At 51.4% G+C, this 69,747-nt stretch overlaps 2 protein-coding genes across 3 annotated transcripts; both read left to right on the top strand.

The window, feature by feature from the left end:
* The first annotated feature begins 11,628 nt into the window (after positions 1–11,628).
* Positions 11,629–33,310, top strand: NPM1 (nucleophosmin 1). 2 transcript variants are annotated; one of them, XM_080673794.1, is made up of 11 exons: positions 11,629–12,016; positions 13,755–13,834; positions 14,557–14,676; positions 14,975–15,068; positions 15,383–15,489; positions 15,579–15,646; positions 22,459–22,516; positions 22,858–22,941; positions 23,637–23,738; positions 26,001–26,075; positions 28,322–33,310. In XM_080673794.1, exons 1-11 carry the CDS (start codon positions 11,959–11,961, stop codon positions 28,358–28,360), a joined length of 885 nt encoding a protein of 294 aa, XP_080529920.1. In that variant the 5' UTR covers positions 11,629–11,958; the 3' UTR covers positions 28,361–33,310. The 2 variants fall into 2 exon arrangements, with proteins under 2 accessions (XP_080529920.1, XP_080529921.1); XM_080673795.1 differs by lacking the exons at positions 26,001–26,075; positions 28,322–33,310 and adding an exon at positions 24,781–25,107.
* Positions 33,311–35,773: 2,463 nt separating this feature from the next.
* On the top strand, positions 35,774–67,782 carry FGF18 (fibroblast growth factor 18). The gene is made up of 5 exons (XM_080673995.1): positions 35,774–35,957; positions 36,114–36,150; positions 49,571–49,751; positions 60,609–60,715; positions 67,178–67,782. Exons 1-5 carry the CDS (start codon positions 35,926–35,928, stop codon positions 67,442–67,444), a joined length of 624 nt encoding a protein of 207 aa, XP_080530121.1. The 5' UTR covers positions 35,774–35,925; the 3' UTR covers positions 67,445–67,782.
* Positions 67,783–69,747: the final 1,965 nt, after the last annotated feature.

Raw genomic sequence — 69,747 nt, 5'->3', positions numbered from 1 at the left:
CATTGATTTTTAGAGAGGGTGGAAGAGGGAAATATCGATATGAGAGAAACACATTGATTGGTTGCCTCCTGCACGAACCCTGACCAGGGCCCCGGCCGGTGAGGACCCTGCAACTGAGGTACGTGCCCTTAACCGGAATTGAACCCAGGACCCTTCGGTCCGCGGGCCGATACTCTATCCACTGAGCCAAGCTGGCTAGGGCTGACGACTGATCTTTATCGGTCAAACTTGGTAAATAAAATTGGACATACTTGCAATTCGAAGTATTTTCTAAATTATCTGGGCTAGTTTGATTTAAACAGACACCCTTTGATACACACACACACACACACACACACACACACACACACACACACTGGAGGCCCGATGCACGAAATTCATGCAAGGGGAAGGGGCTCGGCCCTCGCAGCCCCGGCTTCGTTCGGAAGGTCATCTGGAAGGATGTCTGGAAGGTCATTCGGCTGTCCAGTCTAATTAGCATATTATGCTTTTATAATTATAGATTATTATTATAGATATACTAAAGGCCTGGTGTACGAATTTGTGCATGGGTGGGGTCCCTCGGCCTGGCTGACAATTGGGGCCGATCAGGGCCTATCTCACCCAGTCCCGATTGGGCTGATGGGGGCCCGGAGGTTGGCCGGCCGGGGCAGGGACCACAGGAAGTTGGCTGTGGGAGCTCACTGACCACCAGGGAGCAGCTCCTGCATTGAGCATCTGCCCCCTGGTGGTCAGTGCACATCATAGCAACCGGTTGTAAAGGTTGCTTAGGCTTTTATATATATAGATACTCATTCATAGTACACATTTTGATAACAACACATAGACATTTCAGAAAGTTAGCATCAGGCTAATCTCACCACCCAGAGATAACTTCAATTAACATTTTGATGTATTTTTAAAAAATAGAGTTATTTTTTAGAGCAGTTCCCAGTTCACAGCCAACTCAAATGGGAGATATGGAGATTTCCCATATACCCCCTGCCCCCAGACATGCTCAGCTTCCCTCATTATCAACATCCCCCACCGGAGTGGGATATTTCTTAAAATCGGATGAACCTAGATTGGCATCATTATCACTCAGAGTCCATCGTTGACATTAGGATTCTCTCTTGGTTTGACCAAGGTAAAGGTCATGTGTCCACCGTTAGTGTCATACAGAATAGTCTCACTGCCCTAACAATCCTCTGTGCTCTGCCTAGTCACCCCTCTCTCCCCCCCAACCCCTGGCGACCCCTGATCTTTTCATCTGGGCTTAGGTTTCAGTCTTTCTTTTATGTGTGTGGGGGTATATTAATATTTTAATAAAACTGGGCATATACTATGCCTGCAATTTTATTTTCTGTTTCATTTTCCTTTTAAACTTTTAAGAGTTTATATTATGGAAATTCTCAGACACACCTAAATAAGGGTGCCCTAGCCAGTTTGGCTCAGCTGACTGAAGGGTCCCGGGTTTGATTCCGGTCAAGGACAGGTACCTCGGTTGCAGGCTTCTCCCTGGCCCAGGCCCTGGTCAGGGCTCCTGCAGGAGGCAACCAATCGATGTGTTTCTCTCACATCGATGTTGCTCTCTGTCTTTCCCTCTCTCTTCTACTCTCTCTAAAAATCAATGGAAAAATATCCTCGGGTGAGGATTAAAAAATAAAGAAAATAAAATAAAAAAGGAGAGGAAACTACAATGAATCTCCATGTGGCCAACACCTGGCTTCAGTAATTGTCCACATTTTGCTTGTTCGTTTCATGTCTCCTTCCACTGCTTTTTTTTTTCTTTCTGAAGTATCTTGGAACTAATCCAAAGCACCATGTCATTTCGCTCACAGCACTGAAATATGTGTGTGTATAGATGGCCTTTTTCATTTAGAGTGACATCATGAATAGTTTTGCTTGTTATTTGCTATGGTTTAAAATACTCTTTTTTAACAGCTGTCAAGTATCGTCATGGTTTCTATGTATTACAAACCTTTGCGTGCATCTCTGATCATTTCCTTGGGGTTCAGCCCTTGATGTGAATAACAGGATCCAAAGGTAAGAATTCTAAAGACACAACAAGCATCACAAGGATTGCATCAGTTTATAGTCCTATCAGTGGGTGCGAAAGGGCCTGTTTCCCGAACGCTCACGGATGCTGGGTGCTACCAATTGTATGGGTCAAGGTCCCCTTGCAGATAACAGAATCTGCTCCGGTTGGAAGCAGATATCTTACCAGATATTAGGAAATCGTGAGAAGGTTTGGAAGAGCTGATTGGGTTCCCAGGAATGAATTACAGAACCACACCACAGAACTGGCTCACTGAAGGGGCCGGCCGGCCTACGCGGGAAGCTGGGGATGAGAGAGCTGTCGTCACAGCTGCAGGCTCAGCCGTGGGCAAACTACGGCCCCCGGGCTGGATCCGGCCCGTTCGGCTGTTCTATCCGGCCCGCGAGCCGAAAGAGCGGAGCATTCTCTTGCTCTCCCCTCCGCTCCTTCACCAGCAGCAGTGTTCACATGGCCACGTCGGGAAACACGGCCGCAGCTCCTTCTTCTGAGTGGGCGGATTTATATCCCCCATTCAGTAGAAGGAACAACCTCTCAATCTTCCAGAGGCTCCTTGTAATGCCCGCGGACGCGTCCCCCGACATCACCCTGGGAATGCGGAGACACGTTATCGTGGTGATGTAGGGAGACACGCCCCTGGAGAGCACAGGATCAGAGCATTAGCTAAAAAGGAGACCAACAACACTGTTCCCACTGAAGTGGATGTTGTAAAGACCAAAAACCTTTCAACCCAGTCTACATTGCCATCTACATCTACGTCCCGGGCATCATTTGGAAGTTGCACTAAAGAAAATGTTTAATTTACTGTTTACACATTTTGTTCTTTTCTATTTGTTTTAGTTTTAAATTATTTTATTATATTTAAGTTTAATTTGAAAGGCTTTTGTACCTTTCCTTTGTTAGGCAATTTTATTTTGCCTTGGCCATCTTCAATATAAGGTATGTTATTGTGCTATGATTCCTCCATTTTTTGAAGTTTCAAATTATAATAATTAGTGTTTACATTCTTCTTGTTAAAATGCTTGAAATGAATAAAACTATTGAAATAAAAAAAAAAAAAGACCGTACCCTTTTATGTAATGATGTTTACTTTGAATTTATATTAGTTCACACAAACACTCCATCCATGCTTTTGTTCCGGCCCTCCGGTCCAGTTTAAGAACCCATTGTGGCCCTCGAGTCAAAAAGTTTGCCCACCCCTGATCTAAGTTCACAGCGCCTTGGCCATGATTCATACCATCTAAAGGGATGTCTCTTACCCCCCAGGAAACTGGAATTGGACCCTGGGCTTTCTACTACAAGTGCCATGGAAACTCCACATGCCTCGATGACCTTGCTTGCTGGCAGAAGCAGCAGAATTATGGCTTGTGCCTCATAATATTCATTTTTATTGTCCAGTTTCAAATGAGCACATTGCTGGAGTGACCGACCACACAGGAGGGTCTGATCACAAATTCCTGGCAGGGCAGGTCATGGTGTCAGTCACGTCCCAGGCCTTAGTCACGTCCCTTAGCAAAGGTCAGTCTTCACCTTAAGTGCACTCTGTCCATTGTTCTTTTTTTTTTTTTTTAAGAGATATTACTGGTATTTGTTTTTTTTTAAATATCTTTATTGATTTCAGAGCAGAAGGGTGAGAGAGAAACATCCATGATGAGAGAGAATCATTCATTGACCGCCTACGGCACGCCCCCTACTGGGGATGGAGCTCACAACCTTGGCATGTGCCCCTGACCAGAATTGAACCTGGGACCCTTCAGTCCACAGGCTGACACTCTACCGCTGAGCCCAACCAGCTAGGGCTGTCTGTTGTTCTTATGCATCTAGGATGACATCCGGGGAAATGTCAGAGCAATTTTATTTTCTAGGCTCCTCGAAGGCACAGGGCCTGAGACCACAGAACCTCTCAGTGTTACCTTGTTCCCCGCACACCATCGCTAGGTGTGGTGACTGTTCATTATTAACCATGCTGCACCCACCAATGCACAAGAAGTATGCGTTCCTCCAATTTGCTTTTTGTCCAGTCCTAGAGGTTCCCCCGCTTTGCGAATTTCGTGCACTGGTAGGGTCCCTAGCTACTGGCTGGCGGGGGGGGGGGGGGGTGCCTCCCTCCCTTCCCCTGGCTGGCCCCGCCCCCTGGTCGAACTCCTGGACAACTCCCAGTTGCGAGGAAAATTTGCATACTATGCTTTTATTACATAGGATAAGCTGTAAAACTGCCATTCTCCCCAGCATTTTTCTCAATCCCTTGAGATTTTGCTTTGGGGCATGTCCTCAAAATTTTGGCTCGAACTCTTATAAAAGTTTTCTATAGGCTGGACATTTTTCGCCGACACCTCAGAACTGACTACAGAAGGAAGGGCTATAGCTCATTCTGTATCCTTCCTCTCACATATCCATTTGGCAGAAACAGCGATGGCATATGAGTAATTCAAGTCACCAGTATTCCCCCCACATCCTTTCCCCCAGTTTTCTCTACCCTTTGGGGGCTTTTTCTTCCTTTAAAAATTCATTTGTCGAAGTCTTAGCCCCCAGTACTTCAGAATGTGGCCTTATTTGGGAATAGGATTGTTGCAGATATAATGAGTTAATTTAAAATGAGGTCATATTGGAGTAGGGTGGGCCCCTAATCCAATACAACTGATGTCCTTAATGAAAGGGGGAAGTTTGGACACAGACATGTGCGCAGGGAGAATGCCCTGTGGAGATGAAGGACGAGACCAAGGTGATGCCTCGAAAAGCCGTGGGTCCAATGCTGCCTATACCTTGACGGCAGACTTTCAGCCTCCGGCCCTGTGAGACAGTGGGTTTCTGTTGTTGAAGTCACCCAGCCTACGTACCCAGTGATACTTGGTTAGAGCAGCCTTGGAAAGGAATACAGAGATGAAAATAGTTACCAGCCCCGTGTTATGAATGAACAACATAACCATACTGGGGATGGCAGCAGAGAAGAACTAACCTAAGCAACTTTGGGAAAAAAAACATTTTGACTATATACTCTAAGGCCAAGGACAAAATATTGAACACAAATATTGAAGTGGCTGATCCCGGGGTTAGGGAAATGACTGTACAAGATGCATGTGAGACAGAAAGTAGGAACCACACACAAAATAAGTGATGGAGCCCTCGCCAGTTTGGCTCAGTGAATAAAGTGTCGGCCTGCAGATTGAAGGGTCCCAGGTTCGATTCGGGTCAAGGGCACATGCCCAGGTTGTGGGCTCAGTCCCCGGTGGGGGACATGCAGGAGGCAGCCAATCAATGATTCTCTCTCATCATTGATGTTTCTATCTCTCTCTCCCTCTCCCTTCCTCTATGAAATCAATCGATGATTATCTCTCATCATTGATGTTTCTATCTCTCTCTCCCTCTCCTTTCCTCTATGAAATCAATAAAAATATATTTTAAAAAAACAATCCGGGACCGCTGGCTCCTAACCGCTTGCCTGCCTGCCTGCCTGCCTGATTGCCCCTAACCCCTCTGCCAGCAAGCAAAGTCATAGAGGCATGTGGAGTTTCCATGGCATTTGTAGTAGAATTTTGATATTAATAGTATTAAATTACAACATCCTATATAATAAAGAGCTAATATGCAAATGGTCATCATGCCCTCACGCCATTATGCCATAAAGGCTCAGACACTCAACACTGGAGAGAGAGGAATGGGGATCAGCCAGGCACAAATGAGCTCGCAAGAGAGGAATGGGGACCAACCAGGCTGCGGCCCGGGAGAGGGACAAGCAACCTGCCCCGCAGTCCTGGGCGCCTGCGGCTATGGCCTGGGTGGAGCCGCCTGCCCACGGTCCCCTGCGGCTATGGCCGGCCCGGGCAAAGCCAGTCCAGGTCCCGGGTGCCTGAGACCAGCCGGAGGAGGGAATCCTGGGTCCTGGGTGCAGGGCGAGGCAGAGGCAGTTAGGGGCAATCAGGCCAGCAGTGGAGCAGTTAGGGGCGATCAGGCAGGCAGGCAGACAGGTGAGCAGTTAGGAGCCAGTGGTCCCAGATTGTGAGAGGCAGTCGGATATCCCTGGAGGGGTCCCGGATTGGAGAGGGTGCAGGCCGGGCTGAGGGACCCCATCCCCTGTGCCTCTAGTATAGAATAAAACAAGAATCATGAATCAATACTGACTTAATTACAGAGACAAGAAAGACAAGCTCTTCTTTACAGTAGAATTCCAACTAGTACATGAAAATAGAACATTATTTGCAAACACCATGGAAATAACTTTCTAGGTAACTCATGAATGGAGGCTGGAAAGAGTGGGAAAAATTCCATGAGAAATAGGGTATTGACTTAGACTCAGAGATGAAGAAACCTGGCAGACATCACCCTAAGCAAGTGATGGATGTGAACTTCATCAGGAATAGGACAAACAGCGTGTCCCTCCTGATATGATGCCCCGAGGACACAGCATCGCTTCTGCGGTACCCTTAACAAAAGTGCGTAACTTGAATTTAATCACAAGGAAACCTCAGCCGAACCCCAAATGAAGGCTATTCTTCAAGATAACCAGCCAGTTATCTTCACAAATTGTCAAGGTCATGGGAGACAAAGGACTGAGAAACTTCCAGATTAAAGGAGGCGAAGGAGACATAACAGCTAAACGCACAGAAAAGGGCTATTAGCGGGACTGCTGAGATTGGAATAAGGTCTATAGATCCGATAATGGTATTGTATCAGTGCTAATTTCCTGGCTTTCATCACGGTACTGTGATTATGTAGGTGGTAACGTTGGAGGAATCTGGATGGAAGAGACACAAACATTCTTGGTTCTATTTCTGCGATAGATTTAAATCTTGGGGGGAGGGGGTTGCGGGGGGAGACAGCCTTTGTAGTGTGGGGTTGCCTCACTCCAGCAGACCAAATCCTCTTGGTAAGGTGCGTGTAAGACTTTTGCACTTGGCTGCTTCTGGATGTGCCAAATTCTGGAAATGCAGGCCAAGCCCACTACAGCTCTCTTTGCTTTGCCATCACAGACGTTTCCAGGCAAGAGTCAGGCAGGCTCTAGCTGGTTTGGCTCATGGATAGAGAGTCGGCCTGCGGACTGAAGGGTCCCAGGTTCGATTCCCACCAAGGGCACATGCACCAGGTTGTGGGCTCGATCCCCAGTAGGGGGCATGCAGGAGGCAGCCAATCAATGATTCTCTCTCATCATTGATGTTTCTGTTTCTCCCTCTCTGAAATGAATAAATTAAAAATTTTTTTTTGAAAAAAAAAAAAAAAAAAGAATCAGGCAGCAGCCCACCTAAATTCCAGGGAACACAGGTCAAGTTTTCCAGAACTCCCTCACCACCCTTTGCTCCAGTCCATGGCAGCACTGGGGCTAGTGGAGCCTCCTGATTGGACGGGAAGTAAGGGGAGGGGAAGCCCTCACTTCCTTTCAAAGGACTCTCTCCTTCCTCAGTGCCTCTCTTGGGTACTCTTCTCCAGTCTGGAGATGGGGGATGGGCTATTGTGCATAGGACTGGGTTAGCTACCTCCCAGAAGTAACGTGTGGATGGCGCACTTTGTCACCTGATCCAAGGCTGAACCCAGAGCCTGAGAAAATGGCTAAAATGACAGTTGACCTCCTGGAATGCCTGCCACTGAAAACATTCTCAAAGATGTTTCAAATGAAAAAGAAAGGGCGACTTTCCCTGTCAACCCTTTCCTTTGTTTTGCTTGAGGAGATTCAAGGCACCCTTGTAAGGGATTGGGGCAGACATTCCTGAAGGTAAATGGAGCTGGTGAGCTGTCCCTGCCTCTTGATTAGAGAAGCTAGATGGTGAATCTCAGCAAGGTTGCCATAAAACAGCATCATAGATAAGAAAGCATCTTTGCAATAGAATAATTTACCTAAAAGAGGGGGTTCTCCATAAGATAATAAACAATACCCAAATGTACTGGCAATCTTTTATTCAAGCCAGAGCTCTGTGTTAGTGTACTGTGTGCTTTGGGATGGAAAGAGCATTATCTTCACTCTATTCCTTGCTACCGTCTGATGACAGATTGATATTAATGACACTTCTCCAATGGCTGTTCATCCACTATAGAAATATTTTTTTAAAATTTTTATTTATTGATTTGAAAGACAGAGGGAGGGAGGGAGAGGAGGAGAGACAGAGAGCGAGAGAAAGAGAAACATCCACTTATTTGTGCATTTTTTTAAAAGTAAGTTTTTACTTATTTTTAATTTTATTGTTTAAGGTATTACAAATAGTAGTACATATGTCTCCTTTTTTCCCCCCCACTGGCCTCCCCCCGGCCTCCCCTACCCCCCGGCCCTTGCCCTCATCCCCCTGTCCCCAGTGTCTTGAGTCTGTTGTATTTGTGCATTTCTTGGTTGATTCTTGTATGTGCCCTGACAAGGGATTGAACCCGAAACCTTGGCATATAGAGATGATGCTCTAACCAACTGAGCTCCCCACCAAGGCTAACTATAGAAATCTTTTATCTGGCATTTAAGAGCCTTCCATGTTGTAGTTCTCATTTTATTTCCCCAGTTTTTTAAACTCTAATCTCGCTTACTATAACCTCAGGGAAAAGAACGAGTTGCTGGTCCCCTGCATTTCCTTCCTGTACTTGCTCATGTCCTTTCCTTTGCTGAGAACATGGTTCCCCCCCCCCCCCCCCCCATGCTTCGGGAGTCAGTTCAGATGCTGCCTACTCGGAAAGGACTGTACGTTTATACTTGTTGAAGCTGGATCACTGGCATATGGGTGTTCATCATAATATTCTATTTTTGTACATGCTTGAAGTTTTCCACCACAAAATGTGTTAACAAATGAAAAATTAAATAAAGCCTAGAATTTAAAAAATAGTATATATGTTCATTCTATGGACTATTATACAACTCCTAAAAAGAATGCAGTGGGAACTAAGCAACATGAAATTAAAAGGGAACTTGCAGAACAATCGCTGTCCTCTGAATGCTTGTGTCCCCCAAAATTCATATATTGAGATCCCACCCCCCAAAGCTGATGGTGAAGTATGGTAGCAATCATCTCAGGTAGAAACTGCAGTTTTAACTTTAACTTTAACCCTGCTGTTTTGGCTTCTGTACTTATTTGCTTGCTAAAACAATAGAAAAGTTATTTTGATTTTCTGAACTTATGTATGCTATCCCAATCGATTGAATACTCCATGGTTGGTGGTTTGAATATCCCATTGATTGTGATCTTACTGGTTATCGAAGCACATTCTTCTGTACCTGGGAACCAGGACAGCACAATTACCCTAAATTGTCTTAGTAGCTACAGATAATGCATTCCGGTTGACTCAGTGGTCCCAAGACCAGGACAGCACAATTACCCTAAATTGCCTCAGTGGCTCCAGATAATGTGTTTCTGTTGATTCAGTGATCCGTACACCCAAAACTATACTTAATCTTTATAGATAACTAACTTGCTCAATTTTGCTTCTGTAAGTGCTTTGTGCAAACCAGGTTCCTCATTCCAAACCCAAAGATGTAATCGATACCTTTGTGATATTCTGCCTATATAAGCCAGATGTGGCGAGCATTTCGGGGTTGCGAGATTTGGAATGTGTATGCTCCCTCGTAACCGCCAGCCTTTGAATAAGTGACTCCATAATTTGACTTTCTGAGGCATCCTTTGTGAGATTCAGGGTACACTACAACAATGGTATTAGTAGGTGGGGTCTTTTGGAAGTGATGCGGCCATGAGGGTGGAACCCTCATGAATAGGATTCATGCTTATAAAAGAGATCCCACGGAGATTCCCTAGCGGCCAGTGATCGGCAAACTGCAGCTTGCGAGCCACATTTGGCTCGCAAGCCTCAGTTTGCTGCTCTGTTGACTAATGAGTTTGCCGATCACTGGGATAGGGGCTTAATCACAAGGAACAACAACAGCCTGTAATGATTGGAATTGAGAGTCTAGGTCAGTGGTCGGCAAACTCATTAGTCAACAGAGCGGCAAACCGCGGCTCGCGAGCCACAGTTTGCCGACCACTGCCCTAGCCCCTTACACCACCTGAGGATACAACCAGAAGCCTGCAACCTGACCATGCTGGCACTCTCATCTTGGACTCCAACCTCCAAAACGGTGAGAAATAAATTTCTGTTGTGTGGAAGCAAAGGGGCCACTTGCTAACCTGACTAGCTCAGGAGAGACCTGAGTGGTGGGTGGCCTTGCAAACTCCAGACCTAAAGTCACCACAAAGGATGGTCTGAAATTAAATCCAATTAAACAGCAGTCTATGTGGGTAGTCATGTCCTAGGCCAGTATCTTCCCTGACAAAGATCAACTTCGATCTTTACTGAGCCTATTGTCTTTTTGCATCTAAGGGTAACTTGTAACTTCCCCCCCGACCCCTCATGGGTACAACCAATGTGCTAGGGCGCCAGGGTGGATACCACAAATTCTCTCATTGTTATTGTTATCTTGTTAATTGTTGACTGTTAACTATCCTGTACCTACTTATATAAAAGAAGCATGTGTCTATCATATTATTTTTTAATCCAATCCCAGAGTACCCCCTCCCCCCCTTTTGCTTTCTTCCACCTCCCTGATCTATCACCAATGGATTTCATATAACCCATTTTGATTGTAATGTATAAAACAAGGTGAAAACCACCATTCTCTCGAACATTATCTTAATTCGTTGAGATTCTGCTTCCTGCCTGGCAATTTTGGCTCAAATAAACTCACAAAAATTCTTCACAGGTTTGAATGTTACTTAACGTTAACAGTTGTTTATAAGCTACCCAGTCTGTGGTATTCTGTTATAGGAGCCCAAACAGACTAAGACAATGATATGTAAACTACGACCCTATTTATGTAAACAGTGCAAATATGCAAGTACGCGTACATACATTTGTAAGGAAACACCTGTCCTTCTCCTATGCAAGTCCATTTCTTAGCATATATTTATGCAGACACAGATATCCTTAGGGATGAAACTACTAGACATCCCTAAGGACATACGTACACAGATACCGAGCAGTCTGCATATGTGAGCTGGAGAACTCTCTCGTCTCATCGGTTTGGGCACCTTCCTCCTCTCCACTCCTTCCCTTGTCTGCTAAGTGGGACAGTCACATCTGCCTCCCCAACCCGAGTGGGTACACATTGCGGGTATACAGCCATTTAGCCTCCCAGGCCTGGCTTCCTGTCCTGCTCATACAAAAGAGGCTGACTTGGTCCCCTTTCAGCCCCCAACGTGACATAAAAATGCGGGATTTCAACTTGGGAGGTGTTCCCTCCGAAAGTACCGAGTTGAGTAAGTCCGGCCAGCAGCTGCATCCTTTCTTCCCAACAAAGAATAATCCGGAGTCCACTCTGTCTGTGGCACCTGAAGCTTTAACTTTGGGAAAACAGTGAACTGTGAGCCCAGGCCTGTAGGCAAGTCAGAAATCCTGGTTATGCCGGTTTGGAGGCCGCGAGGCATGAGGGGAGGGGGAAAGGTGAGTCGAACGGCTCTCTGGCTCACAACCTGCTCGCCCTGCACGCCTCATCCAAGCCGAGGGCTGCCGTCGCCATCTTGCAGGGTGGGCTGCGCAGACTTTTGGCGCCAGGCCCGCGCGCACGAGCTAGACGTGTAAAGCTTGGGAGGGGAGGGGGCGCGCGCTACCGGGGGAAAGCACGCGTGCGCACCGGCCGCGGCGGCGGCGGAGGGGTGGGGCCCGCTTAGGAGTGCGCGTGCTCGGTGAGAGCCCCTCAAGTACCTGGTGGAGGCGGGGGGCGAGGAAGGAAGGAGTCGGGTTGAAGAGCGCTTGCGCAGGAGGGCTACCGTGCGGGAAGAGGGGCTCTCGAGCACGCGCGCGGCGACGAGACTTTGGGAACTCTCGCGAGATCTCCTGGTGCTTTATATGTACGCAGAGAGCCCGCGTCCTTTCCCTGGTGCGATTCCGTCCTGCGCGTCTGTTCTGCAGCACCGAAGCCGTTTATCTCCGTCCGCCTTCTCTCTCACCTAAGTGCGTGCTACCACCCCATGGAAGATTCTATGGACATGGACATGAGCCCTCTGAGGCCCCAGAACTACCTTTTCGGTAACTACTGGGGGTTTGGAGCGAGGCCGAGCAGGGCCTAGTGGCTTTGAGGTGGGGGGGCGGGAATGCGGCTGAGGCCAGGCTGTGGAAGAAAGCGAGGCAGGCTGAAGGCCTGAGGGAGTGGGAAGCAAGTCGCCAGGGCCTTGCAGCCTAAGGGATGGAGAACCAGGAGGGGTGAGCACTAAGGGATGGGAAGGAGGGGCGTCCTGAACCCTGGGGGTGAGCGGTCCAAGACCCAGAGTGTGGGGTTCCTTGGAACCGGCTGGCTGAGGGTTCGGCTTGTCTGGGGTAAACTATAGAGCTCCAGGCATCATTTTTCCCAAGGGGTGTGTGAGTTCCGTAGGCTTTTGATTCTCGGCCAGTGTCTTTGGTGCAAGGCCCCAGATTGGTGCAGGAGGTTGTGTGGGCTCGTGGTGTGAGGCATAGGCCTTCTTTCAGGAGGAGAGGATGGATAGCGCCTGGCCTTGCTCTCCAGGCCTCAGGAATTCTAGAGCCCAGACACCCCAGTGCCTCGGCGGGCTTCAGGGGGAGGGGAGGCGCGGTCCGGCGTGAGGAGGCGCAGGCGCTGGGAGCACGTGGTTGCCACGTGGTTGGGGGAAGGAGGGGTATGGGCGCTACATCCGGGGCTCACTGGTGTCTTGTCACCCCTGAGCCCGGGACCCTGGGGCTTCATTGGGGCTGTCGGGCGGGAAATGGTCGGTGAAGTGGTGGGTGGTACCTGGATGGTGGAGGCCTTTGTTCAGGCAGTCCTCTATGGAGCCCTTTCACCGGACTTCACCGCGGAGGTGCGAATGGCCCACTACTAGACAGGTGACGATAGTGATGCTCAGAACTCAAGCGACTTAGGAAGGTTGCACTTGCAGGTAAATAGATAAGATCTAAACCACGATTCTGGACATCAGAGCTGGCGCGTTATAAATGACTTTTTTTTTTTTGGAGGGAGGGTGCCTTCTGTGCGGAATCGTGCAAACGGCTTTTTTTTTTTTTTTTTTTTTTGAAAGATGAGACATGTGCTAAGGTTCAATTTGGGTCAATAAGACCCGGTACTGTTGCTATACTCATACCAAGGTTTTGGGATTCCTCCTCTTCCCAGGACACAATACACAATACTAAGGAGAGAGCAGAATTTGGTTTTCAGTAAACTTGTTGAAGCCATTTCTTTGTGTCAGTCAGCCTTCAAGTCACTGCAAATTCTGCCCCAAGTTTATTTTGTTGCTTACGGCATGCTGAGGTTTGTTAATTGAGCAATAACATTTAAGCATCTATGTACCAGTAACATTGCAATTCAATGGGATCATTTAAATTAATTAAAAATTTTCTCTGATGGTACTTATAACAATTGCTTATTGGTGTAATAGGTAATATGCAGTATACATTAATGCTTTCGTTTCTAGCCATTTTGAATAGCTGGGTTTCTGATCAAGTTATAGCAAGATATTTTTGTTGACCCTTTCTGTTGGAACTATTCCCTAGGATATGCCGACATACCATCGTTGAATGATGTACATTAGATTATGTACAGAAATTATGTTTAAGGCAAGAATAGACATGTCCAGGGATATGTTAAGGCCTGTATGGATGTTATTTGATTGTAGGCATTTGTGTTCAAGAAATCTAGGAAGAGAGGCCTTCTGGTAGAATAGTGAAAAGCCACAAGTTAATTTACTTTTGGGTTACCCACACTGAAGTTTCAGCATTTCTTCTCCGTGTTATAGTTGCTCTTTTTCTTCATTTACAGGTTGTGAACTAAAGGCTGACAAAGATTATCACTTTAAGGTGGATAATGATGAAAATGAGCACCAGTTATCTTTACGAACGGTACTTAAACTTCTCAAAATAAACTACTAAACCTTTCTTGATTTCAGCCTTAGTTCCTATTCGTGTGGCTTAATACTTAATTTTTATTATAGTATTTTTATAACTGGGTATTGTATACTGATTTTCTGTATACCTGTGATTCAAAACTTGGTATTTTTACCACTCCTTTGGTAATCATGTGAAAGTCCAGTAACACTACTGTTCAACTTTGTATATTTATATACTTAAGATGCCTTATAAAGTCTTTTAGGGTAGTAGTAAATGTTTTTTGTCCCCTGCAGAGACTAGCTCATAGCCTGCTGCTCAACTTGTAGGTGGTCAATAAATGTTGGGTAATCATACTGTGGATAGGTGATGATGACATGTACAACTATAGGGTGTTGTCCCATCCCCCCAAAAATATATACACACACGCTTTGAATAATTATAAAGACAGTGTTCATTAAAATGCATTTCGTTTTCAAAATCAGCTGTTAAAGTGTGTGCATTTTTTTGGGACACCCTGTATGTCATCAAGTGCATTTTTATGCATTTGTTCAAATTTACTGAGTATGAGAAATTGATTGTCAAAGTCCCATAAAACTTGAAAACAACATTGTGCACAGATTAGTTTTCCATCAGTGGTAATAGCGAAAAGTTTATAAGTAACTTTTTTTAACATAACTTTTGGCGGATTGTATAATACAGAAACTTAAGTTGAAGTGCTATTTTTCTGTTTACAGGTCAGTCTAGGGGCTGGAGCAAAGGATGAGCTGCACATTGTCGAAGCAGAAGCAATGAATTACGAAGGCAGTCCAATTAAAGTAACACTGGCAACTTTGAAAATGTCTGTACAGCCAACGGTAAGGGCACTTGTAATTCGGATTTCATGGCAAGGTCTAATTCTGTTGCAGTAGGGCAGGTTACACCAGGGAGATAGGCTTGGTTTGTTACTGCGGGGTTGAATGATGAACACTGGAACATGGCGATTGCTCTTGTGTATCAGGTGGGAGAACGGGTTCATTGGTTTGTTCATTTGGTTTATAGATTTGCCTGTCGTGCCTGTAACAGAAACTTTTGTAAGTTATGAGCAGGTTTTATGCCAAAATATTTAACTTTTTATTTTCTTTACAATATTTAGTGATTTCAAATCTCTTGTAGGTTTCCCTCGGTGGCTTTGAAATAACACCACCTGTGGTCTTACGGTTGAAGTGTGGTTCAGGGCCTGTGCATATTAGTGGACAGCACTTAGTAGGTATGTTATTTTTATTATCTTTTATGCAGTTACCTTGTTCCTGCTGGACTGTTGTCTTTATAGAGGTTGAAGAGGGAATCTAGTAGTTATATTACTAATTTATAACTGGAGACACCTGTTACTTTGCATTTGAAACCTAGTAATGAATGTTAGGTCCCACAGTTCCTTTTTGTAAAAAATGTGTTTGCTTTTTGCCTCTTTTAAGTAGTAGAATCTGTTTTTAAATACTCATTACGGTATGTTAATGCCCTTTTTTCTGAGTTTCTGCTTCTGGGTTGAGTTTTGGTAGTGGCTAATAAAGAAATTTATTTTAGCTGTGGAGGAAGATGCAGAGTCAGAAGATGACGAGGAGGAGGATGTGAAACTCCTAAGTATGTCTGGAAAGCGGTCAGCCCCTGGAGGTGGTAGCAAGGTTCCACAGGTATAGATGTAATTTATTACAGGTATCTTATTCTGGCCTTCAGTTTGGGCACTTGCTCATGAGGTCTTTTGTTGTTTTTATTTTTAAAGAAAAAAGTAAAACTTGCTGCTGATGAAGATGATGAAGATGATGAGGATGAGGATGATGATGATGAAGAGTAAGTATGGACTAAGTTTGACAAGGTTGTATGGGGGAGTTTTAAGAAAATTTTCCAAAGTCTTCCTGTAGAATTGGGTAATAGCTTTAAATAAAGGGTAAATGGTCAGTGGTTGTCATTTTGGGTTAAATGAGCCAAGTTAAAGGATACTGTCGGAACTATGAACCTTAAAAGTGCTGCAGTGCATTGAGAATTTTCAGAAGTATTTCCCTGATGTGTATGACTAGGTACCTTTTTCCTGAGGAATATTGTAGTGGTCACATGACTATAGCTAACAGTTAGGTGTATTTTCTGCTAAAGAGTTTATGATAAATGGATTGGGTGGAAAGAGACTCAGAATAGCTCTAGCTACATTCATTTTGTAAGTTGTTACTTCCTGGATCCCCACCCTCCAAAGATTTTTGGCTCCTGGTTTTCGGGTCCTTACTGAGAAATTAATATTCTAAAAGAGAATGGGATTTTCATGGGGAATTTAAAATTAGGTTGGAAACAAGATTTGATGTGTTTACTAACCTAAGGCTATGGTAAATAATTAGGTGTACACTGGAATAAAATGCCATTTATGTCTTGGTTGGGTGGCTCGGTTGGAGTGTTGTCCCATGCACCTTGAGGGTTCCATTCCCAGTCGGGATGCATATGGAAGGCAATTGAATGATGTTTCTCTCCCCCTTCCTCTCTCACTAAAGTCAGTTAAGAAAACATATCCACAGAAAGGATTTTAAAGAAGTGCTACTTATGGTTTTCCCATATGCAACAGAATCCTTAACTTCTAACACATTAGCATTTTTAATTGCCCGTTAACTTTGTCCCTGAGTTCCTAGGTTGGTCCATATATATTTATTAACATTTAAATAGAATCAGAAAGACTGAGAAGAATGCTAAACTCTGGAAGAGAGGTTTTCAGCAACCTCAACTGGCGAAGCTGGAAGACCTTTAAAAAGCCCCTTGAGCATGCCAATAAAGGCAGAAAATAAGGGAAGGATGAGAGTTTAATACTTAGAAAAATTCGTGTCAAACCCAATGTAATGGGTGTTTGCTATTAGAAAATTTGCCGTTAGTAAGGATTAAAATAATATACCAAGAGGAATGGAAACTGGATGTAGGACAAAAATGAGAAATCTGGGTGCTTAATTAGGCTTGAGGTTATTTAGTCTGGTGATTTCAAGTTACCTTTGTGTAGTTTATAAGTGAACATCTAATAGCACAAAGTCAAGAGATTTTGGCCACAGTCCTTTCCTGGGAGACTTTAGAGTAGGACCTGATTGGTATCTTGATTCTCCTTGGGCTTTGGGAGATTTTCTATCTTTAAAATGGGGATAATTTCTGATGTAACCACCATGTAAGATACCTAAGAAATCATTGCCACATTTTCTAAAAGTTTTATAGGTTTAACTCATACATTTAGACCTTTGATCCTACTTCGTTCTTACTGCATGTGGATATCAAGTTGTCCCAACATCATTTTAGACTTCTTTCTCCTTTGAATGGTCTTGGCACTCTTTTAGAAGTAATTGCCATAAATATAGGATGGGGCAAAAGTAGGTTTACAGTTGTGAGAACACAAAACAGTTTATTCTTGTATTTTTCACTCAAACAACTGAACCTGCTTTTGCCCCACCCTGTGTATGGGTGTATTTCTGGACTCAAGATTCCATTCTATTGATGTATGTCTATCCTTACACCAGTAAAACACTGCTGATTTCTGTTTTGCAGTTTAACTTTGAGCCCTCCAGCTTTGTTCTTTTTAACATCCTATTTGTCCACTTTGGGGCCCTTGAATTTCAATAATGAATTTAAGGAATGGTTATGGAGAAGCCAGCTGGCATTCTTTTAGGGATTGTGTTAAATCTAAATTAATTTGGAGTGTTGCTACCTTAATATATCTATAAACATGGGATGTTTTCTGTTTAAATTTTTTTCATCTACCCAAACCCTAAGTAATTTTGTTTTTATATTTTTAGTTGTAAAAACTAAACATTTACCATCCTAACCATTTTTTAACAGTTCAGTACTGTTAACCATATTCACATTGTTTAACAGGTCTCAAACTCTTTCCATCTAGTAATACTGAAATTGCCCATTGAACAAAAACTATCCATTTCTACCTCTCCCCAGCTCCTGGCAACCACCAATCTACTCTGAGTTTCTATAAAGAAATTAGCCCTAGCCAGTTTGGCTCTGTGGATAGAGTGTCAGCCTGCGGACTGAAGGGTCCCAGGTTTGATTCTGGCCAAAGGCATATGCCTGGGTTGCAGGCTTGATCCCCAGTAGGGGGCGGCGTGCAGGAGGCAGCCAATCAGTGATTCTCTCTCATCATTGATGTTTCTATCTCTCTCTCCATCTTCCTTTCCTCTGAAATCAAGAAATATATATTTTTTAAAAAATTGATTAGATGGCTCATAAGTTGAATTGTGTAGTATTTGCCTTTTTTGTTACTGTCTTGCACTTAGCATAATGTCCTCAAGGTTCATCCAGGTGTAGCATGTGACAGGATTTCCTTCAAGACAGTGTCATGTGTACATGTGACGTTTTCTTTATCCATTTAGCCATTGAGGGACACTTGGTTGCTTCCACCTCTTGGCAGTTATGAATAACTAGAGGCGCGATGCACGAAAATTCATGCAAGAGTAGGCCTTCCTTCCCCAGGCTGCCGGCACTGCCTTCTCTCCGCACCTGGGACCCGGGCTTTGCTCCGGCCCTTGCTTAGTCCTGAAGGACGTCCGGTCTAATTAGCATATTACCCTTTTATTATTATAGATCAGCCGTGGGCAAACTACGGGCCGGATCCGGCCCGTTCGGCTGTTCTATCCGGCCCGTGGAGCCGAAAGAGTGGAGGGTTCTCTTGCTCTCCCCTCCGCTCCTTCACCAGCAGCAGTGTTAACATGGCAACGTCGGGAAACACGGCCGCAGCTCCTTCTTCTGAGTGGGCGGATTTATATCCGCCCATTCAGTAGAAGGAACAACCTCTCAATCTTCCAGAGGCTCTTTGTAATGCCTGCGGACGCGTCCCCCGACATCACCCTGGGAATGCGGAGACACGTTATCGTGGTGATGTAGGGAGACGCCCCTGGAGAGCACAGTATCAGAGCCTTTCTGAGGTAAGATTAAGAGCTCTACTCAAACACAATTTTTTCCTGTTCCCACATTCTGTACATCACAATGACTTGTTAATAAAACAACAAAGACTTTCAGCTTTTAGGGCTTGTATCCACTGCAGTTTTCTTTCCCATTGCGGATGCGCGCAGCAGGGAAAAAGACACACAGAGGACATGTCACACTAGCCATGCTGCGGCTGCATTATTTTGCTGATACGGATGCGGTATCAGTAACGCTACTGTGGCCACTAACCGCATGTGTTAGCGGCAAAACAAATGCATTTTGCGCTGCGTTTGCTTCTTCCCCTTGCGCCTGTAAAAATATGGGCTACAGGGCATTTGTGTTAACATGCACCACTGCACATTAGCATCAACGCAAACATGATTGAAACCTGTGTACCCTGCATTAACCCTAGCTGCACTGCATTGCAGTACTGCACCACACTGCAACAGCAGCACGGCTAGTGTGAATGAACCCTAATTCAGTGGGTTGAACAAAAAGATTGTATAGAAATGTGATAAACTCAAGATTTTATTACAAAATCGCTTAATTTCAGGGTTTCAGAAGTAATTGGACAAATGAAAAACTGAAAATCAAATGTTCATATCTAATACTTGGATGAAACCCTTTCCTGGTAATGACAGCCTGAAGTCTTGTACTTACGGACATCACAAGATACTGGGTTTTCTCCTTTGTAATGCTCTGCCAGGCTGTCACAGTAGGGGTATATATATAAATATCCTGCCATTTCCAGCTTTTAGTAAGAAAAACTGTTGCAATGGGCATTTAACAGTGGCACTTGGTTGTTTTTATAGAGTCCAGTGGATGCAATCTGACATTGATAATGGGCTCTTTCACACTATGTGCACTGCGGCTGTTTTTTGCCAGTAACGGAAGTGCTAGTGGTAACTACTGGTTACCCATGTTTTGCACTGCCCTAGCACCTCCCATACAAGTGTGTCTGGAAGACATAGCAATGTGCAGCTATGTGTGTTACATAAACAAAGGGCCTGTGTGAAAGATACACAGGTTTCCTATGGAGGAAAGGAGTTGTTCTCTATGGTCAGAGTGTGCCTCTGTCCCATGTCTGAACTTTTTCAGATGATTTTGTTATATATATATTTTTTAGAAGACCAAAAATGTTATAGTAGAGCAAATTTAATCACTTGTTTTTATACTTTACTGTCTTATTTTAATAAAGAATTTAATAAGAGAACGGTACTGTTGGTTTTAGCCCAATATTAAACATGAGTGGACCAAAGAAAAGTGGATAGTGAATGCCGAGTGTTTAAGAGGGAGTGGACAACAAAATATTTTTCACCGAAGTCCGATCAATGCCGGTATGTCTGATATGCCAGGAAACACTTGCAGTCTTCAAAGAGTACAATCTCAGCCGTCACTTTGCCACAAAAAGCATGGCAACTATGCTAGCAAGCAGTCACCTCAAGAACGGGAGGCTACTGCACAGAGGTTGATGGCTAAATTACAGGCTCAGCAAAATGTATTTCACAGACAAACTGCAATTCAAGAGACAACTACCAAAGCAAGTTTTATGCTGTCATTCAAATTAGCAAAAGCTAGCAAACCTCTCTCTGAAGGCGAGTTTTTGAAAGAACGTATGATAGAGACAGCAGGTCTCTTGTGTCCAGAAAGCAAAGGCAAGTTTGAAAAACTCAGCTTATCGCGCAAGACAGTGACTCGTCTAGTGGAACTGATTGATGAAGACTTGGCCAGCAAGTTAAATAGTAAGGCAGAGTTCTTTAAGTTTTATTCACTAGCATTGGATGAAAGTAATGACGTAAAGGACACTGCTCAGCTCTTAATTTTTATCCGAGGGATTAGTGACAATTTTGAAATTATGGAGGAGTTTTTAGCCATGGAGCCACTGAAAGGAAAAACACGGGGAGAGGACTTGTATGACCGGGTGTCTACTGTCATCGAGAAAATGAAGCTACCATGGAGTAAACTTGCTAATGTCACGACAGATGGATCTCTAAATTTAACTGGAAAAAATGTTGGACTGCTATAAAGAATTCAGGATAAAGTGCAAGAGGAGAACCCTAACCAAGATGTTATTTTTCTTCACTTGTATTATTCACCAGGAATCATTGTGCAAGTCTATATTACAACTTAATCATGTTAATCCAGTCGTACAGCTTGTTAATTTCATTCGAGCACAGGGACTTCAGTACCGTCAGTTTATTAAGTTTCTGGAGGAAACTGATGCGGATCACCACGACTTTACCACTCTCGTGTCCGCTGGTTGAGTTTGGGCAAAGTTTTCCAACGAGTGTGGGAGCTCAAAGAAGAGATTGGTGCATTTTTGAAATTAAAGGGGAAGTCTGACGAATTTACTGAGCTGAGTGATAAGAATTGGCTGTGTGACTTTGCATTTGCTGTAGATATATTTTCACATTTGAATGAGCTAAATGTGAAGCTACAGGGAAAAGATCAGTATGTACATGACATGTACACTAATGTGAAAGCCTTTAAATCGAAGCTGATTTTCTTTTCCAGACAAATTTCAGACAAAGTCTTCACTCATTTTGCCACACTAGCCACACAGAAGGAGACCATCCAAAACGTGAAGAAATAGAGCAAATCACTGGGTGACCTGCATGCAGAATTCTGTCGTCGGTTTTCTGATGTTGAAAAAATTGACCAGGCACTTCAACTGGTGGCCTGTCCTTTGTCACAAAACCCTGAAACAGCACCAGAAGAGGTGCAACCGGAACTCATCCATCTTCAGTCTGACTTTGTCCTAAAGGAGAAATTCAGCTCTCTTGAACTAAGAGACTTTTATGCTTCACTTAATGAAGCCACTTTTCCAAACATCCGGAGGATGGCCCAGAAGATACTGGTGCTGTTTGGGTCAACCTATGTTTGTGAGCAGACATTTAGCATCATGAACATCAACAAAGCCCCTCACAGATCCAGCTTAACTGACGAACACCTAAGATCTATCCTGAGAATAGCCACAACAAAACTAACTCCAGACTTTGATGCACTAGCTAAAAAAGGAGACCAACAACACTGTTCCCACTGAAGTTGATGTTTTAAAGACCAAAACCTTTCAACCCAGTCTACATTGCCATCTACATCTACGTCCCGGGCATAATTTGGAAGTTGCACTAAAGAACATGTTTAATTTACTGTTTACACATTTTGTTCTTTTCTATTTGTTTTAGTTTTAAGTTATTTTATTATATTTAAGTTTAATTTGAAAGGCTTTTGTACCTTTCCTTTGTTAGGCAATTTTATTTTGCCTTTGCCATCTTAAATATAAGGTATTGTGCTATGATTCCTCCATTTTTTGAAGTTTCAAATTATAATAATTAGTGTTTACATTCTTGTTAAAATGTTTGAAATGAATAAAACTATTGAAATAAAAAAAAGACCGTACCCTTTTATGTAGTGATGTTTACTTTGAATTTATATTAGTTCACACAAACACTCCATCCATGCTTTTGTTCCGGCCCTCTGGTCCAGTTTAAGAACCCATTGTGGCCCTCGAGTCAAAAAGTTTGCCCACCCCTGTTATAGATAGTGCAGTGAACATGAATGTGCATGTCTGTTTTTCAAGATCCTGCTTTTGACTCTTGACAACCCCCCAGAATTTAAAAGTTCTTAATGTCTTGATTTAATGGAGATTCAGCCAATTTCTAGATAGGTTTTTTGTTGAGTGCACAAATAATATTTACTTATTTCATTTGTAGTGATGATGATGATGATTTTGATGATGAGGAAGCAGAAGAAAAAGCTCCAGTAAAGAAAGTAAGTAGGATATACAATGCTAAAAGATAGTCAGAAGTAGCTAATAGAAAATGATGGGAAATTTTTGGTGCTATTGACTTGTAGTGAATGAAAGCTGGCTTTAGGAGGAAATGATGTCTCATACTTGAAGTTGGTCCTCAGTAGGGCTGACCTGAAAACTTTGCTAATAGTGGGAAAGGACTTGTTTTCTTTGTTCATGTGGCTTTCTTCCACTTTGCTAGCCCTTTTGCAACGTCAAAACGATTGCTTCATCTTAGCCCGACTGCTGCTTTTCTTACATGCTTTGGGGCAGTTTTATGTACTCTGGTATGTGTGTTGATTATGATTGATTTTAATTGCAGTCCATACGAGATACTCCAGCCAAAAATGCACAAAAATCAAATCAAAATGGAAAAGACTCAAAACCATCAACACCAAGATCAAAAGTAAGTGGAAACATACAAATCCAGGCTTCATTGAACTAGTTAGAAAAGTTAGAGGTTCTACTGTGGATGAATGTAGTCTGTCCGGAAGTTGATAGGCCTTTGGAGAACAACTGTAATGGTGTCTTCAAAGAGCCACATATGCTTGTTGATGGTCACCGTCACACGTGTATAGCTGCTTGTTTTTCTAGTGGGGGAGAAAGCCAGCAGCAGTACTTTTATTTTGATACAAAGTTACCTCCTGTAAGGGATCTTGGCTTGTTGAAAGGTAAATGTGTTGCATGGTGCAGAGCTTCTCAAACCTGGCTGGGTGTTAGAGTCACGTAGGAGATTAAAAGAACCCCAATGCCTGGGCTGATGTTCTTTAAGTGCTCCAGGATGGGCCCCAGGCATCAAGCTACATTGACTTCCCTGCTTCATGCATAGCAGTCTTCTGGGTTCCTTTTTGATGGGATCCTGTAAGTGTAGAACTGACCTGGTGTCGAATATAAATACGGGCACCGACGATCCCTATTCCTTTTTTAAGGGATGACTTAACAAAAAATTGTTCAGATATGCATTCATTTGTAATAGCAACTCAAGTCTGGTTGTTTACTAGTGTTTATAAGAAAGGATTGTAAGAATAACTTCACAAAACATTTAGGTAGGCTGGGTCTAAGAGCTGTTTTCTTAAAACTTTGGAATTAAACTTTTTCCAGGGTCAAGAATCCTTCAAAAAACAGGAAAAAACTCCTAAAACACCGAAAGGACCTAGTTCTGTAGAAGACATTAAAGCAAAAATGCAAGCAAGTATAGAAAAGGTGAGTAAAATTATATTTAAGAAACTAGATAGGTTTATTTACCACTCACTCAAATTATCTTTTTTGTTGGAGGTTTGGAACAGCACTGTCCTTAATACACACCTGTTCCTTGATCATGATATGAAAGTTTTTTAGAAATGGATTATTAGTTACAATCACTTGTAATCTCTGGTAATTTTTTTTTGCATGTTTGAAGATACATGTGCTTTATTTTTTCATTATAAAAAAATATAAGTAAGTTGGTTGTAAGATGCATTCTGACCTTAGATGTTAAAATAAGAACAAGAACAAATAATACTTCCCTTTACCTGTTCTTCCAGTTGTAAGATGCTGTAGAGCCAGCAGAGGGCGTATGAGTCTTAATTTTTATGAAACAGCTGGAAAAGTAGAGAGTCTTCGGCTGCTAGTGTTGTAGCAAAAAAAAAAAGAAAAAAAAGGATTGACTCTAGTCAAAAACATTTTCCAACACATTGAGTCATTCCTTTTATACCAAGGTGTCACCAGTTGATACATTTATATCTTGAAATTTTTAGTGACTATAATAGGTTTTCAGTCTCCTTTTGTCTTAAATAGTGGAAATGTGAGAAGAGGATTGACTCATTCTACTACTTACTTGACCAGGGCACTAAACTAAATTTCCATGAACTTTGGACTTGAAGAGTATGGGATAATTGACTTAAATATCTTGAAACACATTTGAGAAAAGTGTTAATTTATAAATAATATTACTTAGATCCCAGTTATTGAGAGTAAATGTGGGTGGTGAGGGAAAGTCGCTGACTTCTTTCCCCATGTTTTCCTGTGTGCCTAGGTTCTGCGTGTTTTAGTAGGTTTCCTTGTGCAGTGATGAGTCAAGTCAATTGGAAAAATAAAATTTTAGGGCCTGAATGTACCTCTAGATTTTGCTTTTGTACTACTGTAAACCTTTTTGGTTTCCTCGTATCGCTGCTTTATTTATCCCTTGCATACAGTGCTAAAATAACTTTTTAGATACCCCTCCCCCGCATTTTAATATGGTCCTATCTCCTTGGTTTAATTGCAGGCGCATTGAACAATCCTGGGCACTACTGGTAAATTAAGCCCAAAGATGGGGAAAGAGGAAAAGGAGAGACAAATATAGTCCATACTGAGTATCATCAACAATCCAGACTGAAGTCTTCTATTTTAATCTCAATGCCCTTTCCTGGTTTATCACTCACCCATGCCCCCTTCCAGGCTGGAAGCAATCTCACTTAGTCTCCTAATGCACCTTTCTTTTGCTGTGATTCAGTGAACTTCTCTTGACTTGTTCATTTATCTCGCCTCTTTGACCATGTTTTAAACACCTTTGTATCTCCCTAGCTGCTCAATAAATATTTGAATGAATGAATGAAGAATGTATGTGACAATAATTTAAAAACGGAAATTACTTTCTAGGAGATAGAGGCAATTAAGAATAATACCATACCTGATCCCTAACCTACTTCATGCCATGGTCCCTTTTGGCATTCCTGAAGTCATCATGACCTTAAAGGATTCAAGTTATTGGGGAAAAGAAAAATTATCAAAATAGGAAACAATAAAAATGATATACTTAGTTGCACATTAAATAATTCCAAAGTAGTGATAAACGTTTCATAATTGTAATTCTTAGAAAATAATTTGGTGCTACACTATTATGGTTTCTTCCTTATGCCCATAATTGAAGGAAATGCTAAACTTTAGTTTGAGATGAATGAAATGTCACGTTAATTTTTCCCCCCATTCATATGCTCCCTGAATTGACTCAGGTTAGTATTGTGCTGGGCCTAGGTTCTTAGTACGTATTAAAGTGATCTGTTAACAGTTTTGGTGACGTGTGCATATGGTACTGAAAGGGGTGTGTATTTGCTTTGTTTTGTATTTGGTTCTGGGTGGATGAGGGTGGCGATAAAACTGAATTGTTAGATTATATAGCAGGCAGCCAAGTTGGCATGTGAGTGCCTGAAGAATCTCAAGCATGGCTCCTACTTTGTATTTACTTTAAAAATCGGGGGAGAATTTGAAACTGACAAAGCCGGTCAGTATGGGAGTGGTATGAAAGACCTAGGTCCTAAGAGTTACTCAGTAGGTCTTTCTGGGCCTGAAAGACCCAGCAGATGTATTCAATGATTTTAAAGAATTGAAGGGACAAGGAATGAACTGATGATCCATGTAATAATAGCATGCAGATATGAGGAATTTCATAACAACTTACAAATAGTGCTGATATACTCACCCTTAATAATGCTTTTGTCTCAATAGGGCGGTTCTCTTCCCAAAGTGGAAGCCAAGTTCATTAATTATGTGAAGAATTGCTTCCGGATGACTGACGTGGAGGTAACTGAGTTTTCTCAAGACATGACCTAATCCAAATTTTTTTTATTGTGATTTATTATGATTCTTTTAGTCTCTTTAAGTGTTGGCTTCTTTTAAAAGATTCCTAACCACAGACAATACTTTAGATCGAATACATGGAAATGCTTAAGAATTTAGTTGGCAGAGACTGAGAAGATAACTTTTAGTGTATTTTCCCCAACTTTTATATAGTTGGTAAATTACCTCTTTGTTACTGAGCTCAGTTTTACTGTTGGTACTATGTTGGCTAAGGACCTGAGCTGTGGTTTTCCTTGCTGCTCCACTTGGCTGCTTGGGCAGTCTGGCCTTTTGCTTTCCTGTGAGTTGGCAGAGGGAAACCATTTCTCCATAGATCTTATGGGAAGCACATTTTGTTGAAATGAACCTAAAGTGTAAAATCTGGAAGCAAGAAACCAAATTGTAGTTAATGCTCAATATTGTAGCTTGAGTCAAGGTAGACTTTGTTTCTTACAAGTAAAGGTATTTTATCAATGGAAAATGCTGTATTAATTTTTGTCTTGTTCATGGTTAGTGACTCACAGGTTTTAAAGGGAAATGTAAAAGTAGTTACATAGGGTTGCTGGGCACCATGCATATACCAGACACAGCCTATGGTTTATTTCTGTCAGGGCTCCTTACGTCTTCTCAGCTTTTTTTTTTTTTTTTTAATATATTTTATTGATTTTTTACAGAGGGGAAGGGAGAGGGATAGAGAGCTAGAAACATCGATGAGAGAGAAACATCGATCAGCTGCCTCCTGCACATTCCCCACTGGGGATGTGCCTGCAACCAGGGTACATGCCCTTGACCAGAGTCGAACCCGGGACCCTTCAGTCTGCCCGTGGGCCGACGCTCTATCCACTGAGCCAAACCGGTTTCGGCTTTCTCAGCTTTTTTAATAAAGAATTTGCCAGAGCCATTTTTCTGCCATAATTGTTATATAAATGGCAGCACTATTTTCTCAGATTTGAAACCCTTTCAGTGGTTCAAGACTTTATGGTTGGGTGATTGTGAGTTCATCTTTGATTGACTTGATGGCCATGAGATGATAAGTTCAATCATTTTTATTCTTTTGGTTGTTACTGTGTGTGTGTGTGTGTGTGTGTGTGTGTGTGTGTGTGTGTGTGTGAATGTGTTTGAACTTCAAAATTCTGCAAGTTTTCTGAATAGTTGACACTTAGTAATGAACATTTTGAAAATTGCTGTATGCGGTTGTTAATGTTGAAAATGGTGGAAAGTCAGAAACCAGCATGTACTAACAGGTAACTGTAAGAGAGATGGGATTTCTTCAACCTGTACCAAGGAAAGTGGCAGACTGAAATTTTTGATTAAGAAAAATTCAGGTGAAGACAAAAGTAATAAAGGTGTAACGGCCTTCCACACAGTGTAACATCAGTCTTGCAGCTGAAATGACTGAACTCACTGCTAACAGCAGTATTTTCTGACTCCAAGTATTTTCTTCACTATTTTCTGAAAAGTACCAAGATGAAATTTCTACAATAGTAAAGAGTGTAATAGCTCAGTTTACTACTTCAGAGATGATCAAAACTAAATGTCTCACGTTTTTTATGGCATAGCTACAGAAGCAAGGAGTCACCATAAAAATTTTCCCATTGCTTGTGCAGTTTTTCTTATGAAAAAGTGTTGCTTGTGAGGATTTGGCTAGTAAAATCCCTTCCAGATGGACTTGGAGAAATAGCAAATTTCTGCAGAAACTCTTGAATTAAGAGCTGGAAAAAAAAACCAAGACTGTTCTTTAAAAAGAGAACATTGTTTATGAATAGAAAAAGAAATGCCATCTTGAAGTAGATTATACTGTACTTACCATGACTCATGATGGGTTTTTATCACTTGAAGAATTTTATTTTTACATGGATGTTGCTGAATTACCAGCATGAGAACAAGTACAGGGTGGGACAAATGTAATTAATTTACAGTAAATAATAATACAAGAATCTTGTGTTTTGCATATTCACAACTATAAGCCTACTTTTGCCCCACCCTATAGAAATCATCTATAAGTAGAAATTGACAATGATACTTTCCTAGTATGGTTTTTTTTTTTTTTTTTTTTTTTTTTAAGAATCTTAATTATCTAGAGTGAGCCTTTTTGGTGGTAGAATGAAAGATAGGTATGTTGAACTGTACAAAGAGACGTGGTTTAATTTATTGGTTGTCTGTGAAGTGCTGTGGTTCTTTAACCACATTTCTTTCTTTTTTTTCTCCAGGCTATTCAAGATCTCTGGCAGTGGAGGAAGTCTCTTTAAGAAAATAGTTTAAACAGTTTGTTAAAATTTTCCGTCTTATTTCATTTCTGTAACAGTTGATATCTGGCTGTCCTTTTTATAATGCAGAGTGAGAACTTTCCCTACCGTGTCTGATAAATGTTGTCCAGGTTCCATTGCCAAGAATGTGTTGTCCAAAATGCCTGTTTAGTTTTTAAAGATGGAACTCCACCCTTTGCTTGGTTTTAAGTATGTATGGAATGTTATGATAGGACATAGTAGTAGTAGTGGTCAGACAAATGGGAATGGTGGGGAGACAAAAATATACATGTGAAATAAAACTCAGTATTTTAATAAAGTAGCACTGTCTCTAATTTATTCTCTTTATGCTTTATCAGAAATAAATGTACACAGTTAAGTGTCAAATAGTATCCTAAAATCTCATGAGAAATAGTCTCTGCTCTATAGCTCTAAGTAGTAATGCTTCTCACAGCTAAGCAGTCTATTTTTCATTGTATTTAGTGCTTATACCTTCTTGTCTCCTGATAATAGTTGATTGTAGCCATGCTAATGTGTTTCCAAATGGTCCATCAGACCCCCTATTGAATCAGAACAGAAAATGAACTACATTCTCAGCTACCCTCCCCCTCCCAGCCCCCTGAGGATTGAGCCTGCAACTGGGGCATGTGACCCTTGGCTGGAATCGAACCCTGGACCCTTTAGACTGCAGGCCAAAGCTCTATTCACAGCCAAACCAGCTAGGGCTTCGTGTATTTTGCATGTGACCAGGAGTGGGGGGGGGGGTGTGCTAATTAAGATTTTTATTGTTGCAGGTTCTGAGATTTTATGTGTTTTATAATCTTGTTCTGGGCCTTGGCTGGACTGAGTCTGTTCTCCAGTCTCCAATTCTGGACTATTTTCTTGAGAGATTTCAGCCTCCTACTTCACTCTCATTCATTTGTAGGCCTTCTGTTTGATTCTCTTGGATGTTTTCCTCATTCCTTTTTGTTTAAACTTGAGGAGAGACTTTATTTACTGTCTTCAAATTTGTGTTGCTGTGTGCTAAAGTCTGAAGAAACTTTTCTCCCATTCCATGCACTATTTACCTGTTTACCTTTTTCCTCCCTCAGTCTGTTGATCTTTGATTAGGAGGGTGCACCAGCCTATCCAATTCCAGGTACATTTTGATGTGGTCTGCAGACATTAGCCTTTTAATCGGGATGATTTTCCAGGCTAGCCTTGGTTTAGGGTGGGGGAAAGATTGGTGCAGTGCTTTGCTGTCAAGTCCCAGTTCCAGGTGTCATTTCATTTACTTTAGGTTGTAGTTTTCTTCATTGATTGATCAGTCTCCAGCACAGTCTGTTCTTACAACTTCCCTCTACCTTTATTTTAATGGAGGCTCATTAGAAGAAGGTAAACTGCCTCAGTGGGAAGTTCGTGTATTTTAAAAGACGTTTATATACAAGTTTAAAAGATCATCTATTTTAAATTGATAAGACAATCCCAAGTAAAACACTAAACCAACCTGCAGGTTAATTAAAAAGGTTACTGTGTTAAAGCTGAGTCGTTCCTTCCCCAAATAGTGTCTTACTGTGTGTGAAATGGGAGTATGGTAGGTAATTGTTAATATCAGTTACTTAACATGTTCAGAAGTAGACGTGTACTAGTATAAACGTCTGAACCAAAAGTAGGTCTGGAAGTTGCAGTGTTTTCGTGCTGCGTGTAGAAGTTAAACCTTACCTTTGTTTTGGCTGATGGGCACTTTTAAACGGGAAACCCAAAAGAACTTCACTGTTCTGAGGGGAAGCAAGGGGCCGTACTGGTGGTTGATGCTTATTTTAAAGAACTAATCAGATCCGCTGTTGAAAAATGTTCCAGGTAGGGCTTATTTATTTGGAAATACAGAAATTAAAGATTCCTGTGCCCCAACAGTCACTAATAGTGCTAGTTATTAGATGTTAGCCAACCAAGTATGACAGTGATCTGAAAAGTGAACTCCTAGGCTCTGTGGCTTAGAAAATACCTTTTTAAAAAACTGACTTCTCCTTTGCACATGCAGACTGGTAATGTGGCATTGGCCGTATTTGGATCAATGTAGGCTTAATTGCTAAACAAATACTAAGGTGCCTATTATGGAAAACGGTTTTTTTTAACATCAGCATTTTTTAAGTTTTCTAAGACCAATAAGGGAAAAAACAATTTCCTGTGTTTCCGAGGAGAAAATGTTCATCAATAGTGGAGGAGGCTGGTTCGTTAATCAAATTGGGGATTTATAGTTCCTTCACTGGGAACACCGCTTGGCTTTAGGTGGGTCTGCAGCTTGCCTTTTTAAAGTACTTGCTGCTTGAATCAACTATATTTCCCATAAGTCAGTCAACATGAATGTTTTTTAACGACTTAGCCTTAGCGAAATACCATTCGTTATTCTGCAGGCATTTTCTTTAAAATCCCCACTTTTATTGCCTCCATTTGTACCTAACTGAAAAATATTTTCGATATTTTATTTTGCCAATTTTCAGAACGATGGATTCTTGTCCTAGCAGCCTCAGAGTAACCAGTGAGTTTAAGTATCCTGAAATCAGACTTAGGTATTTGTGTTTCAGTCCAGTGCATTTTATCTTTGTGCAATGGACTCCCCTTCAAGCTTGCTCCTACCATCACAGACTCCAGTGTCTTTGATGTCAAGCATCTTAATTTTCTCAGACCTGGATTGATCCATTTCTCCAAGGAGCTTTGGTTCTTAAGAAAACAGTGGTATTTAGAGACCACAGTCTGGGTGAGAGCACTGCTTGTTGATGTTGAGCTGAGCAGAGGCAGAGATGCACTTGGTGGCTGACTGCCGGAAGCTTCTCTTCATTTGATGTCTTAATCGTGTAAGGTTAGGTCATGGGTGAGAACTCTAGAGCTGTTACCTTCAGCCTCACCAGAGAACAAAATAGGTTAATAGGGCCATTTGGGGAGAGCAGATTGGACTGTCAACTGGATTGTGCAAATGATGGGTCGTGATGGATGGAGGTTTATAGTGCTATGTCACAAAGCTTGCAGAAGGGAGTATGTGGTTTTGACAACTACTAGCTCAGTGAAGGGAGATAGACATTGTCAAGGGTGTGGGGCTTTTATTCAAGGTAAAAGTTTTGAGGGTCACAAATACTGAGCTTACTCATCAAAGATAGTGGTGTGGGCTATTGAGATAATAGGGTTAAGCTTATTTCTGAAAATTAAGGCTATCTTCCAGCCATTTCTCACCAAAGAGCCAGTTGCTCCTTGACTCAAACTTGGCAGTAGAGGCCCTGTTTTAGTGCTGTGAAAGCTTCAAGAGGTGGTTCTGAGAAAATTTTAGAGCCTCCTCTGCTAAGGGTGTACTTTTCTTATTAAACTGATCCGTTGAAGGCTGGAAGGCTGCCTTTGTCTCATGTTCTTGGGCTAAAGGTTCTCCCATCTTTGTTCAAAAAGTTTGTATTCTGCAGATTACCTGACACTTATCATTGGAGAGAGGCTGAAACAGCTTGAGATGTGGTTAGTTTACTTTCACTTGAAAACCAGATAGGAAGGATCTAAACATCCTATATAATAAAACCCTAATATGCAAGTGGACTGAACGGCAGAATGACCAGTTGTATCAGGCACACTGACCACCAGGGGGCAGATGCTCAATGCAGGAGCTGCCCCCTGATGGTCAGTGCGCTCCCACAGGGGGAGTGCTGCTCAGCCAGAAGCCAGCTCACAGCTGGCAAGCATAGTGGCGGTGGCGGGAGTCTCCCGTCTATGCAGCAGCGCTAAGGACCCCTTGGGGGAGCACGCCTAAGCTGGCAGTTGGACATCCCCTGAGAGGTCCCAGACCAAGAAGGCACAAGCTGGGCTGAGGGATACCCTCCACACAGTGCACGAATGTCGTGCACCGGGCCTCTAGTTTGGATATATACTGACTATTCAGGTGCTTAGGATTAGTCAATAAGCAAAATGGGTACCTACCCTGCGGGGCTGACATTCATTGGGCTAGCAGTCAACATACCTTCTCAATTTCCCTTAAGGCAACCAGGGGTTTTGCAGATGTGAGATGTGAATCAGAAAATTGAGAGTTCACTAGCCTAGAGTGGGGGATGAAATGCAGGTCTGATGGTTCCAGGAGGACCAGCACAGCCACCTAATCCCAACTACTGAACTCTGGCCTGGACTGGCAGCCACTCACATGCTGCCAGTTCACCTGCTGTTTCAAAAACCGGGTTTAACCTTCTGTTTCAAAGCCTTTGATAAATTGTCGAACAAACTGGTATATCCACACTGTTGAGTACTACTTGGCAATAAAAAGGAACATCTATAGATAAAAGCAACAACAGACAAGGATGAGTCTCAAACACGTTGAGCAAAAGGAGCTGGACACAAGCACGTAATATATGGTTCCATTTATGTGAAACGAATCTAGAGCCAATAGATTAATGGTAACTTGGGGCTAGTGATGGGTGAGGGGAGGTTACCTGAAAAGGTGTTTGCATAACTAAACATTTGTTAAACTCCAAGAACACTTGAGACATGCATTTAAAAATTTTATGTAAATAGTACCTTTTAGGAAAAAAGGCCTTTGCAAAGGATGACCAAGCATTGCCTGTTCTCACCCTCATCTGCCACTTCTTCCCCCCTGGCCAACCCTGCCTGTCATCCAGCCTTTCCTACTTGCAGGCATTTGACATCTTTTGCCTGGAATATTCCTTTGCACGGTCAGCTCTGCTTATTGGCCTTCTTCACCCAGGACCCACTACACAGGATCTCGATAAGTGGTGATTAAATTGATGAGAAATTGCAAATAGTGGCACATCCTAAGTGCTATATGAACACGCCAAATTCAGATGGAAGGAACATTTAAGATTCATGTATGTTATGTGAAAACTATATAAAATGACTGGATTTGGAGTCAGGTTGAACACCTCCCAACTTCATGTGAAAATAACCTGAAATCCATAATTAGCAAATTAATAAAAGCTAAAAACTCCTGGAGCCTTCATGTGTGCCTGACTTCATTCAGTAACACAACTGAGTTGTAACTGTTCTTAGCCATGGTTTGTCGGTGGGAAGCACAGTCAGACTTGCTGTAGTTTATAAGTAAATGTTAGAAGCAGTACCCATGTCTAGGACCTCTGACGAGTTTATATCCTTACTCAGAACTGTTCTCTTGACAACTCTTTGGTCAGTCGTATTTGAGTGACAGTCTTATTTGTGAGATGGACAAATAGGCTTTATCTGAGCACTGAAAAAAATTGCAAGCATTTTAGGTGGAACATATAAACCTATTCCATCCCAAAGTAATAGAGAACAGGATAGAAAACTTGGAAGATTCTTAGCCAGGAGATACTTCAAACACCTCACTTGGTCAAAACTACCTCTTGACTGGTCTGTCAGAGTTCTTCGTATAAACGCAAGCTCAAGGATGGTGGTGATGGCTCGGGCCCTGCAGGGCATTTCTGTCCATGTCTGTGGCATCTGGTCATTGCACCTATCTTGGGGTAGGTTAATTTTCTCTAGGACTTGGGACTTACCAGTAACTGCAAGTCCAGTTCTGGCAATGAGAATGTCTAAGTACATTCAGCCCAGCACTTCACACAAGAACTTTCCCCATCACTTGGCAGCTAGTTTTGAAAAGGTTTTCTGCACTTGTGTCCAATGCTGAAACAGGCTATCTGTTTAAGACAGCCTCAGCTTCGAAAGGGAGCCTAACATGGCTTGCAGAGAGGCCTGGTGTTTTGGACAGTTGTTGCCATTTCATATTCCACGACTAGGGAATAGCAGGGTTCAATAGCACCTGCTTCAGTTTACACTCCAGTGAAATGGCAACATCATCCCCAGCCCACGACACAGGGAGGTTTTAAACCCAGTAATTTGGATTCCTGGGTTTTGTTCTTTGAGCTTGTTCAGTTTCTTTTCCACTATGACCTTTTCCCCTTAGTGTCAAAGGCAGAGACTTGCTGTGGTGGGCTCCACAGTCCAGCAGCTGCATGTGACAAGAACATCGTTTTGAGGTTGGTGGGGAGGATAGGAGTGATGCCTCTGAAGGCGCAGAGGCGGTGAGAAGAGATGTCCTCAGAGGGGTCTTGGTTAAAGGAGTCGAACTGCTGAGCATGCAAAGGGAAGCAAGTCTCAAGCTAGGAGACCAGCGTTGGGCCTAGAGTGGTCGCTGACCAGAGTCCTGCTGGCTCCTCCCGGTCTGTAGCCCGTAGCCAGCCCGGGCTGGGGTTGCAGTGAAGCCTCTGAGCCTCTAGATGGCAGTCATGCGTTTCCAAAGCTGGCTGCCTACGGGAGAGCCCTGCTGGGATCCGAGTACCCAGCCGCGAGCCCCGAGGGGAAGAGACACCCTGGAGACCCCTCCCCCTCAACCTCACAAGGTTTTCTGCACTTGTTTGTATCTAATGCAGGAAGGAGAGAGTGGAAGGGGATCACTTAGTGTGGCCAGGTGTCTGAGAGGGCAGCTGGGACACGCCACCATCCTGCGTGGACTCACAAGGCGGGTAAAAGTGATCCCTCTTAAAAGGAGCCGCCCTAGGGGCTGGGCCTGACCCGCCCCCTCCTTGCTCCCCTACTCAAGCGCTAGCGGGTGTGAGAATGAGGAGGGAATGTGGGCGAGTGAGGAGGTTCCGCAGCTAACTGCGTTCTTGGGAACCACTGCCTGCCCAATTCGGGCACCTTTTGCGCCGCGGCGCGGGTCATTGCTCGCTGGCGCAGAGCTCCGACGGCTTCTAACGCTCACTAGCGCCAGTCTCCCGGGCTCTGCCCCTTTGGAGCTGCCGGTCCCGTCGCCGAGAGTCTGAGCGCCTCCCTCCAACCGGAGCCGCCAGGAGAAGGAGGAGGCAGTGGAGAGGCCGCGGCAGGCAAGCTAGCAGGCAGGGCCGCCTTTGATGTGGGCGCGGCGCACCCAGGCGAGCTGAGCGCCCGTCCGGCCGCGCCCCGAGGGGGGAGCCCCCGGGCCCCGCATCCTCATTGTGCCGGCTCGGGCCCGGGCCCGCCCCCGGCCCCCCCGCCCCCTCGCCGCCCGCGCGTAGAAAACGCCCCGGCCGCCGCCAGTGGTGGGAGGCGGCGATGCGCACGGCCGGAGAGACGCGGAGGAGGAGACATGAGCCGGCGGGCGCCCAGACGGAGCGGCCGTGACGCGGTCGTGCAGCAGCCGCGCGCTCCAGCCCCGGAGCGCTGACCCCTGGCCCCGCGCAGTCCCGCGCCCCGGCCAGAGAGCGCACCCCAGCTTCCAGCCCCGCCACGCATGCTGTCCCCGGAGTGAACCGGACAGCCAGTTTCCCGTGGACGCCCGGACGGCCGGCCGGCCGGCAGTGAGCAAGCTTCCCCGCACCGGCTGGGCGCCTCCTGCATAGCTGCGGCCGCCCCGCAGCCCCCGCGCCAGCCCGGAGGGCGCAGCGCTCGGGAGGAGCCGCGCGGGGCGCTGATGCCGCAGGGCGCGCCGCGGAGCGCCCCGGAGCAGCAGAGTCTGCAGCAGCAGCAACCGGCGAGGAGGGAGCAGCAGCAGAGGCGGCGGCGGCGGCGGCGCCGGCGGAGGCGCCCGGTCCCGGCCGCGCGGAGCGGACATGTGCAGGCTGGGCTAGGAGCCGCCGCCTCCTCCCCGCCCAGCGATGTATTCAGCGCCCTCCGCCTGCACTTGCCTGTAAGTGCTCGCGCGTGGGGCTGCCTATCCAGGGTCGTTTGTCTGGGTGCCCGGGCTCTGTCTGCACTCCCGTCTGACTTTTGGACTGCGTCTCTGTCTGTCCGCGCGCCCCCTCTTTGACGTCCCTCTGAACACCTCTCCTTCTCTCTCCTGCAGGTGTTTACACTTCCTGCTGCTGTGCTTCCAGGTACAGGTACGTGGGGCCCTGACTCTGACCTCCCCTCGCCCCTGCTTCGCGGTACACGCCGCGCCCCCTCCCTGCGCCCCACCCCTCCCGGGCGCCGAGCCCAGTGCACCTGTTCCCAGGGCGCGGAAGGGCGGCTCCGCGCGCGCCCTGCGCCGGCGGGGGACTGGCCAAGGGCAGGGGTCTCCGCTTCGGGGCGCGCTGGCGCGCGGCCCCTGTCGGCCTCCGCTGGGAGGAGATCCTGGAGCCGGCGGGCTCAGCCGCAGCAATGTGCTGCTCCAAGCCCCCTGCCCGCAGCCGGCGAGGAGTTGGGACTAGGGATTTTCTCTGCCATCCGTCCCTTCACATCCCCGATCGCTCTTCCAAACAAAAAGGCTCCTTTCAGCCGAGTGGATTTCGAGTCCGGGGAGAATTAGCTTCAGTTGTAAATTACTCTGTGGTTTCTAAGGCATTTGCAGCATTGAGAGAGATAGACAGACAGACTGACGAACACAGAGACGCGGGACTAGGGGAGATGGGTCTAAGAGGGAGCAGACCAGGACGCCTGAGCCGAGGGGCTGTCTCCGCGAGGCCACTCCTAAGCCGGCCACGCTCCGCACACCCTCGCCCAAGGTGGTGCAGCCCTCGGCTGGTTCCCCGCCTCGCTCCCCGCTCGCTCGCTCGCTCTCAGTGAATCAGAAGAGGGCTTGGCGCTCAGCCTGGAAAGCACTTGCTAAAATCTGATCTGTTACTTCAGCAGCTTTCAGACTCGGGAAGGTCTTGGCACGCAGACAGTTGGAACACTCCGGCTTCCAAAGCCGTGGAAATGAAGGAAGGGGGGGGGGGGGGCGGGCGGTGGAGAGAAGAGGGAAAGAGGGAGCCGACTTCAGTCCCGATTAGAACCAGACCAGGGCTACCTCAGCACGGTGGTTGGGGGGGGCGGTGCAAAGGGAAAGGGAATAGGAAGTGCCAGCTGCCCTCGCCCCCCACCCACCTAGAGCTGCAGGGGAGGGGCCCTCGGAGGAGCTGGACTGGGGCCAAAAGCGATTATCTTCCCCAGTCCACCTCTGGTTGAAGGCAGGTGTCCTCACAAGGTTAGAGAGGATGCTTAGGCTTCAGGCTTCTGGGTTCCAGAGGTGCCGAGGGGGCCTCGAGCAGGGGAACGGGTGGGGCTCAGGTGTCCAGCACCAGGAGTGCTGTGTGCGGATGCTGTGGACACTCAGCCGCCTCTTGCACAGTGCTTGGTGCTGGTGGTGGGTCTGCCTATCTCTCTCCCACTCCTGGGAGAGGATTATTACCACCAGGATGGGCATTGAGCTGGGGGCAGCTTGTTGGGGCTGGGGACTGGAAGGAAGGATGGACGGATAGATAGATGGATGGATGGATGGATGGATGGACTGATGGGTTCTTTCCTCCTGTTGGCCAGGCTGGGGGGTCCCCAGTGACTCCTTGAATCAATACAACTGGAGTCAGTAACTTAAGACTGGCTGTTTGCCAAAGCAGATGTGACCCTGTGTGGTGGCGGGGGTGGGGGTGGGGGGCTGGCTGGTGTCAGAGAGAGAAGCCAGTGCCAGGCGTGCCTGCCTGGTTTGCAGCTGAGTCCCTAAGCAGAGGGCAGGCCCAGGGTCACGCTGCTGGGGCTGCCGGTGGAGCTCTTTCCCCGAGTGCCAGGCATGCAGAGAGAGGGCTGCGGACTTCGTTGCCCCAGCTTCCTGATGCTTGCTGCCTCTCCTGCCTCTCCGTCCTTGAAGTGGGGCCCAGGAGGGGTTGCTGTGTGGTCTTTGTGTTCTCTGGGGGAGTGTGAGGGAGGGAACCTGGCCCCTGCATCCCACCTCCACCTCCTTGGCCAGAGCTAGAGCCAGCCTCCCGGGAAAGAGCTGGGTGGTCTGTCTGGGTTATGTCCATCTGGGTTAGGACTTCAAGCAGGTGAGGGAGCCCCCTCTCCCACCTCCCCTTTCCTTTGCAGCCTTCCCCCATTCAAACTGCCGTAGGACTGATGTTTTTAACCCCTTCACCCTAAGGGTGTCTCAGGATGGGGTGGGAGGGCCCCCGAAACATTGCACCCACACGGTGTCCAAATGTGCTTGTGTCTGGGCTGGGGTTCCCAGCTCCCCACAGATTTTCAGAGGCACCTGGGCTTCCTAGGCGAAGAAACACTACCACAGGGTGTCACAGAAGGTTGGCAGGCTCACGTCCTCACTCATGCTCTGGGGACAAAGGTGGCGTGGCTGTGAGAGAGGGGTGGGACCCTGTGTGAGTTGTGGGAGTCTGAAGCCTGCTCCCAGCAGGGATGGGACAGACTCCTGCAGCGCAGCTGCTTCCAGCTCAGGGTGAGCCTCCCGGGAGGTAGCGGGCGGTCCCCTAGTGAGCAGGGCCCAGCCTTCTGCACAGAGGAAGGGCTGTGCAACCCCATCTTTCCCTGTCTGTCGACTCCCGTGAGCCTTGGCTTCCTCATTTGTGAACGGGGTGGCCCTGAGAGGTGTGCAAGAAGTCTTGCAAAGCCGCATCCTCCCAGGAGCACACCCATGCCCTTCCCCCGCCTCCATGTTTTGGGGGACTGGAGCAGTGAAGTTTTTGGGTTCCTCCCCTCTTCCCATCCATCAGCCACCGGGCCCAGAATGGGCCCCCGCCCGCCCCCAGCCACATTTCCCTGAGCATAGTCGGTGCCAGACTTGGTCCTCCCCACCCCCCCATGGGGTGAGCCCCGCCTTACCGCCGGCTACCCCAGGAAGTGGGAAGCTGAGATTTAATAAAATCCCTTCTCCACACGACCTGGGACACCGCGGATAGCTCAAATCGGAAGAATTTTAAAAATTTCCAAGGGGAGCAAGCGGCGTGACCAGTAAATTGCTTTTCTGCACTTGGCTGAGCGCTGACAATGACACCGGCCTGGGCCTTTCACGCAGCTCGGCCGGCACCTGCCCGGCATTGTTCCCGCCGCCAGGCTCGGCTAGGTCCTGGCCGTCCCTAGACAGCCAGGCTGAGGGGCGGGAAGGGGGGCCTCCGCTGCCTGGGTCCCTCCCGCAGCGCTGCTTCCTCTCTCACCGCCCGTGTTCAAGTTTCGAAGTTTCTCTCCATGCCCCTCGCCTAAGCCTGACACTCACCCCCCGCGCCCGGCCTCCCCAGGGAGGTTTACACCCTGCAAGCTGGCCAGGCGGGGGATGCTGGAGACTGTCTTTCGCGACATGAAGAGGACGGGGAGCTGCCCTGTCTGATAGAGCTTTTCATTTCATTTAATTTCTTTATTATCTATTGTTGACAGTATTACAGGTGCCCCCCATTTCCCCCTCCTTTGCCCCCCCTCCACCCAGCCCCTGCCCCGTGCCCTTCCCACACCACTGTCTGTGTCCATGGGCTGTGCCTACATGCATATATGTTCTTGGGTTAATCTCTTCCCATCCCTTAAAGCGGTGACATCGTCTTTTCCATCCATTCAGTCAGATATTCATTCAACAAATACTTGCTGGGAGCCTGCTTCCTGCCGGCCCTGTGTTGCTGGCCTCCAGGGTTCCCTGTCCAGAGGGGCAGAGTGTTGGGTAAACAGGAGCTCCTTTACCCGCCCCCGCCCCCCGCCTCGTCCCCCTCCCGGGCTGTGACACATGTGTGTGTGTGTGTGTGTGTGTGTGTGTATAGTGGGGCAGGTGTGTCCAGCTCAGGTGGGAGAAACCACTTGCCTCCGGTCAGAGCCCCGCTTGTAGGACTTTGAAAGTGGTTCTTGCATCAGAAGCTTGTTTTATTCTTCCTCCTGAAGTGAGTGAGGGTCACAGATGGGGAAACGGAGGCACAGAGCAGGGAAGGGATTTGTTCAAGCCCCGAGTCTGGATTCAGGAGCTTGTATTTCTTCCCACCACACCAGGCAGGTGTTTTCAGGAAGAATAAGGAAAGTGTTCAGAAAGAATACTGGTTGGGAGAAGGATCCCCAGGAGGCATGCTGGGGGTCCCCAGGGAGAGCTCCCTGTGGCCGCTGTGGTGGGGGATGGGCTTGCCCGGGGAGGGGTCTGAGGTGGAGGCCACCTGGCTCAGCCCGCCAGCTCTGAACGTCCTGGAATGTTGGGGTCTGATGGGTCTCGGAGCCAGTGGTGGGTGTTGTAGGGGGTGGGGCCGGGGGATTCGGCACTCCCCTCCCGGCTTCTTTCCCAGCCTGGAGGGGGCGGGGGCACCCTGCCAGCATTCCTGCTGCCCCGGAATGTCACCTGCCCTGAGATAAGAAGGTGGATTTTTAAAATTTCTGGTGGTTGGCACCGCCAGTGCCAGCAGGCTCGGGGCTTCGTGTCCGGCTGCAGCACTGCCCCCACCCTGCCCTGGGCACGTGGGCCCCCAAAGGGAGCGGGCGGGGGCGGGGAGGGGCCTTCCTGTCCTCGGCAGGACCTTTTGGCTCTGACCTTGTCCTCCAGCAGGAATCTGTGAGTGTGGGAATCAGAGTGCAGGCTCTTGGCCTGAAGGTGACACCCGAGCCACCAGCAGGCAGTGCGCTCGCTCTGACAGGCAGGCGCTTGCTCACAGATTCTGGGGTGGCCTCCCAGCCGCTGGGACGCGGGGGCTCCGCGGGTGAAGACAGTGAGGCTCAGAGGCCTGAAATAAGCTGCCATTGGTCAAATAGCAAGAGGAGGCACAGGTGATTTCTCCTCGGAGTTGCGCGGCTCTAGGACCCGGACTTCTTTTTTTAAAAAAAAATCTTTATTGTTGAAAGTATTACATGTGTCCCCCTTTCCCCTCCATTGACCCCCTCCAGCCCACTCCTGCCCCCCACCCCAGGCCTTCAGCATCCTATTGTCTGTGTCCATGGGCCATGCCTATATGCATACAAGGTCCTTGGTTGATTGCCTCCCACCCACCCACCCTCCCCCGCCTTCCCTCCCCCACCTTCCCTCCCCCACCTTCCCTCCCCCACCTTCCCTCCCCCACCTTCCCTCCCCCACCTTCCCTCCCAGATTCCGCACTCTGTCCCATGCTTCCAGTCTCTGGATCCACTCCGTTCATCACTTTATTTTGTTACTTAGTGAGATCTTGTGATACTTGTCTTTCTCTGACTTATTTCACTTAGCGTGATACTCTCCAGGTCCCTCCATGCTGTCTCAAAGGGTAAGAGATCCTTCTTTTTCACAGCTGCATCGTATTCCATGGTGTAGAGGTACCACAGCTTTTTTATCCACTCATCTGCTGATGGGCACTTGGGCTGTTTCCAGATCCTAGCTATTGTAAATTGTGCTGCTGTGAACATAGGGGTGCATACGTTCTTTCTGATTGGTGTTTCGGGTTTCTTAGGATATATTCCTAGAAGCGGAACCCGGACTTCTTAAATAACAGTGTGAGGGCTCAAGTCTGCCAGCCTGGCTCAAATCGTTGCTTGGCCTTGTCTCTGCTGTGTAACCTTGGACAAGTTACTTAACCTCTCTGGGCCTCAGCTACCGCACAAGTAAGATGGGAAGAAAACAACCAACAAGACAGGCCCTCCTTCCTGAGGGTGTAGGGCAGGGCCAGCAGGGGAGCCCAGCCCTCTGACCTCTCGTCTGCATTTGCAGACCTGGCCCTGTGCCCCGGGAGGTCTCCCTCGCCACCAGCCTCCTGTCAGTGTAGGAAGTCCCCTGGTCCAGAGCTGGTCACAGGGAGGGAGAAGGGAGGCATGGACTGTTTCCTTTCTGAGGGCAGGGGCTGGCTCCGTATTCTTTGCTGGCTCCGTATGCTCCGTATTTTTTGCTGGGCGGGTGTCCCCACTCGAAAGGCCCATGGCCGGGCACTCCGGGACGGGCAGTGGCAGGGCCCTGCCAGTGTGGGCCCGGCTAGGGGAGAGCTTCTGGGCCTCAGAAAGTAATAGAGTAATGGAGGCCCACTGTCCGCACTGTGGGCCTGAGTATGGCCGTTTGTGATGGACCCTCAGTGAGTAAGCGGGCCCTCTGGCTTTTGTCAGGCTTGCTGGGAGGGGCCGGGAGCTGTCCGGATATCATTTGCTGTGACATCGAAGTGGCATAAGGCCTCAGGCCCATTTAAAAGGCTGCTTTGCCAAGGATGGGGCCAAGGACAGATCTCCTGTGGGTCATAGAACAAAAAAACTCCCAGGATCCCAGGGATTCTGGCTCATTGGACGACCTCCCTCTCTGTGCCTCAGTTTACCGTCCTGGGTATGAGCGAGGTAAGTTAGGTGGCTTCTGTGGTGCTTGCATGCATGGACTTTGGACAGGAGAGACCTAGATTTGAATCGTGTCTGTGTTGCTGAGCAGCTATGCAGCAAATCTCTTAACCTTCAACCCTCTGCACCTTGGTTTTCCCATCTGTAAAACGGGTAACCCTTTCAAGGATTATTGCGAGGGCTAAATGGGATAATGCACAGGGAGCAGCTAGCACGTAGCTGACCCTCAGTAAGTAATGGAGTAATGACGATGGCCCAGTGGACTCTAAGTTAGGTTCATAATACGCTACAGGTTCCAAAGAATGCTAGCAGGACACGCTCCTGTGTCAGCACCATCAGGCCCCCAGTCTGAGGCTTTGGACCTAGGTCTGCATTGAATCTTCACTGCACCACTTGCAGGCTGTGTGGCCTGGGGCAAGGTCCTTGACCGCTCTGAGTTCCTGCCTCCTCATCATGGGAAATGAGCAGCAGACTACCACTGCGGTCCCTGTTGGGAGGAGTAACTGAAGCTGGTCTCGGACCGGCTGAGCCGCAGGCACTCAGAGACGGTGCTTCTCCATATGAGCGCTCAGCAAACACTCGTGGGACGCCCGCGGCCTGGCTGGCCCTGGACTGGGTCTGGGGGCATAAAGAAGACATCCAAGGCTTCAGCTCTGTCCTCAAAGTGTTCTCTGGGAAGGGGTGGCCGGCACTTCGAGCAGCTTTATTCAGCACCATCCCCCACCCCTGCCCTCCCACCCACCTCTGCCTTGGCTCCTGTGACCAGTGTGTTCTCTGTTGGGGCTCACAGGGATGCAGAGGCGCTCAGGCTCTGGACCCAGGCCCGCTCCTGCCTTCCTTCACACCTGCCCGGCCCTCAGGAGCCCTGTCTTGAGCAGATTGCCTGAGCCGGTGTGGCTCATCTTTCATATGGGCATCCGGAGAGAACCTCCCTCTTGGGGTTGCTGTGAGGGTGGGTTGTGGTCACCTGGGGATGACTTGGCACAGCGCCCGGCTCATTGTAAGTGTTAAGTAAATGTGAACTGGAGTGACTGGGGGACTGGTGTTTCTGGAGGCCTGCTTGTCCGCCAGCCCCTGGTTCCTGGAGGTCAGTGGGGGCCCTGCGGCACCCGGCACAGGCCTGGCTGCAGGAGGAATTTGCGGTCAGTGCTGGAGGGGAGGGGAACACCTGGATTAAGCACCCCTCTGCACACCTCAGGGTGCCAGGTATGTGGCACAGGGAGTTCAGGGCCTGCCCTGCCCGTGGGGACTTGAGAGTGACCTGAGGGATCTGTGCAGGGGACAGGGTGCCTGTGTCCTCTGATGAAGGGCCCGGAAACCAGACGCTGGGGCAGGAGGACCTGGCTGGGGATGGTGCCCCATTTGCATCTTGAAATAGGAGCGAGCCAGGTGAGGTGGGCGTGCGTGTGCCCATGTGTGTGCGTACCAGCCTCGCAGGCAACGGAACATCCGTACACAGAGCAGGGAGCGTCCTCGTGTGCTCAGGGGACTCCCAGCCAGCTGGGGTATCTGGAGCGTCAAGTCCAGGAATGGGGGTGATGTAGAAAGCCGTGGTGGGCACGGAATGCCGAAATAAGGGCCTGTGTATTACCCTGAAGGAGGGCATGTCTACTCTCCTCACCCAAGATCTGTAAGGGAGAGGGAGTTGAAATGGGGCAGGCGGTGGTGGTGGGGGGGGGAGGGCGGTGAGGGGAGAAAAGGGAAAGAGAGCAGAGGTCTATGGGCCTCTAGGAGTCCTGCCCCCTCCCCCAGGCTGGCCCTAGAGCTGGCCGCCAGCAGCACCCATATTGACGATCTGTACCGAGAAGGCTGATATATGGGGAGAGGGAGCTCCGGCCAGCTGCCTTGGGTGGCAGCACCCCCCACCCCCATGCTGACGGCTCAGCCCTGCCAATCAATACATTGATAGTCCTGGGAGCTTAATGGCCAGGCTGGGGGTGGGGAAGAGCCCTGTGCAGCCTCATGCCGGCTGGGTTGGGTGTGGGGAGTGTAACAGGAGAGGGGGGAGAAGCCCGGGGCTGAGCAGTGGGTGGGGGCATCGAGCTGAGCCAAGCGCAGATTCAGGGGTGGGCCTGGCCTTCCTCCTCTTCTTTCTGTCTGGGGGTGCCAGCTGGGAGGAATGTGGGGGCTCTAGAGCCAGTGATGGGCTCAGATCTTGGCTCTGTCACTCTCTGTATGGCTCGGGCAAGTCCCTTGGCCTGTCTGTCTCCCTTTGTCCTGGGAATGGCAATCAGCAGACCTGCCCAGGTCATGCAAGGAGGAAGGAGACGGTGCCTGGAAAATGCTTAGCTTGGGCCTGGCACTGAGCAAGCGCCCACTGAGTGAGAGCCAGCGCCAGGCTCGCTCTCCACGATGATAATCATCCACGGAGCCCGGGGCTGGCAGCAGCTCCGGCGCCCGCTCCAGGCCGCTCGCTCTCGAGGAAGTTTGGGGAGCTGCATTTTGGGGTGGAGAGTGGGGCTGACTCGATCAGGGACCACTCCTGGAGTATGGGGTGCAGGTCTCACGTTCGAATCTAGAATTTGGAGAAGGCTTGGGCACGGCTGGCACATGCCGCTGCCACTGGAGGAGGCTGGCGGTGGTGGAATGTGGCCGGAAGTCTGTGGGCTGCCCCTCCTGGGACCGGGGAGACCCTCCCTTTTCTGGGCAGGCTGCCTGGAGACAGGGGCACGGCTGGCTTGTATGTGGCCTCAAGGATGGGGACCTGGGCAGGAGGGGCAGTCTGACCCCATCCTGCTCTCTTGGGTGGGGGAGTGAGCCCAAGGCCTTCAGCCAGTCCCTGCCCCAGCAATGGCTTGTGGCCAGAACCAACTACTGTCCTGCTTGGGAGCGAGGGGTGGGTGAGGGGAGAAGGAGATGGAAGCCGGCGAGGGGGGAGTGGTGAGAGCTGGTTTCTAGAATAGACGGAGGGGGAGCTGGATTTGGATCTAGATTTATTTTTTCACCAGTTCTGACTTTGGACAAGGCCTCAGTTACCTCATCTGTAAAATGGAGATGATCATCATATCAAGTCCCAGGGCCACTCCGGGGGAGGATGTCGGATCATTAATTTGGTTCTTAACACAGAGGACGTGCTCAGTGAGTAGGCTGTTTAGAAAACCGAACCAAAGCAGGATAAAGGTTGTGGCTATTGCTATTAGTATACTTTTTTTTTTTTTTTTTTTTTCTGAGATAAATACTGCGAACAGTTCCTGTTCTGCTGGCGGTTGTGTGGTGTGTGTAGGAAGGTGGTGTGGGATGCGGCAGATGTCCGTGGGAGGTGGGTCCGGGGTCCGGGAAGAAACAGAAGCCCCGGGACGTGCCCTCAGGGCTGTGAGTGGGTGGGTGAGGCCGAAATCTTCCGGGGAGCTATGGCGGCTGTTGCCCTGGTGGGAGGGGGGATCTGGGTTGATGTCTGGGAGCTGTACTGGGCTGGGGGCTCACCCCAGCCTCTTTTTATCCCATAGAAGCTCCCCCCAACCTGGCCCCGGCCAGGAGCCTCAGAGAGGAGGCTTGGGAGGTGGGCAGGGGCTAGATGGCAAAGATTGTTCCCACCTGGGGACACACCGGTGGGTGGTTCGGGCCGGTGGGGCGGAGCTCGGAGCAGGGAAACAGCCCGCCTGTGTGTAAGGCTGGGGGTGGGGGGAGAGGGAGGAGGCTGTGGTGGAGGGGGTAGGCCAGCTGCCCATGGGCAGCCCTGGGTCAGGGAGTCAATAGCTAAACGCCCTGATGACTGCACACCTGGAGGGGTGTCCCCAGGAGAGAGCAGTGCTGACTGTTCTAGGAAAGCCGGGAAGACGGGCCGCCTCTCAGGCAGCGAGGCCAGGTGACCTGCCCCCCAGCTAGCAGGAAAGGGGGCGGGGGATTGTCCCTGAGTCGGCTGCTTTGTGTGAGCCCTGCCGGCAGGCCCGGGAGCTCTGTGGCTGGAGAGCTGCCGCCGAGGTCCCATCTGTGCAGTGGGCTCTCCTGGTGCCCACCTCCGTGGGTGGCTGAGGGGATCAGGTGAGGTACCAGGTCTAAAGGCTTCTGAGCAGAGTGCCTGCAACCGAGGAAAGCTGGCCGCGGATGGCTTCCAGCCCCCTGTGGCCCCTGCGTTGGGCCCCCTGCTTGTCGGGGTGGTGAGCGGCGGGCTGATCTGGCCGCCAGGTTCCTCTTGTCCTAGCCACCGTCGTCGAGCATCTATTTGCGGGGTGCCTTCTGGGGGCCGAGCCAGAGGTCCAGGGTGAACCAGACCAGCTGGGCACTGGGGACAATAAGCCACTGCAGTCCCGTCTGGAGGCCCCAACCCGGCCTGGGGTGGGCGGGGCCGGAAAGGCTGCCGGCAGAGGCACCTGAGGGCAGGTGTCAGGTGTGCAGAGGGGGCAGGGTGTCCTGGGCAGAGGACGCGGCCCCCCAAAAGGCCTGGATCCCGCAGAGGTCTTCCCCAGAAGCCCAGGGGCCTCCTGCCCTTTCGGGAGGACAGACTGTTTCCGTGTCAGAGGCCACCCCCGCTGCCTCCTTAGGGATTGATGGGGCCACAGAGTGGGGCTTGAATGGTGGAAGCTGGGCAAGATGGATTATCCCTCCCGCAGCCTGGGGAAGGGCCACCGGATAGCGCCTGCTGACCCCGGGTCACCGCCCGTCTCCGTCCAGCGCGCCAGGGAGAAAATCGGTAATGGGAGGCTGGCTCTGGGCAGGGCAGCTCCCCGCAGGGCCCGGGATGAGGAGATTGGTTTGACCTCTGGTCGATAAGGTCTCCTGTGAGCAGGAGGAGACTTGGAGGGCAGGGAGGGAGGCCGGAGGCCTGCCCCTGGGGGAGGGGACAGGGCCAGCCACCTCGGAAAGGTTGAGGGCCATGGGTGGGAGGTCTTCAGGACACATGCCCACCTGGGGTGGGCCTCCCTCCCTGAGCATCAGGATGTGACACGATTGGGTCCTGGCTGGGAATGGTGATGGGAGCGGGGAGAAGAGGGAGGCTGGGGGAGCTGGCTATGAGGGTTGGTGGAGTGAAGGGTGTGCCTGCTCGGTGGGCCAGCGGCCAGGCGCCACGTCACCAGGCTGTGTGAGTCAGAGCAATGGACTTCCCTTTTCTGAGCCTCAGTTTCTCCATCTGTTAAATGGACATGTTAAGCATTCTCACGCCATAGGGCTGTCCAGACGGTCAAAGGCAGCAGTATCTTTGCAAATTGTATCTGTGCCTCCGAAGGGCCTGTCTTAGGGACAGGGCCTGTGATCTGCTTGTGCCCGCAAGAGGCTTCTGTTTGCGGGCTTCCCGGAGAGCCGGTTCGCGGGCTGCCTGGCCTTATCTCAGTAGTTTCCTACCGAGACTTACTCTGCACCCGGCACTGTGCTAGGACTTCACACGTTTAAAGCCAGCACCCTGTTTCAGACGCGAGGAATCAGGTTAGTAACTTGCCTAGGGTCCCTTAGCTAGGGAGCGCCATGCCCTGGGTTTTGAACCTTGGTCCTGCTCCTGATGGCCCTGGTCGGGTGGGGGGCGGGGGCGGTGGGCAGCAAGACGGGCTGAAAGCTGGGCTTTGGAGCCACGAGGTCTGGGCTGCCGTTGCCTGCTCTGTGACCTTGTCAATTCAGCTTTGGAGCCTCAGTTTCCTCATCTGTAATGTGGGTTCACTCTTCCCATCTAAGGATGGAAGTGAAGGTTAAATGGTGTGGCCCAGCGGAAGTGCCTGGGGGTCCTGGTGGGGTGGAGGATGATGTGCAGGTCAGCTGGGGGACAGAGGCCCCGGGCTGGGCGTGGGGTGTAGCCAGGAGGGAAACACGGTCCCTGACCCTGGCTGCTCACAGCTGAGGGCTGAGACAGCTGCATCCCGGGTCCCAGGAGCTCTGCTGTGGGCTGATTGGGCTGAGGTCCTATGTGCCTCAGCGGAATGAACTGGAACTTTAAGAATTGTTCAGCTTTCTGGTGATTCTGGTGAAGATGAGTTAGGACAGGCGTGTAATTAGAAGGCCGTAGAAAAAACCCGATTTAATGTTAAATGGAATGACAGGACTCTAGATCTTTTCAATGTTAATTTGTTCATTTCTTTTTTTCATTCATTCAACAAATGTTTGCGTTTCTACTGTGCTATACATGCCGGGGATATAGCAGCTAACGGCAAAGAGAGCATTTCAGCTTTCCTGGAGCTGCCAGTCTGGTCGGGGAGGACAGACAAAAACCAGACAAAGAGATGTTATGGCAGGTTGATAAATGTTAGAAAGAAAAACAAAGCACAGCTGAGAGATGGATAGTGACAGAGTGGGGCCTGGCCTCAGAAAAGCTGTCAGGATGTGACATTGGAGCAGAGACCCAAAGGAAGCAGGGAGGCCAGAATGTGAAAATCTGGGGAGAGCATGGACGCAGTGGGAGAGGCCATTGCAAAGGCCCTGGGGCAGGCGTGCGCTCTGGGTTTGACATGCTCTGAGGTGTGACGTGGCTGTCCGTGGAATCGGTGGAGAGGGAGTGATAGGGGATGAAAGCAGTCGGGGTGGGGACTTCCTCTAAATGTGATGGGAAGCCCCGGAGAGTGTCCGGGGAGGATCTCACGAGGGAGGTGAGGCGACTGGGTTTGCTGGAGGATAGACAAGGGGGGGGGCAAGGGTGGGAGCAGGAGCCGGCGAGGATGTGGGAGCAAGTTGTGCAGGTGAGAGACTGTGCTGGCGAAGGGAGACTGGAGAGTAAGAGTTGGCGTAGCCAGAGGCAGCTTCGCGGAGGATGTGGTCAGACATGAACTAAAGCTCCAGGGAGACGGGGCGTTTTGATGGCGGTGCAGAACGAAGGCTTCTCCAGCAGAAGACGGGATGTGGGTAAATGCTTGGTGGTCTGGGCGAGCAGGAGGACCCTCAGGGCATGGGAGGGGCTCACTTAGCATCAGGCTCTGGGGAGAAGTGACGTGCGCGCTGGCCCATTCTTTCCAGGATGAGACTTGTCAATCCTCCCTCCTCCCCGCCAAGGACCCGAACAGCAGTCCTATGCTCCCCATCCCTCTCCCATCTCCATATCCTCACAGTCCCCCGGGATGTGGCCGGAGCAGGGGCTCTGGAATCTGAGACCAAGCACATTGTGTGCCCAAGGTCGAAAGAGAAACCTCCGTTCCACACGTCTTGCTCCGACGGGAGGCTGTGGTGGAAAGATAGTGAGCTTTGCTTCAAACAGACCTCGGCCTGATTCTTATCTTCGCCGCTTCCTGGCATGGCCACCTGGGGCAACTTGCCTCACCTCGCTGCCTCATCTGGGAAATGGGGGTGGCAACGGGGCAGCTATGAGTGTGTGCTGAGGCCTGGCCCAGAGCTGGCGTAGGAGAGGCCCTGGCATGCAGGGGACCCCGGACTCCCACGGGTCTCACCGTCGCCCCTTTCCCTGCCCAGGTGCTGGCGGCCGAGGAGAACGTGGACTTCCGGATCCACGTGGAGAACCAGACGCGGGCTCGGGACGATGTGAGCCGTAAGCAGCTGCGGCTGTACCAGCTCTACAGCCGGACCAGCGGGAAGCACATCCAGGTCCTGGGCCGCAGGATCAGCGCCCGTGGCGAGGACGGGGACAAGTATGGTAGGTGCCCACCCCCTCCTGCCCCCGCGGGCACAGGCTTTCCCAGTCAGAGACCTCAGGTTCCAATCCCAGCTCTCCCGGTCTTGGCCGTGTGATCTTGCCCCTGACACGGAGCCTTGCTGGGCCTCGGTGTCCGCAGCTGTGAAGTGGGGATACAGTGGTGCAGCCCTGAGAGCCTCGTGGGGAGAACTAACGGGAGAGGGGAATAAACAGTGCCTTTGCCGGTAAAGCCCCATCCGTGGCTTGCTTGGGGATGGCCTAGAGCAGGTGGCGGTTCCCCACGGCATTGCTTCCCTAGCCCTAGGTTCTGAGGCTCAGAGGGGTGGGAGCCTCTGGGAAATGCTTTTTGGATGCCGGTGGTGGTGAGAAACAGCCTGGTGTGTGTGTGTGTGTGTGTGTGTGTGTGTGTGTGTGTGTGTGTGTGTGTGTGAGCTTGCGTACCTGCGAGACACGGGGACAGTACCTTGAGCCACCTTGGGCCACCGTCCTCTTAACTTGGCCTTGACCCTGGAATTCGTTGTTTGCCTTTGTAGAAGGGTTGGGAGGAGTAAGACACGCTGACTCCCTTCTCTGCCCAAGCCCCCAGCCCACAGAGACCCTCAGCAGTGAATGAAACGGACAGCATCCAACTTCCCAGAGCTTGGAGGGGATTTGGGGATAGATGCTGAGCAAATACCCCACCATGCCTCCCCATTCCTGCCTTCTCAGGCCAGGTTCTGGGAGCTGTTAGGCTGGGAAGTGGGGGCTGGGGCTGGGGCTGGGGTAGCTGAGGCTAGGGGCTGGGGCTGGAGCTGGGGTTGGGGCTGGGGTAGCTGAGGCTAGGGGCTGGGGCTGGGGCTGGGGCTGGGGTTGGGGCTGGGGTATCTGAGGCTAGGGACTGGGGCTGGGGCTGGGGTTGGGGCTGGGGCTGGGGTAGCTGAAGCTAGGGGCTGGGGCTGGGGCTGGGGTTGGGGCTGGGGTATCTGAGGCTAGGGACTGGGGCTGGGGCTGGGGTTGGGGCTGGGGCTGGGGTAGCTGAAGCTAGGGGCTGGGGCTGGAGCTGGGGTTGGGGCTGGGGTAGCTGAGGCTAGGGGCTGGGGCTGGGGCTGGGGCTGGGGTTGGGGCTGGGGTAGCTGAGGCTAGGGGCTGGGGCTGGGGCTGGGGCTGGGGTTGGGGCTGGGGTAGCTGAGGCTAGGGACTGGGGCTGGGGCTGGGGTTGGGGCTGGGGCTGGGGTAGCTGAGGCTAGGGACTGGGGCTGGGGCTGGGGTTGGGGCTGGGGCTGGGGTAGCTGAGGCTAGGGGCTGGGGCTGGGGCTGGGGTTGGGGCTGGGGTAGCTGAGGCTAGGGGCTGGGGCTGGGGCTGGGGTTGGGGCTGGGGTAGCTGAGGCTAGGGGCTGGGGCTGGGGCTGGGGTTGGGGCTGGGGTAGCTGAGGCTAGGGGCTGGGGCTGGGGCTGGGGCTGGGGTTGGGGTAGCTGAGGCTATGGGTTGGGGCTGGGGTTGGGGCTGGGGCTGGGGCTGGGGCTGGGGCTGGGGTTGGGGTAGCTGAGGCTAGGGGCTGGGGCTGGGGTTGGGGCTGGGGCTGGGGCTGGGGCTGGGGCTGGGGTTGGGGTAGCTGAGGCTAGGGGCTGGGGCTGGGGTTGGGGCTGGGGCTGGGGCTGGGATAGGGGTAGCTGAGGCTAGGGGCTGGGGCTGGGGTTGGGGCTGGGGCTGGGGCTGGGGCTGGGGCCGGCTCTCGTGTGTGTGCTGGGGGCCTGCCAGCTCCGGCTTTTTTCTGGGATGATGCCCCGCCGGCCCCTGCCCATTGCAGTCAAGACGTGACAACAAGACAAATAATTTCTTGGACCTTTTATCTTGGACACCATTTATTTTCCCGCAGCCCCAGGGCAGGACTGACCTTGTGGTAGGGCCCTAGTGTGGCAGCTGCACCGCCACTGGGGGCTGGGCCCGGCCGGGCCGGGCAGGGCTGGGCCACCCTGGCTGGGCTTCTCCAGGCCAGCTGCCTCCCTCCCTCTCCCTGCCCATCACTCTTTCCTGCCTCCCTTCCCCTTCCTCCCGCTTTCCCTCCTTCCTGTCTCAGCCTGGCTGCTTCTCCTCTCATCCAGGTGTCTCTCTTTCTGGGTCCTTCTCCCTCCCTCCTGGTCGTCATCCCTTCCCCTCTTTGTGTCTGGTCCTCTCTGCCTGCCCCCTCCCCACCATCTCTGTCCTTTCTGCCTCCTTCCCTGGACCACAGCTCTCGCCCCTGGTCCCCACCTCTCCCAGGCCCTCTGCTGCTGCCTCTGCGGGGCCTCCGTCCCTCCGTGCCCCCCTCCTGGACGTCTGGCTGTGCTGGGCAGACCCAGGTGGCGCTTTTCCCTGGGAGCTGCTGTCCAGTTGCTGCCAGGGAAGGGGCAGCTGGCTGGCCCGGGCGGGAGGGAGGTGCCCTCCTGGGGAGTCCCCGCAGCTCTGGCTGGCCCCTCCAGGCTGGGAGAGTACAGGGGGGACAGACTTTGGTCTGAACCATCTGTCCACGCCCTGAGACAGGAGGCAGGAACTCGGGAGGGAGAGGCGCCTGGGCAAATAGCGGGCCCTTCACTCCAGAAGCCACTTGCCCTCATGTTTCCCCTGCCCCCGGGGGAATCTCACCTGCTGTGTGACTCCAGGCAAGCCCTTTGCCTTCTCTGGGCCTCAGCGTCCCTTCTGGACACCACCAGGGTGGCTAGAGCAGTGACCCGCGTGGGAATCGCTGAGGGCTCTGGCTCAGCGTGACGTTGGCTCAGTGGGTCTGGTGGGGCCCAGGTTCTGCTTTCCCTACCAGGCCCAGGCGGTTCTGATCCTGCACTTGGGAGACCCGGGGCCCAGCCCCTATTGGCTGCTTCTCTGGCTCCATGACCTCTAGCGTTAATAATTCCCTCTCCAGGAATATGTTTCACCGCCCCCCCCCCCCCCCCCCAGCACCCAGGGCAGCACGGGGCACTGAGGCTGCTCCATTTAAATGTCGCATTAGAAACGCAGATGAGGGGACGGGACCCCATCTGTGAACCCCAGGAGAGGAAGTGAGACAATGGAGCCAATTGAGGCTTCCAATCTAGATAATCAATACAAATATTATTGAGAGGGTGATTTATGTGGCCAAGCCACGCCAGGAGAACGGAGCTGCGCTGGGGGCCTGCCCTACCTGTGGGGGAGGGGCAGCCGTAGTCCCTGGCCAGGGGACCCCGGATGGTCCACGAATTCGCTCCCTCCATCTCAGGGCTTGGCCCAGTGATGCCCTCTGAGGCGCGCGTTCACACACGGTTAGAGCGCAGCCTGCGAGTTTCAGTGACTATCAGGCATGACCAGGATCCTATGCATGCCTGCAATCTGGAATCCCCACGAACACTCAGGATCTCAGAGTCCATGCTAGACTCCGTGGGCAGGCACGGGGTGCAGGCGCTCTCGGCCTGCTTTAGGGCAGTGAGCAGCCTGGTGACATCTGCGGGAAGTCGGTGGGTCTCCCGTGGCCCCCGGCTCCGTGGACTTCCCTTCCAGGGGCCTGGGTCGTGGGGTCCCCATGCTGTACTCACTCCCCTGACCAGATCTGGCCATTTCTGCCCTTCTCGCTGGGGTTTGAGCCTTGGGTGCTCCTGAGGGCTCCCCACCTTCCAGGGTCAGCTTGAAGGTGACCCTCGGGGGACCCCTCCTCCCTCAAGGGCATTTGGAAGTGGGGCTAGGAGGGATGGGCCCTGACCTTTGGCTCTGTGGGCTTCTCTGCCCCTAGACCTCTGCCCGAAGAAAGTGAGGTCACGGTGAAGACCTTCGCTGCCCGCCTTTGGTGTCCGCACACTCATTCCCCAGGAAGGGGTCTGGTGTCGGGGAGCAGGGAGGGGTGGGTAGACAGACTGAGACCAAGACCTCTGCGTTAGTCAGCCTGGGTTTGAGTCCTGCCTGGGTTTGAACTCCGTCACTGTGTGACCTTGGGACTCAGTTTTCTGACCTGTAAAATGGGGCTGGCTTGTGTGGCTCCTCAGGAAGGTATGCGGGGAGGGCCAGGCTTTGGCTGAGCTGGTGATGGGAGTGGCAGGGGGTACTCTAGTCCCCATCACCCTCATTCTGGCACCTGCGGGAGGGCCGTTTGAGCAAGGAGCTGGGTCCCCTGGGCTGGCTGGTGTGGCTGAGGCAGCAGAGACCCCCCTCTGAGCCCCACGCCCAGTGCTCATGCTGCATGCGCAGCCAAATGCAAGGCGGTGGCTGCTCCCCGAGGCCCTCCTCTCACTTCGAATGCATCCAGGTCAGGGCAGCCTGGCTCGTGGCGGCCGCTCACCCCCCGCAGATGTCACCAGGCTCTCGGCCCGTCCGCGCTCTCTCTGCTCCATCCTGCGGCTCCTGGGCGTGCTGCACGTGTTCCCGGCTGGGAGCCTTGGTGCTGGCTGTCCCCTCGACCTGAGAACGCTCCTCTCCAGACCCCCTCATGGCTTCTGTTCAGCTGTCCCCTTACAGAGCGTGCCTGCCCCTGTCCCCGCTCGGTAACGTTTCTCGTGCGAGCACTCACCGCTACCTGACATTCTGTTACGCGTTTAGTTGTTCGCTCTCTGCCTCTCCCGTTACAATGCGGGCTCATTGAGGGTAAGGTTTTTGTCTGTTTTGTCCACTGCTGTGTCCCCAGGCGCAGAGCCAGCCATAAACAGGTGCCCAGTAAATGCCCGAGCCAGTGCACGGATGGCTCACGTGTGCTTCTGGGAGTGCTGAGGGCAAGGCTCCCCGCTAGGGCAAATGCTCTGCACACAGTAGGTCCTCCCAGCCAGTCAGCCTCTTACTGTGCATCAGATTCGGCTTCCCCTCGGGGCTCTCCCAGCTGGGAGGGGCACTTATTCTCAGTCTAAACCCGTGCCCTCTGAGCGCGTGTCCCACAGATTCTGTCCCCAGAGGAGTGGCCACCCACACCTCGCTGACTCCACAGCTGAAATGGCCAATTAGAGCCACAGTGAGGATTAAACAGAGCCCCGGATCAATCCTATTGATTCTTCCCCTCTTCCTTCCCGGCGAGCCCACGTGGCCTGCCAGCCTCCTCGGGGACTTGGGGAGAAGGAGAGCCATGGGCATCTTTGAGAAAGGCCATCGCGTGTGATGCTGAAACATCCCCAGAAAGGATCCCTTCTCCCCTGCCCCGTCCCTCCCCCTTCCTCTCGGCCCGGTCCCCCTGCGGCGCCGAGGAAGGGAGCTCTGATTCCTAGGCCCGCACAGTGCCTTTGTGGCAAGGACAGTTCCTCGCTGCGGGACTACATGACACCTGGAGAGCGGCCAGCAGCTCTGTCAGCATCGGAAGGTAGCGGCCAGCCTGCTGCCGGCCGCCCTGCGCTGGGCCACGTGCCTCTCCTGGCTCCTGGCTCCCCCGGGGTGCTCACGGGTCTTGGGGTTTACGCTGAGGCTTGGCGGGTGGAGGTGGGAAGAAACCCATTCCGGCTCCCTCTCGCTGGCTCCTGTTTTTCTGTGTCTCTCTTTGTACGTGTCCCTCTGCTTCTCCCTTCAAACCAAAGTCTTCAAACTAAAGATTGCCGCTAGGGAATCCCAATGGAATCAGCCAACCAGTCACCCAAACAATCAGTGTCACTTCTCTGTTCTGGGCCATCCCAGGCCTGCTGCCTGTCTGTCCCCCTCTGCCTACCTCGGACTCTGTCTCAGACCAGCTCTGGAGCGAATACTCTGCCAGTGTTCAAATCCTGGCCCTACTGTGTGACTCTGGCAAGTAACTACTCAGTGCCTCAGTTTTTTCGTTTGTAAAATGGGCATAACAGTGCACACCCCTTAAGGTTGTGAGGAACTAGTGAGACATTCCACAGTCAGGCCCCAAGCACAGCGCCCGGCGGAGGGTAAATGCTTAAGTAAGTATTAGCCGCTATTTAAAAAATTACCACTGTTACTCCATCCACTTCGGAGAAACGGGGGGGGGGGGGGGGGGGTGTGAGGGGTGCGGGGGGAGGCAGTGTGTGTTTATAGAAAGGGCTTTCTCGCCAGTTCCTTCTCCTCCTACTCTTCCCTTTTCTGCTTTCCTCTCTGGATGCTGCAGAGGGGAGCTCCTGGCCCCAGCCACAGGCAGGTGCTGGGCCCCCGCGCTGTGCGGAGCCTGCTGAGACTGCTTTATGGGGTCCCCTATCCGGCACTCACTCCCCTGACCACATCTGGCTATTTCTGCCCCTCTCGCTGGGGTTTGAGCCTTAGGTGCTCCTGAGGGCTCCCCACCTTCCAGGGTCAGCTTGAAGGTGACCCTCGCAGGAAGCAGGGACCCCTCCTCCCTCAAGGGCATTTGGAAGCGGGGCTGGGAGGGATGGGCCCTGACCTTTGGCTCTGTGGGCTTCTCTGCCCCTAGACCTCTGCCCGAAGAAAGTGAGGTCATGGCGAAGACCTTCGCTGCCCGCCTTTGGTGTCCGCACACTCATTCTCCAGGAAGGGGTCTGGTGTCGGGGAGCAGGGAGGGGTGGGTAGACAGACTGAGACCAAGACCTCTGCGTGAGTCAGCCTGGGTTTGAGTCCTGCTTGGGTTTGAACTCCGTCACTCTGTGACCTTGGGACTCAGTTTTCTGACCTGTAAAATGGGGATGATGATAATAGTTCTAACCTCATGGGATGGTGGTGAGGATTAAGTGAGACAATGCATGTTAGGTTGTTATCACAGTGCCCAGCACATCATAAGCGCTAAATGAATGTAATTACTGACCCTTCCTAAAGAAGCAGAACGGAACAGGGCCTTGCAGGTCATTTAGTCCTGGCCCAGAGAGGGACAGGGTGTTACCCTTTGTCACAGAGCAAGTCAGAATATGCGATGGTCGCCCCGAGGCTAGGGATGGGTGGCTGGGAGCTCAGAGACCAGGGAGTGGCAGGACAGAGCCCACCGGTGGGGAGCAGAGGGGCCAAGGGCGGCGGCTGTGGGATCGGAGCCTGGGGCTGAACCTCTGCCCGGCTCTGCCCAGCTGTGCCTTGGGCAAGTCCCTTCACCTCCCTGAATCTCATGTTCTTTTTTTTTTTTTTTTTTTTTTAATATATTTTATTGATTTTTTACAGAGAGGAAGGGAGAGGGAGAGAGAGTTAGAAACATCAATGAGAGAGAAACATCGATCAGCTGCCTCCTGCACAACCCCTACTGGGGATGTGCCCGCAACCAAGGTACATGTCCTTGACCGGAATCGAACCTGGGACCCTTCAGTCCACAGGCCGACGCTCTATCCACTGAGCCAAACCAGCTAGGACTGAATCTCATGTTCTTAATGTTCCTCAGACCTCCCTCACCAGCGGATCGATGCACTTAGTAAGCCTGACCGATTGGTCGTTTCTTGGCAGCCAGGGATGGGCTAGTGCTGGAGATCACAGCGGTGAATGAGGCAGGTCAGGTCCTGCCCGCATGGAGCGCACCTTCGGTGAAGAGAGACAGACAATAAGGAAGGTAGCAAATAAGACAACTGGAGAAGAGTTCTGAGGACAGTGGAGCAGGGGACGGGTGGTGCTGGATCGGGGAGGCTAGTCAGACATTGGACAGCATGGCCAGGAGGCTTCTCTGAGGAGGTGACATCTGAGATAAGTCACCAGGGGAAGCTCTGGGCAAAGCATTCTCCAGTGAGAGGGCACAGCGAGGGCAAAGGTCCTGGGGCTCTCGTGTGCTGGATGTGTTCGAGAGGAGCAGCAAGGGGGCTGGTTGGCTGGAGGGCTGTGGGTAGGGGCAGGAGGTGGGACGGTCAGCAGGCACAAGATCACGCACCCTTATGGGTCCCTGTGAAGGGGCTGGATTTTCAGTGGGTCAGAGATTCCCAAGGAGCCTTTCAGCAAGGATCCCCCTGGCTGAAGTGGAGAGGGGAGACTGGCGAGGGGCAGGAGTGGCAGAGGGAGGAGGCTGTTGAATTGTGAAGACTGGAGGGGCTGCCAGGGTGGTGAGGAGGGGAGTGAGATAATGTCATCGCCTCCTCCCGCCTGGCCCGGTACAGGCCTGAGAACAGAACTGAGCCGCGAGGAGGGGTCTCGTCCAGCTGCATCTTGGGGCCTTGGGGCTTGGGGCTTGGATCATGGAGGGAGGGGCGTGGATGCTGAAGACCAGGCAGGCTCTGGGGAAAACCTGGCCTGGGTGGGTGGGGTCTCTCTCTCTCTCTTCCCCCCGCTCTCTCTCTTTCTGAGAACTGCTGCTGCTATTACTCCCCAAAGACTTTACATAATTCTGGCCCGGCTCCCTCCTCATTATGTCATGCGCCCAGTGGAGTCTAGGCCAGTCCATGGCTTGCTGCGGTTGGGGGAGAACAGACTTCTGGCTCCCCTGGCCCGGCAGCCGGCACAGACCCTTCCCACACTGGGGTGGGGGCGGCTAGGCTTTGGGGGGGCGGAGGGTGGAGGTGCAGTCCAGCCCCGGCCCCAGGCCCTTCGGATGCTCCCGCAAAGGCCAGGGCTGCCTGCGGGGGGCTGGGCCGTGGCTGATGTGTGGGGGAGGGCTGTGCTTGGAGCTGGTCTCCCTGAGCTGGGGTCCTCCCGGGAGGACCCAGCAGAAGGAGGCAGGCAGACCTGGAGTCAGCCCTCCCTGCTGGGTTACTTCTGCGCTCCTCAGCTCCCTCCACTATACAATGGGGACAAAAATACTCAGGCTTGTGGGGATGTGTGACTTCAGAACGGGCAGCAGTAGGAGCTGTCTGTCTCGCCGTGGGAGCTGCTTAGGGTTGCCTGCACCCCAGCCCTGTGGCCTCACCTCCTTCTTCGTGTCCCATCCCTGCCCCTGTCCTAGGGCCTGCCCCCAGTCTCAGAGAGTCAGGAGAGGGTTGAGCCCCCAACTTGCACAGGAAAGGAAACGGAGGCTCACAGGGAGGGGTGGCGGTCACGCAGCCCCGGATGGCAACACCGGAAAGGGAATCGGACCCCATAAGTCCCAGCCCAAGGCCTTGTCTGATGTGTGGGGTGCCGGTGACCCCCGAGGGTGCCGAGTAAGTTCAGGTCGGAGGCAGGTTGTGGTCCGCCTCCACTCTTTTGCACACCTGATTTTTCACAATGTATGCATGTTTTTCTTTTGGGAAAACAGTTCTGTTTTGCGGTTATTAGGACACTTGAACAACAGGTACCGAGTTGCCCCCACCCCTGCCCTGAGGATAGGCGCCAGGCCCTGCACAGCATCATTCTGTGTAGTCCTCACCGCAACTATTAAAGATCAGAAACGGTTCCCCCCATTTTACAGGCGAGGAAACTGAGGCCCAAGGTCATACAAATGGGCTAGGGATTTCGGCTCAGGTCTGTGTGCTCTCCAAAGCGCTCACCTTCCCTGACACGCTGCCTCCTTCCGAAGCTCCTGGGATTACAGACCCTCCTGACCCCACAGCCCATCCACAGGGGGCCTGAGCCACGAGGGAGGCAGAGAGCACGCCCGGGGCTGCTGGCATGTTTGGGCCTGGGTCCCAGAGACCGAACTTCCGGGGGAGTGATAGGGCATTGGAAGTGGGGAGCAGCGAGGCCCTGTCACCCCTCTCTCTGTGTTGGTGAATGTTTTTGACTCGGTGTTTACTAGGGATGGGGGAAGGTGGAGAGAAGAATGTGCCCTCCCCCTTGTTTCTAGAATTACTAAATTCTTGTTAGATCTTTAAATTTTATGTAAATTCTTCTTTTTTTCCGTGGAAAGGTGGGTATCATATTTTAATTAGTAGTGGTGTCAAAGGAGGGCTAGATTAATTATTGGAAATCCTGCTTTCCAGATGGTTTTCATTTTCACAGCAGGGCACCAGGGTATATATTTTTAATTTTTTTTAATTAAAATCATACCTCGTGTATTTTAGGGCCACCAAGGTCCGCTCTTTGTGGCTCCAAGGATACTGTATGGAGGGCTATGATTTTTGTTATGGAGAAGCAAGTCCCCTGTCACTGAAATTAAAATTTTGTGGCTGAGGGAGGGGCAGGTGCTAGGAAGCAAAGGGTCAGAGATGGGAGGGTGAGAATGGGAGGGTCACAGGCAGAGAAGGCAAGGAGGGGGCGGCCGGGGATTCGGGACCGGCGAGGAGAGAGCCCTCAGAGAGTGTGCGTGGCCTACCGACGTCACACAGGACCCTACGGGGAGAAAATGGACTGGCAGAGGACCAGGGAGGGAGGGAGGGGTCTGGACACAGCAGGCCTAACAAGGGGCAGGTAGCCTTTGACCTTCAGGGCTTTGGAGGCTCAGTTCTGGAGACCCCCACCCTGAGGAGCTTGGGTAGTTTAGGGTGCGGTCTCCTACTCAGGACCAGGGGCCATTGGTCCTGATTGGGACTTCTGGGCTCCTAGGTGATGGCCTTGACTGAGGAAAGTGAAGTTCTGCAGATGGCCTCCCCTCCCCGGGCCTTCCCCACTTCAAGTGGCAAAGGTGCGGAGGCAGGAGGGGACACTAACATGTCTTCCTGATGTTTTCCCTGGAGGAAGGAGCCTCTGACGTCCCCCAGGGCAGGATATGTGCGTGCGTGTGCAGTGCGTGTGCAATGTGTGTGCAGTGCGTGCATGAGCGTGTGTGTGCCACGAGAACTCACATACATTTGTCTGTGCCCTTATCCCAGAGACTGCTACTTCTGATGTGTGGGGTTATTTGTGTGACTCTCTGCCCTGCTCTGGGGAATGGAGCTGAGGGGCTGGGGAGCTGGGTGGTGAGGGGAGAAGACACCCTGGTATTTAGCCACAAGGGGCAGAACTCCCCGCTGGCTGGAGCCATCTGGGCCCCAAGTGGAGTCAAGAGAGGCTGGGGGTGGGGAACAGGTGGGGACGGGTTCCCTCTCCCTGCCTGAAGGGTGCTCTAGGGGGAGCCGGCAGAGGCCTCTCCCAGGCCTGGTTTCAGGGATGTGGGGGTGTCCAGGACAGGGTCAGCGATCCTGCTGCTGAGTCTTTAGGCCAAGCCTTTGCCCTGGTAAAAAAGCGTGTCTTTTTTCTGCTTCTGCCTTTCGAAGCCCAGCTCCTAGTGGAGACAGATACCTTCGGCAGTCAAGTCCGGATCAAGGGCAAGGAGACGGGGTTCTACCTGTGCATGAACCGGAAAGGCAAGCTGGTGGGGAAGGTGAGTGACGGTCAGCAATTCCGGGCACTGGGGCAGGTCCTCCCTGGCAGCTCTGGGGAGCTGGAACAGTGTGCCCAGGCCATGGTGCCCCAGAGGAAACAGGCCCCGGGGAGTATGGGTGAGACTCCCACTTCCACCCCTCCTTTTGCCCCTGCTTCTCTGCGCCACTCATGCTTCGGGGAGAAGGCAGGGCCCTGATCGCTCCTGGGGGATGGGGAGCTCTGGCTGGCTGGAGAGGGGGGTGAGTCCCCTCTGGAGGGGGCTCTGGGGCTCCCCGCCCGCAGGTACCTGCTGTCTGGGAACAGGGAGGCGGTGGCTGGCCGAGGGCTGGGCTGCAGTGATGTTTTAACAATCGCCAGGCTCCGGAACCCAGCCGCCGCGTCAGCGCCGGGCCTCACGGTTCTAGCATTTCAGGGAGATTTTATTACTTTGGAACGGGCAAGAGAGCTGCATGTAACAAATTAGGGCAGGGGTGGGGGTGCGGCTGGGTGGACCCACGTGCCAGGCCTCTGAGCCTCCGCCGATGCCGCTTCTCAGCGTCCCCCCTTTCCTCTGGCTGTGCTGGTTTGTGACGCTCACACGCTCGCTGCCTGTGGGTGCTGCAGGGAAGCTGGTACTGGCAGTACCTCTGTGTGGGGTCACGCCTGCGTCCCCTTCTTTCTGCAGGGACCCTCCTTACCCCAGTGTCCAGCTTGGATAATGGGGGGGGGGTCTTCTGCTGCAGGTGGAGTGGGGGTGCGGTGGAGAGTGGACCCAGATGCCAAGGAGGATGGCGTCCCCTGCTTGTGGGCAGGGCCCTGGCTGATGATTTACATTTATTACACCTAGTTGGGGGTTACCCAAGTCTTGTATAAGCCATGCATTTATTTATTTATTTAAAAAACCTTTATTGTTGAAAGTATTACTTATGTCTTCCCCTCCCCTCCATCGACTCCTTCTAGCCCACCCCTGCCCTAAGCCATGTTTTTTATTTCCTGAATCTCCCAACTCATCCCTCTTGCTGTCCACCATACCCAAGTGGCCGGGAACAGGCACTGTGCTTGTTGTTAATAACAACGGTGCCACCAGCGCCGTTAACTGAGCACCTGCTTTCTGCCAGGCCCCGAGCAGGCGCGCTGCCGAATGATCCCGCCATCCCCGCTTGGCCGATGCCACAGGGGCCCCAGGCCCTGGCCCCAGGCCCCTCACCAGAGCTGGGCGGGATGCCGAGCCCAGTTGGGAGGCAAAGATTCCAGCCGCGCCGCCCACACCGACTTCAGCTTCTCAAAGGGCAAACAGAGTAATCGCAATCGCGGCTCGGACGCCTAGTGGCTTCAATTAGTGATTCACTTTCCACGTGTCCGGAGGCCCGCGGCCCACGAGCGAGGGGTCCCGGGCAGGGGCGGGGGCGGCGGCCCACGTCAGCGCTTTGTTCTCCTGCCCGCCCGGGCCGCTGCCTCCCAGGCCCAACCTGCTCGCAGGCGAGGCTCGGCCTTCTTTTTTTTCCTCTTGGAAGGAGGGGTGCGCGGCGGCCTGCTGTATCCAGTGCCCGCGTGCCCCTCCTCCCGTCTGTGCGGTTCCCGGCATCTTGACCCCAGGAGGGCCCTCGTGGGGTCAAAAGAGCAGCCCCGTCCCCTCGGGCCGTTCCGCCGCCCTCGCCCGCCCGCCGGCTGGCCGCTGAGTCACCGCTTCCATAGGAGCCGGCTCCGATTTCCTGCCCCCTCTCCCTCTCTCCCGTCATTAATATTGGGGACGGTTCAGCTGGAGGCGAGGCGAGCTCAGCAGGTCCAGGAGGACTGCCCCTCGCTGGGGCCCCCCATCATCTCCTTCCAGGCTTCTGTCTTCTGGGCTGGCCTGGGGGGCTCCAAGGGCGCCCCCAAATCCACCTGTCCCAACTTTGCCAGGGGCAGGTCCCCTGTTGGCCTCGGCTCAGACCAGCGCCCCTCACTCTCTCTGGCTTCCCCAGAGGAACCCTGGGCCCCGGGCTGTTCTGCTGTCAGACTCCCCCAGCCAGCCAGGCCTCAGGCCCTGCACTCCCCTCCTTCCCTAGCCCGGCCTCTGGCCTGGCCTCAGACCTTCACAGGGATCATTACCCCAGCTCTCCCTGGGGTCCCTGCTCAGGCTGCAGCGCCAGGCCTGTCCCACTGCCCACCCTCAGCTTTCTAAAGCACCAGGGGTCAGTCTCCCCTGCCCTCCAGCCCAGCCCAGTTCAGAACCTGTCCCTGTGTCCTCACCACCGACTGGAGAAAGGCCGCACTCCTGGACCTCAGACACATGCTATGGACAGGCCTCTGCCAGCCGGCACCCCTGCAGGCTTGGTACACGCGGTACCCTCTCCTGGGGCTGCCTTGCCCTCTGCCCTCTGCCCTCTGCCCTGGGTCCTGGCTCATCCCCAGCAGCCTCTCGCTTCGCTGACCCCTCAGTGACCCGCCCACCTGGGAACCCACAGCCCCCCACACAGCCCTCTGTTGCTTAATCTGCTCACCTGGGAGTGACTTCAGACCTACACGCTTCCGAGGGCCCATTCTGGATCCTCCCCTCTGGGTTCCATTTACCTGCCCCCAAGCCTGCAAGGGCACCAGAGAAATGGAAATATGGTTATTGCTTTCTGAGGAGTCACTCTTACCCTGTAGCCAGAGTTACCCACATCTGGCCAGGGAGTCCAAGTGCTCGGACCTTACTGAGCCTCAGCGTCCTCACCTGTGAAATGGGAATGATAATGCTGGCACTTAGAGGCATTGGCTTATTAAATGTCAGTTCCCTTCCACCCAGTCACTCCTTCCCCCGTGGGCACCCTTGGCCTCAGCGTGGGCTCTGGCTCAATAGGACAGCCTTCTTGGGTGGTCTTGACCCTGGGGGCCAGCTTGGCCACAGCTGGGCACATCACACAGCCTAACACAGCCTTTCTGGGTACTCCAGGCCCTTGGCCATAGCTGCTCTCTCTGCTGCCTTGTACCAGATCTGTGCCCAAGCCCTGCCCGAGCCCCTGCCTGCTCAGGCAGCCCCTCCCCTCCTCTCCTCCTCTGCACCCCACATCCATCTGGCCCAGGAGGTCTGCTTCCTTTCATTCCATAAATAGTTGTTGAGTGCGGTGCATTATGTACTAGGCTTTCCCCCCATCTCTGGAGACAGATGAGAAAAAAAAAGGTGTGTTTTTTTCCTCATCTGTCCCCTCCTGGGTGATCACTCTTTGGGGTAGCACAGGGCCCCAGACTGGGGGAGGAGGGGGTGGGAGGATGGTCCCTGCCCACCACCACATCTCAGTGAAGACTGCTTTGGTTGTGACTGAAACCCAATTCAAACTGCCTTCGGCGAAAAAAAAAGAAAATTCTGCCTATGTAACTGAAAACATCCAGAGGGTTGTTCTAGTTTCAAATAAGCCTGGATCTGGGGGCCAAATGATGTCATCAGGATTCAGTCTTCACATCAGGATTCCAGTTTGGGGAGAAGGAGGCTGGAGGTGGCAGTGGGGGAGATGATCAAATTCCAGATCACCGAGGTTCTGGGATGAGACAGTCACATTCGAATCCTGCTGATGTGCCTTGTCTGAGCCAGTGCAGTCAGTCAGCATTGCTGGGGTGAGCCCAGCCACAGGTGTCTCTGAACCTCAGCAGGCAATAGCGGGGTCACAGAGGTCATCAGGAGCAGGGGCGAGGTCAGCCCAGGTGCGGCTGCGTGGGCGTCTTACCTGTGTCTGAGTTCCTGGTGGGGAATATGTGACCACCACAGGCTCCATGGCCACTCCCAGGGGCTCCCAAACTCTGGGGTGTTGAGAATTTTAGCCCAAAGCCCAGCTCCCCAACCCTCTAAGCCAGTGGGACTCACCACAACATGAGGAACTGTATTGGAGGGTCGCGGCATTAGAAAGGTTGAGAACCACTGCTCTAAGCAAACCCAGGCGTGAGTGAGTACATGTGCTGGGCCCTGCACATCCCTTGCTTCATGCTGAGGTGGCTGTGTGTGCCTGGGGAGGGGAGGTGTTTTGATGGCAGTGCCCACGCGGCCATACCCTCTCTCCTTGTGCGTGTGTCTGGAACTGGACGGAGGAGAAGCGAGCTGCAGTGGCCAATGCAGGTTCAAATCCTGGCCCTGCCGTTTACAAGCTCCACGACCTTGGATAAGCCCTTTTGCCTCTTTGAACTGTTTCCTTCTACCAGGTAGAGTCTGACTTGGTGGGTTAAGAGGATGAAATGAAATAATGGATGTGGAACTGTCTGGCCTGTGGTTGACAATGAATAAATGCTGAATGAATGAGTAGGGAGATGGGGTGGGCCAGGCACAGCGCTCTGTTCCTCTGCCGGCTCTGTCCCCTTCTCGGCACGTCCCCAGGACTATCTGGGGGACATTAGTAAGGGATCCAGGAGGCAGAGTCTATTTTCTTTCAGAGGGAAACCCTTTCCTGTGTCGCTCCCACCATTTCTACCCCAGCAGAACGCCCATCCATTCAACCGCGGGAGCTCTGGGCAGCCCTGTCTGGGGTTAAGGCCTGTGCTGAGCCATGAGAATAGCCGAGCAGCAGTCCCGCCCTCCTGACGCTCTTGGGCTGATGGGCAGGCAGACATGGAATTGCTCTCTTGGGGGGTGGGAGGAGAAATGGGTGCCAAGGCGGGTCTAGAAGATGGAGTATGTGAATCCAATACAGCTTGATGCTTGAATGGAATCTCGAAGGAAGAGGCAGAAATACCCAGGGAGGAAGGCGGCAGTCAGGGAAGGCTTCCCAGAGGAGGCGGCTACTGAACTGAGCCTTGAAGAACGAAAGCCGTTTTCCAGGCAGGCTTTCTAGGGTGGGGAGACAGCATGGCGTGGCTTTTGTTCATTTGCTCTGACTGTTCCATCGAGACCGGCCAAGGGACCTGGACTCAGGTTGGGTAGGCAGCTTCCCGAATTATTCATGGGGGACTCAGAGCCCAGAGGCCACTCCCATCGCCCCCCACCCCCTTGCACATATGCTCTGGCTTCCCTCCCTGCTCAGCCCACCCTTCTGTCTCCTGGGTCCTGCGTGTGTCTCCCAGCCCCGCCCTGCCTGCTCTGCAGCCTCCTCGAAAGATCTCGTCCTCCAGAGAATGTTTTCTTGCCCTGCCTGTCCCTTTCTGCAAAGTTCAGCACTTTGCGGGGCCCAGGCTTGCCCTCCGCTCAAAGGTGAACGTTCCTGGAAGCTCCAGCCTGTTTTCCACTTCAAACAAAAGGCTGGAACTCGTACCTCAGTCTCCACGCACAGCCAGACCGCTGGGCTTCCAACTTGGCCAGGCATCCGTCCGTAACGAGGAGTGGGCCCGGCCTAAATTTGGAGATGTTAGCTGGAAACTCCAGGCTGCTAATTCAGGCCTTCCAGCTCCGTGTTTCCCACTCTTCCACTTCAAGCACCTCGGCTGTCTCGGGTGGAGCCTCGGAGCCTGCCGCCCACCACCTTCGGTCCAGACCAGGCCCAAGGAGGGCAGCCAGGCCATCGAACCACCTGGTCTGCAGCCATAGGTTAGCAGGTCCCTACTGGTGCGCCAGGCTCATAGGAGCACCACTCCGCACATTTCTATGACACAGGGGTCCCTGTGTGGCGAGGCCAGGAATCCGAGGTTTAGAGCGGAATGAACCAACCTGAGGTCACACAAGGAGGCCTTCGAGTTGACTCAGCTCCTGAGTCCCAATCTCGTGCTGCTCGCCCCGCACAGCCTCCCAGCAAGTCCACGCGTCTGCTCGGGAGCCGGAAGTTTCCGAAGCAAGGGTACAGGCTCCGGGGTCTGGCCGCGCTAAAGCTCTAATTCTGGGAGGCTCTTTCCACCGACCATGGAAATGCAGCACCTCCCACATTAAATGGAACTCATCTTCAGCGATGACAGTGGCGTTCAGCGGCAGTCGAGCGGCTGACTTCATGTCAGGTTTCGCGCACGCCTGCCGGGACACCTCCCTCTTGCAGGTGCTAGAACACAGTCTCAGCTGGTTCGGAGGACGTGGGGTAACACTGGCCCACGTAGCCGAGGTAATCGAGTGTCAGGTGCAGCCTGGTCCAGAAGCTCTGGACTTGGCTGCCTCCATGCTGGCTTTGTTGTCCGACAGGGTTTCCCCTCGTGGTGGCCAAACGGTTGCCTCCACTTCAGCCTTACATGTTCCCCGAGTTGACGTCAGCCTATGTTTTTAGCCATTGCTCACGCAGGGGTCCCGAGGAACACGGAATGGCTCTGCCACACGGCCAGCCTTGCACCCATCCCAGGAAATCATGTTGTAAATTGGGGCGACGTCTGGGTTTCTTGTTCTAATAGAGTGGAGGTGGGGGCTCCCAGCTACGGGGTAGGGAGTGGGGAAGGGATGGATTTCTGGGTGACCACAGGAGTCTGTTACATAATTGTAACAGGGGCCAATGCAGCACGTTCACTTCCCAGATCCAGGGAGTGGAATTGCTGCGGCCAGAGCTTGGGTGAGGGCCGCTCTCCTGTGCTGCCCCCCGCACCCGCCCTGCCGTTCTCACCTCCCCCCTCTCTCCCCCTGCAGCCCGACGGCACCAGTAAGGAGTGCGTGTTCATCGAGAAGGTCCTGGAGAACAACTACACGGCCCTGATGTCGGCCAAGTACTCCGGCTGGTACGTGGGCTTCACCAAGAAGGGGCGGCCGAGGAAGGGCCCCAAGACCCGGGAGAACCAGCAGGACGTGCACTTCATGAAGCGCTACCCCAAGGGGCAGGCGGAGCTGCAGAAGCCCTTCAAGTACACCACGGTGACCAAGCGGTCCCGGCGGATCCGCCCCACGCACCCTGGCTAGGCGGCCGCCCCGGCCGTGCCCACAGTCACAGAGAACTGCATCAGAGGAATATTTTTACATGAAATAGAAGGAAGAAGCTCTATTTTTGTACATTGTGTTTCAAAGAAGACAAAAACTGAACCAAAACTCTTGGGGGGAGGGGGGACGATAAGGATTTTATGGTTGACTTGAAACCTCCGATGACAAAGACTCACGTCACGCAAAGGGACTGTTGTCAACACACAGGTGCTTGTCTCTCTCAGAACAGACAACTCTAAACTCGTCCCCGGAGGAGGACTTGAATGAGGAAAACGACACTCTGAGAAACCAAAGTCCTTTTTCCCAAAGGTTCTGAAAGCAAAAGAAAAAGAAGCAAAAAAAAAAAAAAAGAAAAAAAGTAGTAAACCGCCCCCCCTCCCCCAAGGAACTCCCCCTCTTTTCCAATCTCCTGTCCTTGCCCCGAACTCCAACAAAAATCGCTCTCTGGTTTGCAGTCATTTATTTATTGTCCGCTGCAAGCTGTCCCGAGACACCGCGCAGGGAAGGCGTGCCCCTCGGAATTCTCGGCGCCTCGACCTCCGACGACAGACGGCCTCGTCCAATCACGGTGACCCTGCCTTGCTCGCAGCCTGCAGGATGCTGCTATCGACCTTCCGTGACTCACGTGACCTAGCACACCAATGATAAGGGAATATTTTAAAACCAGCTATATTATATATATTATATATATATAAGCTATTTATTTCACCTCTCTGTATATTGCAGTTTCATGAACCAAGTATTACTGCCTCAACCATTAAAAACAATCGACAAATTATTTTAAAAACCCACGGGGCATTGAGTGGTGGCCGGGGGCAGGGCAGCCCTTTCGTGTTTCGTTCTTCTTGGTCTGTGGTCTTTGCACTGAGAGCTGGGACCTTGCTCATTCATTCATTCATTCATTCACTCACTCACTCGCTCACTCACTCACTGATTCATCCCACACCTGCTATGTTCCTGGCACAGAGAATGCATCCTTAAACATAGCAGATGGCAATCCTGGCCTTCAGAGAGATTACATTCTGATGAGCCATTGGTTTGATGATGGACTCAGTTGTACGGTCGCATGCATATACTCTCACACCATTTTCTCAGCATCTCTTACGGGCCAAGGCTCTATTCGAGGCACTGGGGATTTATCAAAGAAGGCAAGAAAAATATCCCAGCCCTTAGGGAACTTTCACTTGTCATATCCATCGCTTCATTCATTGATCTATGGATTCATTTTTCACTATATATCTCCTAAGTCCTCACTAAGCGCCAGGCACTCTTTTAGGTACTGGGAATTCATCAAAGACACAAACAGACCAAAAAAAAAACCGCCTCCTGGAGCGTGCAGTGTAGGGATTACTCAGCGAGTCATTTGCGAAGTCCACTCCGGCTGAGCAAGGCAGGGGCAGTCCCGCTCTCCCCCGCCTGGTGGGGGAGGAGTCAGAGGGCAGGTCAGTGAGGACCTGGCGTTTCCCTCCTCGGACCCTCACGGGCTGGAGCACAAGGAGTCTGTCTGGCCTCCTGGGCTCCCAGGGCCTGTTCTTTTAGGGCTTCCCCAGGCTCTCCAGGATGTTAGGGAGAGGCAGGTGAGCAGATTGGGCAGGAAATCGGCTGAGGTGGGTCCTGCTGGGGTCACCTGCCTCCCTTGAAAAGTCCCACTGCCAAGACTGGCCTGGAGTGGTCTCCCAGGAAGCCCTGAGGAGAGGAGGGGACAGGACAGGGGGTACGAGTACCTTCTCTGCAGGGGGTTCCCGGCTGTGGGGGGCTTGCCTGCTTCGGAGCTGTGTTCCCTCTGCAGCCCACGCCCACCTCACAGCACAGGCCGAGCACACCTGCTGGCTCTGTCCTGACTCGGCACTGAGGTTCTCTCTTCATCCCCGGCCCTGTCCCACCTGTCATGGCCCATTCTTCTGCCGGTCACGGCACATCTCCTTAGGGTTTCAGGGGCACAACCTCATCGTGACCTCAGGCCAATCCGTGAGGAAGGGCCTATCGTTATCCCGATTTCATAGATGGCACCGAACTCAGAAATGTTAAGTCGCTTTCCCAAGATCACAGAATAAGAAAGTGATGGGGCCGGTATCCAAATCCTAGCCTCTCCAGGACTCTAGTAGGTGCCACTTAGTCAGTGCCTACTGGGTGTCAGCCCCCTGCTGGGTGCCTCGCATGCAAGCCTGGACGCCCACCAAACACGTCCGTGTGGGACACAGGGCCTCCTGGCCTCCACGTCTGGCAGAGGAGCACATGGGCTCAGAGGGGTCATTGCGGTGCCAGGGCCTCAGTGAGCAGGAGCC

This window comes from Plecotus auritus (genome assembly GCF_963455305.1).
Source record: "Plecotus auritus genome assembly, chromosome: 6".
Lineage (NCBI taxonomy): Eukaryota > Metazoa > Chordata > Mammalia > Chiroptera > Vespertilionidae > Plecotus > Plecotus auritus.
The sequence above is the reverse complement of the archived record's forward strand: the minus strand, read 5'-3'. Positions and strand labels throughout refer to the sequence as shown.

Bases quoted from the DNA above. Each gene is read 5' to 3' on its own strand.
- FGF18 (XM_080673995.1), top strand. From the start codon at position 35,926: ATGTATTCAGCGCCCTCCGCCTGCACTTGCCT. The intron at 35,958-36,113 runs GTAAGTGCTCGC...TCTCTCCTGCAG, and splicing joins CCCTCCGCCTGCACTTGCCT to GTGTTTACACTTCCTGCTGC. The intron at 49,752-60,608 runs GTAGGTGCCCAC...TGCCTTTCGAAG, and splicing joins CGAGGACGGGGACAAGTATG to CCCAGCTCCTAGTGGAGACA.
- NPM1 (XM_080673794.1), top strand. From the start codon at position 11,959: ATGGAAGATTCTATGGACATGGACATGAGCCCTCTGAGGCCCCAGAAC. The intron at 14,677-14,974 runs GTAAGGGCACTT...AATCTCTTGTAG, and splicing joins AAATGTCTGTACAGCCAACG to GTTTCCCTCGGTGGCTTTGA. The intron at 15,490-15,578 runs GTATAGATGTAA...TTATTTTTAAAG, and splicing joins GTGGTAGCAAGGTTCCACAG to AAAAAAGTAAAACTTGCTGC.